This window comes from Columba livia, chromosome 2, assembly GCF_036013475.1.
Source record: "Columba livia isolate bColLiv1 breed racing homer chromosome 2, bColLiv1.pat.W.v2, whole genome shotgun sequence".
NCBI lineage: Eukaryota > Metazoa > Chordata > Aves > Columbiformes > Columbidae > Columba > Columba livia.
In genome coordinates, this window is record NC_088603.1 from 74,099,298 (window position 1) to 74,171,386 (window position 72,089).

Below are 72,089 nucleotides of genomic sequence, written 5' to 3' on the forward strand. Positions count from 1 at the left end.
ATGAGCATCCCTGTAAATCTCTTTCCAGCACCTGCTGAGTTCTTATAGCCACTAGAATTTTCTGTACTCCTGAAAACTTCTCATTTCACATGGAGAGGCAAGAAAGAAACATCTGGAAGAGGAAAGCTGGCAATAAGGAAGATCATTCTCCGGCCACTCGCACCTACCGTGAGATACTCCAGGCTCCCTTGAATCATCACAGTGTAATGGGGGAGGACTGTGGGCAGACTTTTCCCTCCATTTCTAGCGCAAACAAGCAGACACAGAGAAACACCTTGCAGGTCTAACGGAGTGCAAATAGGTTGGTAGGGGATGTGGCTGAGCCACTACAGGTTATTTTGCACAAGGTAGTCCATTATAGCACTCCGCACAGTTGCCTTTTTCTTAAGATGTGCTGCACTATCCAGAGTCTCTTTCAGATATCACCAAAGAGCCTGGTGTTTTATCATATTCAGACTTTTATCCAGAGTTTTTTTACTAACCAGAAGACCCAGTAATGAATGCAGACACCCCCACTTGAGCCCTTCCTGGGTGATTACAAAATCCTGGAGCAGGCAATGAAGCACGCTTTGCTCCAAAGGCTGAACACTAAAGGCAAAGCACAGCTGCCAGCATTTCCCTCTCCAGCCACCACCATCCACAAGCCCTGTGGCAGGAGACACTGCCAGAAGTGGCATGGCCTTCATTTGGTCTTCTGGTGTTCTTCTCATTAATTCTCCAGAATTGCCTTGGATAAGTCTCCCTTCCTCCCTTGTTATCAAAGGAGGAAGCTGGTCTGAGATCAGCTTAGTCGTGATCACCAGTGCAGTTACCCAGTTGCTTGCTGAACTGAAGAGGATCCTTCATTATCCACACCCAATCTGATACTATACTTCCCTGCTTCATAACTACACACATGTCTAGAAGTACTTGTCAAGAGTGACAATTTTGCTAACAAATGCTAGCCCAAAGGAATATTAGAAAACAAGCAAACACAAAAACCTGCAGTAAATGAAAGACTTTGGAAATGAGCAACTTTCTTTTATTTACAAGGAACAAATAACCTCATGTGTGTCAGGAATAAATGGAACTCAGCCTACAGCTTTCACAAATGAATTAACATGTGTAGAAAACAGTGGTTTTGGTAAAAATACAGACGTAATTTGCAATTAACTAAGGAAAAATAACTATTTCTTCTAGAGCCAATCTAATGATGTTTTTAGAACTGACATATTCTGATCTCATCTGTTTCCCTATGGCCAGAGAAGCCAATGTTGAGCTTTCCTGTTGCAGATCAAAGTGACAGCTACAAATGTTAGTAAAACAAAGTCTCCCCTAGGGTCAGGCAAAACAGGATAAAAAGCAAATAAGAAAGAAACTGAGCACAAAGATATAGGACAACTTGGGAAAGTATTTCTGCTATCCCAAGAAATCTGAACATCTACTAAATCCTGAATTTCAATAAATACAACAGTGTTATGATAGGAGATGGGTTACCATATATGTGTCATCTCTCTGGAGAATCCAATTTTTATTTTCCTTCTCATTCAAGGACAGTTGTTCATATATTTATTTGCATTTCGATGACATGGACAGGCAGGCTGTGATCAGAAGTCCATTGTGTAAGGTGCTGTACACACAGTTTATCAAAACAGCCTCTGCTTCAGAGAGCCTCCAGTCTAAACAGGGAAATTCTAGAAGTCCCAAGGGGAAACAAAAGCTTGTAAGGCTTCCAAGAGAAAACCAGAAAGTCTTTGGAAAAGCATCTTTGGGTGGCATTTCAGACTAAACGGAAATCTTGATGTTCTCATTTTAGTGATATATTTCCTTGGGTTTGTGTCGTTAGGAGTCTTCCCTGGATTTTCTCAGCAATTATATCAAAACAGTTTCAGATAACAAGATTTAACTGTGGCTCAAAGTTGTGACCATAACAAAACTTAACCAGAGTCCCTTTCTGTCAGAGCATTCATTGTTTAATTAATCCTCACAATTCCTCCTGAAAAATCAGGTGCTAGAAATTCCTTGGTCACTCCTCATCTGCAACCATTACAAACTCCAATTCCCACCACTAGCTGTTCCATCTGGAAGACTAACGGAACTTGGAAAAACAGAAACTTTGTCCACATGAGTGACTGTCACATGAGGGAGAGAGCAATAACACATTCTGAAGGCAAGTCCAGCAGTATTTTCAAAAATTAAGGCCTGAAATATCTTGAGGACACCTTGAATAGCCTTTTCAAAGAGAACGATTCCCAGCTGTGCTTATGCAATAAAACTGAGAAAAAGAACAAAACTAGGTGTGTTCTTATAAACATTATTTTGCATCCATTCAGAAACAAAATTATTACATATAAGGTACAATGAAATGTGACCCTCTAAACATAAACCTGCACTGGAGGGATGGAGTGTGGGTATTTTAAGCAGAAAATAAATAAATGGTGGACAGGACAAGGAGTACAAGGAAATCTGCACTGCTGGGAGTGCCGCTACTTGAGGACATATTCCTCCTTCTCTCTTCTAGAAGACATAAGAAGCAAGAGGGGAAAACAAAAATTCAACAATAATGCCAAGATGATGTTTACCTTCACATTCATACAGAATAAGCAACATCTCAAAGCCCCTTGTCTTTAAACCTCTTCTCTCTTTACTCAGCAGAGCCACAACCCCTTTGGTCTCTGCATGGACTTCAGGATTCTCCAGGAGTCTGTAAGAGAAGATAGGTTCAGAGACTGAAAATATGCATACTCTTGGACTGTGTGGTTGGTGGAGTTTCATCACTTAAACATGATTTCAGCTAAAGTTACTGTAGATGTGTATTACACTTCTGCCCTACATGTTGTCAAGAAGTGGGGGTCTTATAAGGAGTATTACTTTTGCTGGATTTGCTGGAGGAAAAGGTGGGAAAGAGAGAAAGTGCAAGAGAAGTATATTTGTCAATGGTTATTCAGACCAAGCAGCATCCCGTGAGGCTTCCAATGTGAACATAAGCAACATACTTTTACATTTCTACAGAAATACTGCTACTAGATCAATAGACAAAATTCTGACATAGAAATTCATTGAATAGCTGGAATTTAAGGGAGAGAAAATTGTTAAAGAATTCACAGGCAGTACTTAAACTGATAGAGAATGTAGAATAAATCCTATCCATTTTACCATGTATGTTGTTGTTAGGTTCTTATCTTACATTTTAACAGTTGAACATAGTAAAATCACTAATGTCAGATTGCAAGTCTAAGTGTTGTTTTTCTTTTAAATGACAAATGGCAAAAATCTACTTTTGCACTGGTAGCTCTTAATAAAGCTGCAAAGAAATTCTTTCCATATACCATCTTCTAAGTTGCAAAAAATATCAATCCCTGCGAGAGCTGCACAAGCTAATTTTGCAAAAAAAATACAGACCATGCCTGATTTAGTTGTGAAGCTGTCAGCTCTCCTGTTCACCCTCCTCTCAGTCACTGAAGTCAATCAACAACTTTGTGGAAGCAACCTCTAAGCTTGGTGAGAAAAACCCAGTATAAAAAAAGCTAGTTCAGCATTATGGTAGTACAACTGACATGCTCTTTCGCAGACAGAAGACCCTAAACTCTTTCTTTAACAAATGACCCTTAAAAATACACACAGGTAAAGACCAAGGGAAGAAGATAGCCCAAAGGTATTTGAAGGAAACTACAAGTCAGGGTCTGAATGGCAGGGAGGCTGACAATGCAACCTGTTCAACTCCATCACTGTCAGCTTCTGGAAAGCTTTTGTTTCCAAGAAAGGAGGAGACTGCAGACTTATTGGACAAAATCAGTTAAAGCATTGTCATGGAGGTTTTGTTTTAATAAATTTTGGCAACAAAAAATTCCTAGGCTGTAAGTTGCTGTGCCCTTGTGTGGCTGAAATTATTCTTAAACCAGAGGTTTGTCAGGACTTTTTCAGTTTTGTTTTTAACTTGAACTCTGCATAGCAAATTGAGTTTAAAATATTATGCTGGGTGCCTAAGCCATTTCCATTCACGTGGGACTAGATGCTTGTCTAAAGATTTGATCTGGAGCAACAAATTACTGAAATTTTAAAAATCACTGGAAAAACAGCTCACATTTTAACAGACATTTTAACAAAACACTGAAGAGATGAAAACCTGGAATTTCCTAGCTGCAGTCCCTCTTACTTCATCAACCTTCATCTGACCATGTTATTTCTCCCTGTAGTATTAACTGAATCTACTGTGAAATCTATACAGTAGACAGAGAGGTTCCTATGCTTTGAATCAGGTATTTTAATCTAAGATATTTTTTCTCTCTAGTGATGTTTAATGCTTTGAGGAACATACAGCCTTTTTTTTTTTTTTGACTAGCACAGGAATAAACTTCAACTCTAAATTCACTAAATTTAATGTGTTATTGCTGAGAGAGGTATTTATTAAATATTCTTTCCACCAGGGTCGAGGACTAAGGTCAGTAGTTTATGGTTGTTTCTTATGTAATGAACATCAAATGCAAGATGCAAAAGGATTCCATTTTAAGACAGAGTTAAAATGAGCTATTTAATATACTAAAAGCTAGTGCGTACTGTATTGAAAGTCCACAATGTTCCACAATGTCAATTGCTGCCCATGTCATTAAAGAAATTAAATGGATTGAGTTTCAAAAATAACCTGTAAGCTATTGAGAAATTATTTCTGCAGCTCCTCAAGATGAACTGCCTATTGCAACTGCATGGCAGACAAGGTTAGTGTGAAACTCTCCCTTGGTTCTATACTGGATGGAAACATGCACCACGAGCATTCCTGCCTTTCTGTGAGGTTCTCATGAGCTTGAGCCGCCAAGAGAAGCTCCGCATTCCCTTCAGCTTTGCACAAAGACCACATAATATCACAATTTTACATTCTCTGAGTACCCACAAATCAAGTTGGCTGCAAAACTTTCCTAGGTTTATGCAAAAGATGCATGAATATTGCAGACAAGTTGAGACTGCTCACAGCTTTTAGTCTGCATGGAAATAAACTATTATCTGCCCAGCTACAGATGATGACAAAAATTTCCCACCTGCACACTTTATCCTTGTTCTGGTATTTCTTAGCCTATTATGTGGTAATCCATTACCACCACTAGGGAGATAAAACAGCTCAGACAGCTCTTCTGGCAAGTACGGGAGAATTGCAGGGATAATTAATTAACGTTATAATATGCAAATAAAAGATACTACTTTACAGCTGGAATTTTTCATAGCATTGTGTAATTATATAAAGACTTCCTTCTGGTTCAGGAAGTCTCACAACCATAAATCAGAGGAGGCTTGAAGAGCATCACTGTTTCTTTGCCCTGTCCATACACTCACATTTAATCCCTTCGGAAACAGGATTCAAAGCTAGAAGAATCCTTATTCTGGCTTGGTACAGCCATTCTTTTGTGTAAGCAAGCACAACTTTAGAAGGACAACTTTCTCCAGGTGTAGGTCCTGTTAGATTGCTCTTCAATTAGGTGTACAACGTGAAAGTGGAATCTGGGCTAGAGGAGAGGTATCTGTTCTAGCACTGTCCTAGTCCCTAGTCTCGAGATTTTTTTATTTTTTTTTTTAATATTTAATTACTTTATCCACATAAAAGTTTCAGGCATTTTGGAATAACAACACACCGAGAAGTAAAGATGTTTGCTTTAAGTGTTTTCAACATGGAAGCAAACTGGTGTCTGACAGGAGTCTTTTAAGAAATATCCAGTTCCTCTAGTGGGTCACCTTTTCTTCTCCATCAGCTGCCACTGTCACTCCACCTACTAGATTGGAGCTTGTATTTTTCTGCAAGTACCTGTTCCTGCAATCTCTACCATTTCACATCAGCAAGTCTTTGCCTAACATATACTTAAAGAAGAAAAAAATAAAAGTGCTAAATAAAGACTCAAAGCTGCTAGAACAAAACTACAGACTTGTGTCTCACAGCCAGTTACCATGAGTCCTTATCCAGGCTTTGAAGCATGGTTTTCCCCTTGTCCCATCTCTCATAAAGTCTCTCTTCCGTGTTTATTACAGGTGCCTAAGAAGAGTATGAGACGCTTCCTTTCCCTGTGACAAAATTATTTTCTCCTCTGCACATTTATTTTAGAAAAGTTGTAGGAACTGATTATCTTTGAAAATTCTACTCCTCCACCAAATTTAGCTAAAACAAATCAGTGATTTTTAAAGTTCCCAGGAGGGTTGTTCAGATGGACAAGCACACACAAGTCTACAAACACACAGGCAAGATTTTTGCCTGATTTTTCTAGGAAATCCAGAAAGAGAAGAAATCTGTGCTCGAAGTTGGGCTGAGAGTTCTCTGTTAATTGACCTGAGAGCATTACACAGTCGAGTCACTAGAGAAGAGGTGGCACAGGGTTTGTGCAACCCTGTAATGGCATTTGACCTACTGCTTAGCTGAGCACCAGCTCTGCTGCCAGCAGGAGTAACAACCAGGAAACAAGCAGGCGGGAGGAGACAAGGAACAAAAGAAAAAAAGAAAAGACTCTGCTAGCTGATCTGGTTGATTGATGTGATTGCCACCCACACAGGTAGGTGTTGCTACTGTTTATTTAGCACTCTGCCAGCAACAAATGGTTGGGATTCCTTCTGGTTGCTCCATAGAGTTTGTCTACCTGGAAGTCAAAACCAGTTGTGTCTTATGCATCACCACTGACTAAACAAAACATTGGGAGTGCAAGATAAACAATTTTGAAGAGCCGAATGAATGACAGGGACATCGCATGCTCTGCCCATCTGCCAGAGAGCCATGGGTGGTGGGGTGCAGCTAGCTCTCTTTACAAAGCTCCTTCTCTTCTGCTATACCTCCTTTCTCAGAAAGATGCTAATATAGCACTAATGGACTCATAGCTATACATGGTCTTGGAATCCTGTGGGCTTGAAAATTTAAAAGCATTTGGTTTGTGTGCTGGTATGGTTGGCAAAGCGAGGTGGGGAGGAGGGCAAAACAGAAAAAAAAAATTACATATCAGGACTTCTTGACTGGGGAAGGAAACTTAAATTCAAGAACATATAGATCCTGCAAAAGATGCTTGGAGAAGGAAATGCTTCTAATTTGTTTTTTTGGTTGTGTGCATACACACATTGCTTGTACTGAGTTTAATAGGAAATGTTACATTTACAAAGAACAGTTTAAAAGGAAGACTGTAAAATATACTAACTTAGAATAAAAATATGTGTTTTAATCCAAAAAATAGAGATTTTGAAAAATCTTTTCCAACTTTAGTCATGTCTGAGACGTATATTTTGAATAAATCTGTGCGAATGTGCAAAGGTTGAGTGACTGTTCTGTTTAATCCACTGGCATATGTAAAGGTAAATTGCCACTCCTCTGTCAATTAGAACAGTTAACATCTCAAGTATGGGTAATCTTTCTAGAAACCTGATTTATTCTCACCAGTTTCCACATATTAAACGTAGCAACAGCATGCACTAAGGAAACAAGAATAACCAGAGACATGTCAAACTCTTTTCTAATGTTTCATTTTCAGTCTAGATAGCAACATTTTTTTCATGTTGGGACTTCCCAGCTTCTCACCAAGTCTGTGAACATGTGTCTCCTTCAGTAACATGCACAGCTCCATGTCTGATCTCAAGAAGCAACATGCAGATAGATACTCAGCTGGTGAAAAAGAAAAATCTAGACTACAGGAAAATGTATTTTCAGTCAATGCCTTAGAAGAGAGAATACATGGGAGAAAAAGAGGTAAGTTGACCAGCAGACCTGTTAAAAAAGAAAAACCTTGGACGGAGCTTGGAGCACTTTGTGTCATGCTGCTTTGGTGCTTTGTCTTGGCCAGGGAACGTACTGAGCATGGCTTTCCCAGCTGAAAATAGGTGTCTATTGTTTTCAGTTCTGGTAAGAAGCCAATTAGTTGTCAAACAGGGTCATCACAAAATTGTCAGTGTGCATGGCAAAGCAAAAAATACTTTACCTACATGCTCATTTTGTCAAAATAAAATAAAAATGCAAGAATTTCCAGGGAGGATGGGGTGAGGGGTATATCCCTGTTAAAAGAGCAATCAAGATGCAACCTTACTGTTAAGATGGGCTTGAGCTGGTAAGGAAAATGGGTGAGGATTTATAGAAGTCTGGTCTGTAACACCCAGAACAGGCATTTCACAGAATGCTTTAAATACTACAGGACAACTCCTTTTACATAATTACACCACCTCCTGATTAGATGCATAGCACCTGGGCTCCAACATATATAGTCAGATGCTGAGATTTTTCTTTTTGTTCTCAGTGATATTTGCATAAGACAAGTGAAGAAAACTGCCTTGTCATAGGTGTGTGAAGTCAAAGTATCCAGAAAGGATAAATCTGCACTAGTACCGACCAGCAACAACAGATTTTAGATATATCACATGCCTCTTTCTGCCTATTAGCACTGCAGCATTCTTTCAGTATGTGACTATCACCGCTTACCTGTCTTGGCCAATATCTCTCTGCCTGATATGTGGCATTAAAACTAATCACCCAGGCATTGGAAATGCCTCATTTCCAGTTCAGGGATATACAATGCTCAGACACCGCATCCTTCATATCCACCAAAATCACCATCAGCAGAACAGTTTTCAATATAGAACACTCACAGCACCTCTAAGCCTAATGAGCAACTGTTTGGGCAGGGGTTTCCAGACTGCCCTTGGAGTCCAGTTGAGCAAGCCCAGGTGTGGCTGTGTCCCGCTTGCCAAGACCTTTCATGCCTGAGGCCTCCGAGACTGGTCATCGCATGTGTGCAGTATGGTGAGGGATGATGAACAGCTGATGCATGTCTGACCTTTCTTAGTGTTGCTTAAACTCTTAATCACTTGCTTTGCTTGACCACAGCAAAGCTAACCATTAGCATCAGAGACAATGGCTACTGAAGGCACAGGATCTCTGGGCTACCTGTGTAAATAGAGCTCCAAAAGGTTAGCAAAGGCCAGTGAACATTGTGGTCTACCAGCTTGTCGTGGTTTAAGCCTGCTAGACATCTCAGCCCCACACAGCCGCAGTGGAATGAGGGAAAGAATCGGAAGAGTAAAAGGGCAAGAACTCCTGGGTTGAGATAAAGACCAGTTTAATTGGTAAAGCAAAAGCTACATGCAGAAGCAAAGCAAAATAAGGAATTAATTCACTACTTCCCATCCGCCATCTCCAGGAAACAGGGTTCCATCATGTGTAACAGTTACTTAGGAAGACAAACACCATCATTCCAAATATCTTCACCTACCTTCCTCTTTTTCTGCAGCTTTTATTGTTGGGCATGGTATCACATGGTATGGGATATCCCTGTGGTCAGTTGGGGTTAGCTGTCCCATCTGTGTCTCACCCCCAGCTTCGTGTGCACCCTGAGCCTACTTGCTGCTGAGGCAATATGCAAAGCAGAAAGTGCCTTGATGCTCTATAAGCACTGCTCAGCAATAATTAAAATATGCCTGTGTTATCAAGGCTGTTTTATTCACAAATCCAAACCGGAATATCACACAAGCTACTGTGAAAAAAGTTCACTTTATCTCAACCGAAAGCAGTACACATCTGAAGAACTGAGTTCAGGAAGACCATGTAGTTTGCCCCTGATGAGTAGATGAACTCATGGCTACATCAAACCTAGATCTGATTCTTATATATATCACACCATGGATAAACACCTCTTACATCCAGAGCATCAACTTTTGTTCATAGCCAGACTTTCATTTCCTAACACCACCATGTATGTACAGGGCTACACCTGCCATATTAAATCCTTGGTATGCCCAGACTCTTCCCCAGTTCACTGAGCTGGTGTGCCTGCCGATCAGGCAGCATGCCCTGGATGAGTCAAACCTGCTTTAGACTTTGTATTCAGCCACAACCCCTAGGCACTGCTGAACCAGTCTCTTCCACCAAGGCAACAAAAAGTCTCTGTGAATGCTGATGGAAAGAAGAACAAGAACAGTAAGGGCTTGTTTTTACTACAGGTACTGTACATGAAATTAAGATGAGGGATACTCCACCTCTCAGCCAGACTTGGCCAGAGATATCCAAACCAAATGAGCTTTTCCTCGTATACATTTCTTTTATGTTTACCACAAGCATATGTGATACGTACGTTTATATTCTCTTTACAGTGGTAGGTACCATGTCTAATGCTCTGTTCCCACCATGTGCACGTCTAAATGTGTATAATACACAAAACATGCCATCCAAGTTTATTTTCAATTACTTAAGAGGATGTTTCTCCCTGAGGCATAGTTTCTGTTTAGCTTGTTTGGATGCTGCAAATCCAAACCCTTTGGGAAAAAAAAAAAAAAAAAAAATCTCTCTCTATATATAGATATAGTTGGAAAGCATAAACAAAGTGCTGTGAAAGACTGCCCCTGGAGGGGAGCAGATGCATTGCAATTTTAAAAACTAGAACTCCTGCAACCAGTTTACCAGCTACTATGATGATGAAAGCAAATTTCTTTAAAGTCCCAGCAGTCTATTTCCTGCCACTGCACCCATGTCTTCCTGCAAAGCAATGCCAATACATAAGTATATATTTAAGGATTAACAGAATCACCACACCGATATAGCGTTAAGAAAGGCATTAGGAGCCTCTGTGTCCCTTTCCACAAACATTCTTGTGTCAAGGCTTCCTTCCTGCAGCAGGCTCACCTTCGTTAATATCCTCCTGCCTTTGCTTTTCTCCCAACAGCAGGTCAGAGAAAGGGACAGTCTCCTCTAGTGTGATGGGTTACTTGCTCTCATGTACCAAAATAGTAACTTGTTCAACTGACACAAAAGAAAGAAAACATCCTCACATCCTGTCCTGCTGCCAGCTTTCAAAAGGTAATTAAACATCCCGCCTTTTTCAAAGAGCAGAGTTCTCCAGGATCATGGTGTTTCAGCTCTGATGTTGTCAAACAACAGGGGGTTGCTTAAGCTTTGACTGACCTTTCCAAAGACCTACAAGCAATTTAATAGGAACCCTTCTTAGTGGTGAAAGAAACGTCCCATTATCTGCTCCCTATTGTCTAGATTATTTGGTGTAGTGGGGAACATTGTTGTCAGGAGAGAAAGAAAAACAACAACAACAAAAACCAAAACAAACAACAACAAAACAAAACAAAACCACCCCAGACACCACTTCAGGTAGATTAAGGTTCACATTCATCCCTATTTCCAGTGCAAAGAGAAGTTTTTCTATGTAAAACTTAGTAATATCTTGATCAGATCAATTATATTTCTCCCCATTCTGCTCTCTTTGCCTGCAGTTTCTTCCTTATACTCAACAAATTGTAATAGCTAAGTGCTATAAAGATCCAATTCCACTTCCAAACTAGGAAGTTATGTTCTCCGTGTGTTCCAAGATCATCCATTTCAGAGCTGCTGATGGGTGGGAGTGGCTCTGAAAGACCTACCTGGCAGCCAGTCTCTGTTGGTACCCACAACACCGTGTTCCAGTTGCACCTACTTCTTCCCTATCCTATACACAAGATGCTGCAGGGATGGAGGTAAAATGGGAGTTGGGTAGGCTGCTGCTATGCTGGGTGAGGACTCCATACACCTGGAAAATGTCCCTGTTCTTTTGCAATCCACTGAAAGCATTAAAAAAGCACTAGGGAGCATAATTCAGCTCAAAATTAATTCTGCAATTTGTGCTTGTTTTCCTGAAGTTTTTCCTTCAATCTCAAACAGAGAAAATAGGAGTTCAAAAACAAATGCTGGATCAAAGTCTGCAGGCTGCAAAGCAGTAAACAACCCACTCCTTCCAGGGGAGATCTGCTCAGTCAAGAACCATTAAGTCTAGCTATATTTCATTATTTTACTATTTTCTGAAAAGTCCCTGGAAGGCAGTCTCCCAAAGATTCAAAACTCTTCAGCCAATGTGAGATAAAGAAATCATACTTTTGCTGTTCCTGGACTCACTCAGGAAGGACACTTTAATCTGCAAAGTGGAAACAGGGCCCTTGCTGTGCCATCCAACCTTCAGCCACTTGCCTTGTCTCACATAAAAGGGGAAAAGGACAGAAGGCTGATTTTCAGCTGGAGAGAGCCCTGTAGCAGGCGAGCTAAGGGACTAGCTGGCTCCAAGCAAGGCTCTGGCTTCTGCATTTTGTCTTTGCCTCTGTGAGTTAATTCTCTGCACTACCTTGCCCTCCCTCAAGTTTTCCTCTGCTTAACCTATGTAAAAAAGTACTGGCAGGAAGGCAATCTCTAACTTTTCTTCCCCTCTTGTCTAGGTATATGAGGGGCAATGATGCTCTGGGGCAACCTGGGAGTTTCAGAAAAATAATAATAATCCCTGTTCTTAGCTCTTTCCACAGCATGGTCATTACACAAACCTTCTCTTGACTCCTCCTGCAAAGTGAGGGAGAAGACATGGGGATACCATATCTCCTGGGGCAGGTCATACTAAGCAACACAACTTGTCCAAACCTTTTCAAGACACCCATGGTGTGGTGAGGATTAGTGAATGTTTTGACTCAGCCCAGGTAATAAAGGGAGATGCTTAAGGCAGCGGACTCCCTGCTGCTGCCTATGCCAGAGCGTGGGAAAGCCAAGTTGCTGCTGAGTGCAGAGGGGTATGAACCACCACCACGTGGGGGCAATGAAGGAAAAGAGCAACCTTCCCAAAACAGCTGTTATTTTCCCCAAATTTCTCATCACACAAAAGAAGGAGCGGCAGCCAGCTCAGGTTTTCTTCAGGGCACTTCCCCAGCTTGGTGGCAGGAGCAGACAGGCATTAGCTCTTTTACCTTGGGCCAGCAAATTTAATTCTGCCAGACCTACCAAAACGATGCCCGAACTGGCTGTGCTCAAACACAGGTCAGGGTCATCCCTTGGGAGCTTGGAGAATATCATAGCAACCATAATGGCCACAACAAATTAAAGCAATGCGTCAAACAGTCGCCGGCTTTTCTGGAAAGTACCTTTGAATTATGCTTCTGACAAAACACATCCTCACTGAAAACACACATGTTCTGCAGTCCTATGGGGTAAAGGGCCGTTTGGTCTCTTTTTTCATTGTTTTGTTGACTTTTTTTTTTTTTTTTGTCACCAGCTTTTGTAAATTTGGAAAGGAAAACAGTGAGATAGTCTAAAAATTACTGAAGTAAATATGCAGTTTTTTATTACCAGTTTGAAGCACATGGTCAAGTAGAGGGCTGCTTCATAAGTTACCCAAATGCATCCAAACGTAGCATCAACTCTGAAAGTGATCTGTGAACACATAAATTATTTATTGATGTGGCCCCAAACTTGGCTATCATCAGTGCTCACATCACTCTGAGGTAACCCTACCAAGCACAATAGCTTTGTATCAGCCTGGGGATAAACAAAGAGCACTGGAACAATCCTATTCCCTGGAAACCGCTATTTACTTTTTTATGGCAAATTCAGGAGACGCATTTGTTTTCTACTTCTCTGGAAGAAAGAAGGATTTCTGACTATTCATTATGCCTCATGGACTCCTCCTTTTCACCCATGACTGTGGGCAAGGCTGCCCTAGCTGCCACAGAGCTCCAAAATAAGACAGCTAAAGACATCCCAAGTTATGTCACCTTCTCTGGACCAGAGTATGAACCTCTGCAGTATGCACTTATTTGCTTGGCTTCCTTCTTCCCTCTGTGCTTGCATCCTAGATCCCACTGGAGTAAAAGCACACATAAAACCACAAGGAAGAGATTTTGAGTCTACTTAAGATGACAAAAAGTTTTGTAGTATGTTTTTTCCTCTGATTAGCATAGGTGAACAACAAGATGGAAGCCTGCACAAATCTCTTCTATCACACTAAAGCAACTTCCTCTGATATGGGAAAAGAACTCAATTTCTTAAATGCTTCTGAAAAATTTGGCTTGTGCTTCCATGGAGATAGAGGCAACATAAAAACACACAGAAACTGTGAGATATAACTTCCATAGATATGAATTAAATCAACTGAGATGAATTCATCTATGTAACACAGATTTGGCACAGTGCCAAAGTACAACCCAACATTAAGAACTACCTACTTCTCCTTTGTCTGCAAGTCTCACAGAAGCCACCCATCCGTCCATCGTTTTGGTCAATCAGTATCCTTAATATCATCCAGACAGTAGCTCCAAACAGATGATTTCTCTGCCATTCAGTATTTATCGTTTTCATGCGTTGTCTTAGCTTATAACAATCCTCCTTTTTACCTCTGAAATCTTGGCTTACCTGCTCATCTTGATTTCTTGTTGTGGGGTTCCTTTTTTAGTTTATCATTGTGCAAATGAATTCATTAAACAGAGCCAGAAACTGTCAGGCAGACCATTGTGGGGTTTTTTGCTTTGTTTTCTTTTTCCTTCTTTTTTTTTTTTTTTTTGGGGGGGGCGGGAGGTGGGGTGGGGTAGGGGGTTGGGGGTGGGGGCAGAGGAGGGAGGAGGGAGAGCTAAAAAGGAAACATCATATTCTTAATCCTTCTCTCCTGGTGTATGAAACTGTATTTTGTACATCCGACTGGTTTTGACTGAGTAAAATTTTTAATGTTCATGAGACAGGCTCTAGCACAATTGTCTTGTATCAGTCCACAATGCAAGATAAATTAGTGTAATATACTTTTGAAAACCAGACCTATTTTTCTCTACCCTGACCTGTTTTTAATAGCTGTAGCAGGAGGAGTTCAAAGAAAAGTTTCTCTGCCTGGAGCTGCACTTTCCCAACATGATTGCATCACCAACAGCCACAAGAACTCAACAGTCAAAGTAGCGAACTCTCATATGAGCTGTGAAATATATTCTCACACTCAGATTCATAAGCAACAACGTTAGCAGGCCAGAATCCGTAGGTGAGGTGAAGTGATAAACAATCCATTTCTTTCCCAGCTGAGAACACGAGACTCAGATTCTTCACCACAGCTACTGAAGGCAAAACCCCCTCTTGCTTACAGATGTGAAAATAGTAGGACAAGAGGAGGAAGTGAGTGAATGCACCTCCGCTTAAGTGAATCTGAACACTAAGCTGAGTTGCTCACCCAAACATGTTTCACCTTTACAGCCAAAAACTCTCTCTCATCTTTAATTTGCCAGTGTGGATGCCCTGCTGTTGGAAGTCAAAATCTAAAGCTGGTAAGGTACACAAATGTGGCATTATTCTACAATGACAGCACTCTGCCTTGTTCAAACAGGAGAGACTGTGGCAAGCAAATGAGAGGAAAAGGCAAGTACAATCAGTATAGCTGAGAAAGGTAGGACTGAAGTTTCAAAGGAGAAGTCACAGCAGATGCCACACACCAACTCTTCAGTCCATCTAAGTCAACCAAATTCCAGAAAAAAAATGAGTCAAGTGTCTGCATTAGATCACACCTGATGAAGAACAGCTGCGCAATCTGACATGCACACTGCCACCTGACTTGCCTCTGAAATAACTATTATTGAAATTAATTGCTCTTGAGTTGCAACATCTCATGTATTTTAATGTAAGTGGGTGGAGGATGCCTTTACTTTTAAAACTCTGAGTTTTCTCCCCTCCAGTAAATCCACTCAAAGCACAGCAATTAAAACTCCAAGATCCAGAAAGACAGATTCAAAGCAACTTTCAAGTGCTTTGAGTAAAACCCACAGGCAAAATCCTCTACAGGGACAAACAGGTGAGATCCCATTAAAGTCCACACCACAAGTCAATTGAAGCAGAAGTATGGTGATGAGCATCCAGACAGCAACTAGGACACTTCTAAATGTAAAGTATGTTGCTAATGTTGCTGGTTATGAAAACCACACTGCTGTAACAAGATTCCAGATAGTGATATCCTGTTTGGGTCAAGTAGGAGAGTCAATTTTGTCTTGTCAAGTGAGCTCCATTTGTAAAATTTCTCCTGAGGCACTTGTTTCATTCCAAAGGCGCAGCGATTTTTAATATATTCTCTTCCTTGAAGATGTATTTTTGTGAAAGTGATGAGAGTGTGCAGCACCACTCCCACCTTTTCCAAGATTGCTTTTGGTGTTATTTTGATGCCTCAGGAATCTCATTTCAGCCTTATAATAACCCACTTACATATGAACAACTCGTACTTGTCACTGAGTGATGTTTCCTATCTCCAGGCTCTCCATAGCAAAAAAAGCTTGAGGCTTATTCTCTGTTTATGTTTCTCTGATGTGGGGTAGTGGTGCTTTCCTGTGCACTGCTTAAAATTTTCCTACCTAATAAATTGAATTTGGCAGGTCCTTACAATTGTCTACATGTTGTATGCTGGGAAAGGTAAAGGCTTATGGGTTTGTGACTCAGTGATTTGAGAGGAGTGCTGGCTATATCAAAGCCTACTGTGCATACAAGTCCTGTCACCCCGGCAGCCCCCTTGTGCAACAGATACCACAGTGATGCTGCACTAAGAAGCACAACTTGCAAACACAACCATGCTTGCGGTTCTCCTTGACACAAGGGGAGGAAAGGAGCTCTCAGTAGTGATGGAGAGTCTCCAGGGCCTCTCACATGGTCCCCATCCATGCTCTGGAGGGAGGAAGTCATCACCTGTATAATCAGAATGAGCTTAAGAACCCTGGGTGGGGCTCTGTTACCAGCACTGGTGTTTGTAAGGGGCTGGGAGAGTTGGTCTTGCTACTAACCATTATTTGGACTGATATTAAACTAGAATATGTCTGTCATTGCATAGAACTCACCTTGATAGATGTTATTTATATAATGCTAGACATTTGGTTTCAAATTGCCTGAATAATAACTGTGAGTTTACTGAATGGTACAAGACACTACAAGGATTTTCACTCATATAGCCTTGGGTCCAGCCAAGCAACAAAGAAACTTCACAAACTTCAAGCAGGAATGTGGATTCATTTTTTTTACTTCTGAACCTGAATTGGATTTTTTGTCTTGTTCTGTTCAGCTTTGATCTGCCCAGAACCCAAGAGTTTTCATTCACAGATGCACAGCTTTTATGTCTAAAAAAAATTTCAGATTACTACTTTTGACCTCCAGTATCTCATAAGTCATTATATTTCACACTTTTATTAAATCAAAGGTTCACATTTAACTAACTGATATCTTCTAGAAGTGCATCTGATCTAGATTTGAAGGAATCAAGTGTATCTCTGCTTTGTTCCAGGGTTCAGTCCACGACTTCAAACTGAAATGTTCTCAACTTTGTATCATACAAGTTCCAGGATATAACTTTCAGACACTGATGCTGCTGGCTGTTGATTCTTCCAGAGAAAAACAAAACAAAACTAATAATCAATTCTTGTTCTTTTGAAGGCATTTATCCACTGTATTTTATTACCTCTTATTCAGTATGATATTACTAGATGTTCTTACAGTTATTCTGTTATTTACAGAAGAAAAATGACGAATAAGTTGAAATCAGTGGCATTAAATTTGGCATGAAAACAAGCATAACTGAGTTCCAGAGTTTTTGACACTTTGAAGTTTGGAAAGGATGCTGTGTGCTACGCAGACTAATTTATTCAGGTTATTCTTCCTTTTCACTACCACAGGTGCTTTGTCAACAGAAAAGCATTCAGGTTTTGAACTAAACTGCTGTGGGGAATTCTCACATACCAGCTGTTGCTTAACAAGCAACACTCACAAATAACCTGAAAAATCAGCGAGGTTTTGGCATACTCTTGCACAACTGATGTCAAAGAGATGCTCTCCTGCCTTCTCACCAGAGGCAGGACATGGCTATCACAGGACCCATTCTGCAGTGATAACAGGCAGGGGGAAGGCATCTCTTCTGGCTGTCAGTAGCACCCGCTGCAAGAAGGATTTTAGATCAAACTGGAGGACTGAGAAACATTGACTAAAGGATTTAAAGTTGATGGGACATTTTTCCCTTCTCTCCTTGGAGCCACAGGAGACCACACTGGGCCCAAACACAGAGAAGTGCTCTTGTGCACAGGTGCCCTGGGTGCAGAGTATGCTGATTTTTAGAGGGGCAGAAAGAGGTTTCCCCGTTTCCCCCAAACACATCAGGGGTGATGGAGTAGGGGGGACAAAATCAACCTTCACAGTTTTAATTTTCTTTTGGATTTTTGTTTTCTAGTTTTTTCTTGGTCCCTGGCTTATAAGAACTGGGGCTTAAATTGCCAAGACAAATATCCTAGCTCCAGCAGTTCCAAATCCCTCTGGCACTAAGGAAAACAAGAACCATCCCTTTACCCCTTCCTAAGAGGAAAGGGGACACATTCACAAGCACAAGAATGAAAATCTCTTGGCTTTTTATCCTCAGCTGTTGAATTGGAAAACATAATTACTACAAATATGTAAAGTGTGGGTGTCACAAGGATGGAGCCAGGCTCTTCTCTGTGACAACCAATGATAGGACAAGGGGCAATGGGTACAAACTGGAACACAGGAGGCTCCACTTAAATATGAGAAGAAACTTCTTCTCAGTGAGAGTGACAGAACACTAGAACAGGCTGCCCAGGGAGGTTGTGGAGTCTCCTTCTCTGGAGACATTCAAAACCCGCTTGGACACATTCCTGTGTGTCCCCCCGGCAGGGGGACTGGACTAGATGATCTTTCAAGGTCCCTTCCAATTCCCAACATTCTGTGAATCTGTGAGTTCCCTGGACACAGCACAGATTCTAGCACTGCTTCCCTGCTCATTCCCATCCCCTTAGTTCTTGTTTTGGATTTGCAGCAATCAAATAAGATACATTTGCAAAGGAGTCCTGTGCTGATGGGAAACAGGCTCACCTGATCACCTCCCTCATACTCCTCTGATAACTCCTAATCAGCTGATATACCTCATTGACAGCAAGTGACCTATACTCTGCTCTCAGCTAGAGCAGTCCAGCTTTACTAGGTTTGATTAAATTCTGCAGGTGTAACTGCTCATTGTAGCCCATCCCATTAAGAAAAAACACACAAATGTTTACAAATTCATTTCATGTTCCTCTCAGAATAGCAAAGATTTTGGTGATTTACCACTCCTGCTTTCCTATCTTTCTGTCTGACCCTGCTGTCCCAGTAACATCATATAAACTACAGATGTTATACAGACTTCAGCAATCCACTCTCCCTTCAAAATTTCTAAACAACTTTGTGATGCACTGAGTGGATGGAGCACACATACCACAGTGGGGTTTGGTCACATGCCCACCTTCCCAGAAAAATGCTTTGGCTCTCTCAGGCAACTAGTATAGTAATAAATACTCCCTTATGTTTGTCATGGCACTCACAGATGAACGCCTGGGTCTCTCTGCTTGGACAGAGAGAAAAGCAGCAGCTCTCACTGTAATCATGAGAGCCTGATGTGCTCATGGTCCAAGTGCCAACATGCTCTCGCAGGTGCACTCATGTGTGCTGCCAGTGACACTGGGGAAACAAAAATGTAGCCCAGTGTATACAGATGTAAGATTCTGAACAGGTATGAAGAGCATATTCCAGAAGCCAACACTCCTTTGCTAAAAAAAGCAAGCCCCTGCCCATAGGCAGATCCCAAGGCACTCACCCCTAGTTCATGTGCTTTCAGAAACCTTTTCTGCCAGTTACTTCACCTTCCAAATCTGCCTCACAGCTCTCCACCCTGGCAAATCTGAGCAAGCAACCCAAGAGAAAACAATAAACTGTGACCTCTTTTACTCCATCCACCTAATATGTAACAGACTTTGTGTTGTTGTAAGGCTGTCTGGGGAGTTATTTGGTTTGGGTCTACCAGGGGTTGCCAACAGTTTAGCTCAAAAAGCCATATCTATGTGCACACATATATACATATGTATGTTTGCATGCACAGATTTTTAACTCTCTACATGTATACGAAATAAGCTAGGCTATGTATACATATGCAAATATGACACAGGAAATTTCCAGCTACAAGGTGGGGAGAACAGAATCTGACAAAGTGCTGACCCTTTTGGCCCCTGGCATACCTGCCTTTTGTAGGAGGGTACTGTTTATTTAAGATGTTTTGCTGATGATTGTATCTTTGGGAGACACAACTACACACAGATACACACATGCTGCTGGCTTTGAGTAGGCTAAACTGCAAAACTGAAGAAGATAATTTTTTGAAAAAAAGAAAAAAAAAATATTTGTTAGAACAGAAAGTAAATGTGTTTTGTTAAACTTTACCACTTTCACAGGTATATTTTCAAAGCACAGCTTCTCAAAGGAGATGGTGGGGGGAAAATAAAATAATCTGTACATGCAACTTTTGTGTAGAGCCCTGATGGTGGGGGGAAAATAAAATAATCTGTACATGCAACTTTTGTGTAGAGCCCTGGAGCATACAGATGTTGGAGGACACAGGAAAGCACCTGTCCACCAGCACTATCTCAACTGATTAGAGGCTTTGTTACTACTTGGTCACCGCAGAGCAGATGCTTTTTCACTGCCAGAGATCAGATACACCCATTTGACCCAACCTGATGAACTACACAACCATCCAAATGCTAACAAAAGGAGACTTCATTGCTGCAAGGAAAAGCTGCCATGTGACTTCAGATTGCTATCTGATTTGTCCCTCAGTAGATCATCTATCACCTTTCAAAGAACCATTTGTAAAAGAAAGATCACCATCCTCCCTACCTGCCCCAGTTAGACAAACGTATCGGAAGACTTTTCATACAAGAGCAGCAATTAAGGAAAAAAATTCCCAGGCAATCCCTCAGAAAATAGAAACAAGCCATTTTCTGGAGTCTTTTGGTTTCACTAAGTCTTCATATATGGTCTTAAAAATCTCACTGAGTTTAGGTTTTGGATTTGTAACTTTATTAACATCAGTGTTATGTTGTGTTTAGTGTGCTCATAGCAAACTCAAATCCCATTGTAGAAGCTAGCAAATAACATTATTCCCTTCAGCAGATGAGAAAAACAAGGCACACAAAACCTACCTAGAGGTGCACTGAGAAAGCAAGGTGGTTCAGCACCCTGTAGTGTAAATGTTCAATGTATTCAATATATTCTATGTATTTTATATATATATAATCTATATTGAATACAAAATTTATATATCAATAAGTATTCTATATATTGTATTCAATGTATTAGTATATTCTGTTGTATTCCACATTTGGGGAAATTATAAACATCATGAAGAGCCTTTGCATGAAAATCTACAAAGCCACTGCTACCCTTTTGAAGAGCTGTTATTTGAATGGTGCTTCTTTTCTCAGTAGTTTCATTCAGAGGTCAGGCATTTATTCATGATGGGAACATTCAGCATGCTAAAAAGTGCTTTAACATTTTATGGAAAACATAAAAACAAGAAAAAGGAAGAAAAAGAACACAAGCACTCTTGTCTTGCCTTAGGGATCATTGTTTATCCAACCTGAATTTAACCATCCTATGTAACAATCAGCCCAGCCCAGCCTATCTCTCTAAAGATAATACTCATCAGCATTAATGCCAGCCAATCTGATTGCAATCACTCACCTGGATTCAGACCCAGTTTATGGAAGTGGCAAACCAAATTTTACCAGGAGCAGAATGAGCTAACACAAACACTATCATGAAGCCCTGCCCTTTGTCAACACTTCACTCCTGTCTCAAGTCCTGTGTAATGGATTTGTTATACATGTTCCCACATAATTTCTAACTGTGCTAAAGAAATTATCACTTTGTTGCATCATACTGGCACTAAAATACCAGAAAAAGAATGGCAGCTTGACTGTTAGAATGGAAAATGGAAACATTAGATTCCAGGTACTATACAGGATTTGTACAGAAACCAAAACCGGAAGATTTTGGACAGGAGTGGAAGTTACAGGTGATTGCAGCCACCTCACAGAAGGGGTTTGAATGAAAACAGGCAGCCTTGAAGGTAGTGATTGCAGTAAATAATAAAGAATGCACTCTCTGTGTAACTAACACTGTAGCTTTTAAAATTATTGATAGAGTTGTTCATGTGAAACATTTATGAACACTTTTCGTTTACATATTTGTACTAGCCCATTGTCTCAGGAAAATTACATTAAAAGAGCAGTTCTGCCATGAATGCAAAAAAGCTGGCGACTTTTACTAATTCAATGCTGCTGAAAGACTAAGCTGACTCACAGATAGAATTGCAATGAATAAAGCAAAAGGAAACATTGGTTATATGGCAATATTTGTTATTCCAGCTGAAGATCATTGAAGTTTTCTGCCAACCCTTGACAGAAAAGTGGAATATTCCCCCCTTAGAAGCTATTCTGTATTTAAAAAGCTAAAGAAACTGTAGTTAAAAGAGAAAACTTGAGAAAAAGGATTTATAACATAAAGTCCTTTTTTTCTCCCTTGCTGGAAAATGGTGTTAGAAAACTTTAGAAAAATGTTGGAAATTTGAAATATTGTCTTCTTCTCCCCACAAATTCTTTTGCCATGTTTAAAAAAAAAAAAAAAAAAAAAAGCAAAATATTTTTAAATAAACATGTCTCAGATAGGAGGAAAGAAAAGGCATTGAATTCCCAAATCCTTCTTTCAACACACAAAAAAGCACCTTTCATTCATATTGATTTTTTCCTCATCAAAAATAAAATTTTACACTTTTGCTTAGAGTCGTATTTTTTCCTTCTTTAAAAAAAAAAAAAATAAAAATGTTCCCTAACCATGCTTCCAACAATTTGTTTTGGTGGCTTCGGCTTGCACATGCCAGTTCCCTCCTCCTGACCCTGGGGAGACCAGAGAGATCATTGCATCCTTGACACCTTGCGGTGCTGTGCATGAGGAGGAGGAAAGAAGACAGGGCCACTCACAGTAGCAGCTTGGAAATCCTGCCTAAATCTCTCTTCCAATCGACTCTTGCCTGTTGAGTTCCTATCTGCACAGTTAATGTCCCAACTTCTCAGATGGAGCAAACACTGGCCTGATTCTGCAACTGGATCTCCATCAGACTGCAAGCTTACCTGCATAGACAAGATATGTTGTGTGATTTAGGACCACTAGTGCTGATTTTCCCAGCTTTTGTTGGGCTACATGTTAGTACCATCTTTCTTTGAAAGCAGTAGCTACTCACCAGGAGGAAGAGAGCTGGAAACCAGCCTGGAGTAATATGATAATTGGTGCATCTGCGGAAGAACAGAGCTCCCAGTTTACACACAGAGCACTGCTACATACTTCCCCCTTCCTTTTCTTTTCCCTAATTTGACTAGAGTCTTGGCTGAAAGGCACTAGAAGTCTGATTTAATCCTGCCCACATCAACCCAGATTCACAGTAACACATGTTTGCTAAGCCTGAATAGCCCGACTAAGAAGCACAGAAAGAAAGGGCTCTGTGTCAGCTAGGAATGGCTGTAAGATTTCACAAAGGGGGAAAAAATTCAACCTGCATCCTGCTGGAGAACTGGAAGGAAATAAGGTGGCGCCTTTTAGACTGGCATGCTTTCAAAGGGCAGTAACTGAGCTTTACTCTTTCAGTTATTCCCATTAAAAAAATAAAATTATCAGAAATGTTTATTCAACAGTGAATAAAATGCTCGAATCAGATAGGCTTTATCTGATAGTAAGGTAATGACTGACTACCAAATCACATGTCAGCAAAACATTTTTCATGGATGCGGTAACGTGCCCTTACCTGAAAACCTCTGATTAAACAACACGGGGTAGGGGGGGGAACCCCAGATAAGAACAGAGAAGTCACGTAACATAGCAATAATAGCAACACAGAACAAGTGCCTTGGGGGTGTGGGGAAGGGGTGAGGTGGGGGGGTTAAGACTTCGGGCATTCACCTACAAACAGAATTCCATCTCTGCACTGCACTGTGGTCCTATTGCCTTTCAATTACCTGATTAATTGCCCCCGACTCCATTCACCTGGACAGCTGAGGATGATCAGGCATTTCTGTGTTTTATTTCTGTGGCTTCTATTACAGGCAATGAGAGCTTCCATGAGACTTCTACTATGTACATAAAATTCATAAACAACAAATCTATTGGTTGCCTTATATAACTAGCATTTTGTAATTTAGCTAGACATTTCAGTCTAGCTCCCAGAGAAAAGGAAAAAGAAAACCCTCTCTGTTCTCAGGTGACATTCTTAAAAAAATTGTTAGACAGTTACACAGCAGTAAAGTTTACAAGAAGCAATTTACTTTCTCTAAATTCAATGTACACTAAGTTGCTGACAGTTTTCAATCCTATTGTATTGCAGCTGCTTTAATGCTCTGTGGAAGTAGCAATTTCATTGCTAACCATTAATCTTCAAACATTTTTAGAAGCTCATAAGAGTAAGCTTGGAAAGCCACAGTATCAGAGACCACAAGGTTGAAATAGACTCCAAAAGGTCATCTAAGCAGGATCAGCAATACCTAAAACACTTCTGGCAGGTGTTTGTCTAACTTGTTCATTAGAAGCTGTGGTGATGAAGGGGCAGACACACAGCAAGTTACTAACAGAGACCAAAGATTTCAAGCTGAGAAATATTCAAAAACATACTTTCTTCACATGGATAAATTTCCCTATTAACCTCAGTATTAATGTGTTTACAGAGTGGAAGATATTTGAGCTATTGGCCACCAAACACTATGAATCCCAAGAGATGAGTAAATTGTGCCTTATTTTGGACAATGTGTAGCTCTTTCCAATTCAGCTGCTTCTTTCCTAGATATTGCCAGTCATGGCAATTGAATCAGATATCACACAAGTGCCAGAGGAAAGCCTGACAGCCTGAGGTGCAGGCTGTTGGCAGAAGAGGATGCCTGCAAAAGCTGAAGATGTTTCCAGGAGAAATGAAGTCTTGATGAGAGCCCCAGACACTGGAGACCTTCTTGGCACTCCACAGCAAAAATTTTACCATACTCCTTTCAGATGTTGGTTCTTTTTACAAGGTTTGCCTTTGCCCCCAACCTATGTCCTACGCAGTCAACAGAGGTGAGAAGGATCGGTCACAGAAGAGAACTAAAATGACAATTCAATAATCCAAGAGTGAATTTAGAGAAATAAGAAAGCAACTGCTCCTGTGGGTCTGCAGCCCTTTCTTCACTGTAACCAGCTTCCTCTCATCCTAAAGTGCCAATAAGTCCCACACAGATTACTTTGACATTATCACTCTCTACAACTATGTGAAGGGAGGTGGTAGCGAGGTGGGTGTTGGTCTCTTCTCCCAAGTAACAAATGATAGGACAAGAGGAAATGGCCTCAAGTTGCACCAGGGAGGTTTAGATTGGATATTGGGAAAAAATTATTCACTGAAAGGGTTATCAAGCACTGGAACAGGCTGCCCAGGGAAGTGGTTGAGTCACCGTCCCTGGAGATGTTGAAAAGATGTAGATGTGAGCTTAGCGGTATAGTTTAGTGGTGGACGTGGCAGTGTTAGATTAATGGTTGGACTTAAAGATCTTAAGGGTCTTTTCCAACCTAAATGATTCTATGATTAGGTAAATCCCTAATACTACTTTTGAAGATAACACAAATACATCTGTTGATGTCACTCACTTAAAGGCAATAGCTGTATCGAGTTAAAGCATTTGTATTCAGTGCCACGTGCTGGTGACATCTGAATCACCTTTGTCATACATCACTTCTCTTAATACTTGGTCATATGGTATCTACATGTAGGAGGCTGCTCTTTAACAGTGGTTTCACATTAAATACACTACTACTGGATGAAGAAAGCCAGCTCAACAACCAACTAAATGTTACCTTGTCTAGTGCACCTACACCCTTGCTTTAGCCCCACCATATCTGTGCCCAGCTGTTGCCACATCCACAAGACATATCAAGGCGCTTGTCAGGAAGCCCACTCTGCCCTAACTGCTGAGCACTTTGCATGCCAGCTGAGCCTATGTCCCTGAGGAAGCACAGAGAAGGGCTGGGGTCATATTTCCCACTGCGTTGGGGCAAAGAGCCAACAACAGCCTTACAACCTGCAAAGCAGGTCCCCAAAATGGTGCTACAGCCTGTGTAGCTTCCCTGAGATCTTCTGCTTCAGGGCATCTCTTGAGAAGGCCATCATAATGATCCAGAGTCCTGTCAGGTGAATCCAGTTTTCCAATTCAGATTATTTCCACACAATTAATAATAAACCTGAATGCTGTTGTCATCGTCTTCCACATCGGCCTCATAATCCACCTCAGGTTCACCAAGGTGAAGCTATGAAGAGGGATTCTGTTTTACTGTTCAAATAACCAATCTACAGAGAAGCTGAGTATTATTATGCTTACACATTGCACGAATATCTGTTTCACTGCAAAATTCAATTCATGTTACATAAATGCATTAGCAGTATTGCAGTTATATAAGAGCAAAGAAAATTCAGAATGACCTGAGCAAGGAAAATATGAATCAGCTGGCCCTATCAAGCAAGTATCTTTAAAACAAATCATAGAAGCCTACAGATGCCTTTTAGTCAACCAAGAATTGCTCATCAGAACACAAACAACTGACATTTGAGTAAGAAATTTCACTGATATTAACATTTTAATGAAGGTTTTGATACTGAGATTTAAAGAGACTGAAGACATTTCTGTAATTTTAATAAGAAAAAGAGAACACTTGAGATTTGAGAAAGAAATTCCCAGCAATTAACATATCCTCTGATTAAGAGAAATTTCTTGTTTTGGAAGTACATTGTGTTCTCGTCCCCAGCTGGTTCCACATGCTGCTCCAAATGCTAAATATCTATAGAACAGCTCCAGCTTTGAACTATGCTAATGACCAGATATCATGCAATTTTCTCTGGGTATGAAAACAATTTTACTCTTGGACTGTGTTATCCAAAAGAGACATTTTGTATGGGAAAAAACAAACAAACAAACAAACCAAACCAAACAAAAAAAACCCAAACCAAACCAAACCAAACAAACAAACAAAAAAAAAAAACCAACAACAAAAAAACCCAAAACAAAACAAAACGAAAACCAGACAAACCAAAAAAACCCATACAAAAAACCCCACAACTGCTGTATTTGCTATCTGGAACAGTTCACTGCAGAGCTAGAGGACTTAAATGAAAATTGTTTTGGCAAAACCTACATGGCTTGTGGAATACTTTGCTTTTTCTTCAAGCTGGCCTTAGATCCCAAACATTTGCAGTAGACTGAAGCATGCGTGTTCTTTGATGCAGTGAGGATTAACCTCCTGCTTTGTATGCTCATCTGATGAAGTACACAATAAAAAGAAAACACTCTTACAAGTGACCCAGAAAAATCTGAGTACAATTTGGATAAGTCAGGGATTACAACACACAAGGCTCACTTGCCTGTTACGCTTAGTAACGCTAACACAGACAGCATGATGTCTGTTAAAGATATGCTAAACATACCTCATAAGCACAGAAGAAAAAGTAATGCCCTTGATGGTTAGATTTCTTATTGGCTTGTAGTGGACTTCAAATGCCTAAGGAAAAGAAGTCCAGTGATGTTTTCTGGATTCTCCGTGCTAATACCATCAGGTTTCAATACCACAAAGATCCTGTTTCATGGATTGTTTCTCAGGCAATAGTGTTTCCTTATTGCATGTGGATTATTGTAACACTTCTAGCATAAACTCTGAGGGGGGAAAAATGCTTTCCACAAGGCTTGGTTCTATTCCAAAGTAGAGAGAAAGAAAAACAGCCACTGGCCTACTTGAGTATTGAAATAGGTACTTAGTAACTGAAGCCAACGTCACCTGGAATTTGTCAGTGCTGAACGCAAGCATATAAGTTCCAGTGGGCTTACACACTTGTAGTTTCTCTTAAATCTAGGAACAGTTTTTGGCCTGCTCACTTAAACCCCTGCCACATGGCTTGGCAATGGACTCCAGGCACCAAAACTTCAACGGCATTTTAGAAACAGAGGTTTAATTTGGTTTGGCTTAGCCTGAGTTTTAGACACTTTCCTGCCACGCAGTTTGACAACAGATCTCTGCTCCACAATCAGGCGTACCTCCTAGCCCCTAATGCTCCTGGTACTGAGGATTCAGCTGAGCATCAAGACCAATGATTATTGCGTCTCTGAATTTTTTTTTAATGTAACAGATAAACAGAATATTCAGATGGCTGATTTGCAAGGAAATGAAATGCAATTTATCCAAATCAAATTATTAGTGCAAACTGCTTACACACAACGTTAAACATGCTGAGAAGGTATGGGCTGAAGTTAGCATCATTTACTTATATTTTTGCACAGCCAGAATGCAGGAGTGACCTGCCAAACCAGAGGATGGAATTAGCAATTACAGTGTCACTTGGCTTCACTGTTCAATATGCATGCATGAAGAGGCATGACAGCAGATCCAGACGGATAACATGAGGAAATAGTCAGTACATGGTGGGATCAGTACGTTGTGCAATTTAAACAGACACAGTGTCTAATATCAAGCAGGATGAGTCACGAGCATGCTCAAAATCTCCATGTTTTTTCAGCAAGCAGATGCAGATCCCTGTACTTGTTTCACACGTGTACAAATATTATCTTTAATGCAAAACTCAACTTTTTGTGCCATGTTGAACACATCCAATGGTGGCATAGCCCATCATGGATGTGGTATTGGGCACTCTACAATGACATTTGACTTTCTGCTGTATTGTCAGAAACCAAGTAGATATTGCGACAGCAATGCCTCCAATTTCACAGTTTGATTAGAGAGTATCTGACTTTGCTAACGTGTCCAATAATTATTTCAAGGTATGCTTATGAAAGTTTCCAGAGAAGCTGGCCCATCGTTACTTGAATAAACTCCTTGTGTTCTAGTTTGGCATTCTGCAAAATACAAAGGATAATACACGCATTTATAGAATGTGCACCTGGATTTATTCCTCAGTGTACAGAGATCCTGTGTTTGTACCCAACTACCATGCAAGAGATTATGAAGAGAAAAATCACATAATTGAGAATGAGGAATAGACAGCTAAACCCCCAAATTCACTGCCTGAAAAGTCCTTAGTTAACTATCTGTCATGTGCTCCAGAGGAATGTTGATGTGGAGTTTCAAACACTAACGCAAAAGTCCATCTGGAGGAACTATTATCCTTCAGCTTAAGAACATGAACTGTGTCCATGTACAACACATCACCATTCAGAGAAAGACAGATATCATTGGCTGCCCTAGTAGAAAAGCCATCTTCTGATTTTCTGCAGCAGAGATTTTAAAGACACTGTAAAATCTTTCAATCTTTATGCCAATGGATAGATTATTTCTGGATTAATATAGGAGAGAAGTGTTTGTAACCTACCTGAAAGAGCTGAAGAAATACAGTGGATTTCTGTATGGCATGAATTCTTCCATGTGTTTCATAGCTTTCCAAGCTCTATCACACAAGCTCCTGGGCTTGCACAGTCTGACACTGTTTTATTTGGTCAGCTATGACATATGCAAAAGGGTTAACTTCGGTCTGTGGTGCATGGATACCTAATCATCCATAGGCTACTTCAGAGATGCACTCCACCAAACACAACTCATACAAATGACTGTTGTAGCTATGGTACAACACAATTCTTTCTGGAAAAAAAATACTGCTGGAAAACTGGAGTAAAGGCATTAAGCATGGCAGGTTAGGAGTCCAAAATTCTGGTCAAGACTCCATCCAAAGACTGGATCTGCAATCTAGACACTGTAGAGAAGGAATAGCAAGATTGGGAGGGAGAGAAGAAATAAAAAAAACAAGCATATATTAATAAATTATATACATAGGTGCACCTAATCTAGAATAACTGCCTAGAAGACCATGCTCTCCTAGAAGCTACATCTGATGCTGGCTTCATTCTAAGAGTAGAAATTCCCAAGTAAGTGGGTGGAAGCTCAGGGACTGGGCTCTGCAGAGCAGTATCTATGTCACCAGTAGGAAGCCCACTCTCCTAGGCAGGACATCAAACACAGCATGTTCTGCAAACCTGAAATTTCACCATAACCTTTATATTCTTAACTCTGGACTTCAGAAAACACAAAGACTTCCTCAGGGGATGCTCTGCTACAATTACTGGAATCCTTGGGTTAAGTTCTTCCCAATGACCCAAAAAAATCCCACTATCTTCCTCACACAGGGAAACAGAAGGCAAGTTGTGGTCTTGAAGGGTTTTCACATCTACTGTGCAGTTTCTTTGTCTCTTTTAACATTACGATGACAGTAACAAGTGCCCACAGGCATCTGAAGCTTGGCCATTCTCACTTTTTGATCTGTAATGAATGAATAATCACATTATAAAAGAAGGAGAAATTTAGATTAGGTTTTACCTTTTATACTGGTCTGCCCACAAGCAGGCTGTGGCTTACTCACAGGTATTCCCTGCCCTGTTCAGACAGAGCATGTGAACAATTTGCTGTGACTAGCTGGTATTTGCAATTCAAGCTACGTATGCAGGTCATCTGGAATATTATGCTTCTCTTCCCTGATGAATTAACTTCTAAAAACTGTCTTCTGGTGGGAAAGTCACAGTTCTGCATTCGTCATCTGAGCTGAGCACTCACAGTTTTCTTAAACATTCTTGCCAGTAAACACTCACTGGAGAACTGGAACACAAAGAAAGAATTTGTTGAAAATTTCTAATGAGTCTTTGAAACAGGAAAAGTCATTTGCTTCATGTTTATGATTAGCACAGTGAGTTCCTGACCTGGTCAGACCTTAAGGTGGTACCACAGAGAAGATGTTAATTTACAACAAATAATACATTAGAAAACTGGACTAGTTTGACTCACCCAAATGCCTCAAGAAAGGGCTGGTACTGAGACTTTTCCTGAGGGTAGTAAACCAAGAAATACAGAGCTGTGTCACTTTTATTCACATTTCCCTCTGCATCTTCAATCCAGCTACAATCTTACTGAAGTCCCTTCCCCACAAATCTAGATAAAACCTTAGTAAAAAACACTTGCTGATCAGAAGATCCTCCATCCCTCAAGTCACTTCATTCCTCACTCTCTGTGAGTGAGCTGGCTGCTTTTCAACTAAATGCATTCCCCTCAGGAACACAGGGAGAAACCCCAAAGAGGCTAATACTGGGACTCATCTTACCTAAGTTTAGCCATATAAAAGATGTCTGTTTTAAACTAGCTGTCCAGCCCCCCTCTCAGTGCAAAGAGCTATCCCTAGGACCAGATTCAATCCTTGTGTTCTAGAAAGTCTGTAGTCCTGATCAAGCTTCGCAGTCAGACTAGGTCTTGGATGTGGAGGTAGCACTCTGTGTAACACCAAAGGTGGCCTAAAAATGTGCCTGATTCATCCAAGAGAACAAGAACGTTAATCTCCCAAGCTACAAATGCCCAATGGCAACCATCTTCTCCATAAGTACAACAGTTTAAAAAAAAACGAATTAAATACAGAACATCTTTCACAGAGGAGAGAGAAAAAAAAAAGTAGTGTATTTAGTGGGGGTGGGAAAAAAAAGCAATAATTTTCTGTAAGACAACACTTTCCACAGAAAATCAGTCATCATATTATTGTAGGTGTGCCTTTTATCCAACACTGCTACAGAGTGATAGTACTTTCAGCCTGCTGCTTCTTAGTCCCAGGAGGAAAACAGAGATTTTTGCCAAATCGCCTGTTACTATTTTTTATCCTGTGTGTTGGCTTTCATCATTACAGAATGGGAATTTTGCCACTGATTTCAAAGACTCCATGATCATAATTTTATATTAATGTACATGTGTTTAATTTATTTGCTTTGTTTAAAGATAAAAGGATAAATGGATTTCAAATCTCTCAACTGATATTTCACTGCACATGTTCATAGTTCTGCAGTTTAAAAACTTATGCAACTTTTTCCTTCCCCCACGGGGAAACAGCACTGTAAGAACCACACATATCTGTGTAATGAAAGTAGCTATTAAATATTTACATTTTCTCCATTGTAATGGAAATTTCACACTGTTCTAGTGTAAAACTGATTTCCCAAGTCCTTATAATCTAATGTTTTAAGGGTAATTTCATGCAAATATCTCTGGAGAGTAGGCTACAGGCTTAAACACCTAAGGGGGGGGAAAAAAAAAAAAAAGAAAGGAAAAGAAAAAGAATGCTTTAAGGCCATAGTACTGCAGGTATAAATCAGTGCAGCTGTTACTGGAGTTGCATTAATTTACACTTGCGTAATTTGTTTCAGAGACTTAGTCATTTTTAGGCAATATGTGAAAATCTAATCAATTTTATAGAAGAAAGTAATATGTCCATCTTCATGTTTGCACAGATTGAAAATAGGTGAGGATATCATGCTCAAGTGTGCAAAGGAGCATTTACCTCTGAACTCAGGTCATGTAGGGAAGCTTTCTCTCAACAGTAGCCTTCTTCAGATTGGAGGACTTTCCACATAAACATTTAGCATAACTTCTTAAAGCAGCTATAAGCTTGGGGTGTTGTGCAGCAGTAAGCATGCTCCCCACCCTGGCTTTTGTCCAGGAGATCAAGAATCGATCTTGAAAAATCCACACCCACCTTTCCCTACAAGAAAATAAAGGGTGGTTTTATTTCCTGCAGTTAGTAGATATTTGTAGTAGGGGCAGAGAAAAAGATAGTCTTTTAGTGGTGGTGGGGGTTTGTGCTGGTTTTTCGTTTTGTTTTTTTAGTCCTAATTCAGCGTTAAAGATTTGAGAACTTTGTCTAAAGAGCTGTGGTGATCTCCATGAGTTCACGCAGTCTAATGCTTTCTTTCTAAATCCCAAGACATCAAGGATGTTTAATAAATGTTCTTCTTTTAATCACAACAACACATCCATGGGAGTTTTTTGTTGAGGTTTGAGGCATAAGGTGGGTCGTCATTTGTAAAATGACATTTTTAGCTAACTTTTGTTTTACTTTTTTTTTTTTCCCTAAGCCAGGCTTTCACTTTTATATTCAACAGAAATCAGAGACAAATTCATGGTTTATTGATTACTCTTATCTTGAAGAATTCTCTTTAACTCACATTTAACAGACTGATCTGCTGGAAAGATATGTACATGAGAAGAACAGCTTTGTACTTTAATGGCAGCAGCCATAAATGTTAACCAGAACCCAGGCAGAACACGTGAAGGAAGTTTGACAAAGTTCACAACATTTGTCTAACTGTAAAAGGGCTTCTGCACACATGCTCCTGCATAATTAAAAAAAAAAAAAAAAAGAAAACCCAAACAACACCAAACACAGATCTTCTGACTTTTTTGTTTCTTTCCACTCATATAGGGTATTAAATGGAGAAAACATTCTTCAGTATATGCTAAACTACACTGCTACTGAAAAAAATTGGGCTGAACGATCAGGAGAATCTAATTATTCTAGTCACGTAATTAACTGTGTATTAAAATAATTGTTGGTATTTCTTTTACTATGCATTTATTATTTTTAAAATGTTTCTTATTGCCAGAGTGAGTCAGAATACAAACAGGACCTAATACAGTTACACCAGAAAAAAGATGAGGTATTTCCAAGAACAAAACTGCCAATGTACTTTGTTCTCAACAATTAAAGGGTTATTGCAAATCATGATAATGGCCATCAAACCTACATTTTCACATTGTTTAAAACAAGTGCCAAGGCAGACCAGGTTTAAGCAGTAAGAAGCCAAATGGCATGTTGCAAGCTCACATCAAAACAATCTTAACACTCCTCTATATGTTTACCCCAATGATCAAGAATCAAAGGTAGCCTGAGCTGATCCTGGCCACATCACTTCATTTGGCTCCTTCGTCTACTGAAAATTGTACATCTTATTTACCTGTGGACTGGCTAGGTTCACATGAAGCTATGATTCTTTTCTCTCCGCTTCTGGTGATCTTCTAAGAAAACTATGCCATCTGCAAGTAACAGAAATAAGAGTCCAATGTCTGAATCTGTGATTATTCAAAAATTGTTTTAAAAGCTAAAGGTTCAGAATATTTCTGACCACAACTGTTCTTGTGCTAGCACACAGCTGGACAGCCTGTCATTACCTGATGCATCACAAGACCTTAGTTGTATGGATGTAAAGTGTTTCAGAGTGACAGAAGTGTCCTCACTGGCACTCACCTAGCTGTAACAACCATCAACTGACAAATTAAACTACCTTTGAAATATGCTATCTTTTGTGTCATCTCTGTCCTAAGTCATACTTATTCACCTGTTCTTCTCTTGTATTTAAAGAAAGGCTTACAGACTCCTTTCTTTTTAATTCAGAGGAAATCTTGGAGCAAATCACTGTTCTGTAGGACAGGCACTTTCTTTGAAAAAGGGCGATATTACCATAATTTCCCAGCCACTCCACCACTCTATATACACCCTGCATTTAAAAATCACAAAGCCACAAGTAATGCTAGTTGCATCCAAGTTTCCACAGCTAACTTCATTCAGACCTCTCATCCTTTTTGGACAACCAGTGTGAGTCTGGGTCAGCTGAGGGGAATCCTGTGCTGAGAGTCATATGCAGGGGTCCCTCCTGGATCAGTGTGTCCTGTGCAGGAGACCACCATTCAGGGCCATGTTACTGCCTGGGCAGAGGACCCCTCTCCCAGGGTCATTCCTCCTGTTTTCTGACCTCATGCCAGCCACAATCTAAACGCAAAGGGAATGCAGGGCATTGGGCTGTTAATACGTGCTCTGGGGGTGCTCTGGAGGGGCTGCAGGAGGTGGAGACAAACTGAGTGCACCTCATGATTAAGGCTGAGAGTTGGCAACTGTGTTTACAGGGAAAATGATGGAAGGAAGTTGTTAATACACTATAACTTGAAGTCAGTACAGCCTTTTGCACTGCAGAATCCTTTTTCTGTAAAATGGGGAATGATTTTGTGCCCACTGTAATCAGAGCCAACAAGAACAGAAACAGCTGGGAGGTTATTCTCACTTCAGAGAAGGTGCAGCAGTGCTTTTATGTTGTGGCGACTCTAAGTGACATCTGTGGTACTGATCACAGCACCCTCCCCTAAACCTGCTCGGACTCAAAGCAAAAAGGGAGTTAACATAGTGCGACTGACAAACAAAGAAGTCAGATGACATTAGTCTATCACCTTCATTTATACATCTTCTTCCTGGTTCTTCAGCAGGAGAATTTTGTTGGAAGAGTTAGTTCCTGTATCCAAATTCATAACACCTACCTACATGCAAAGAGATCTTACTGTAATTACAGAGCCTGACTCACCCATCTCTTGAAAGTATGCTCATAATTTTTCTTAATGTTTATTTCTTGAGGGCCATAAACCTCATTGCTTGAGTAGTCATCATTGTTTAGCTAACAAAATTACTACAAGAGTTAAAATCACCAGTGTGAGGAAGAGTCTAAAAATGATGGACCCTGATAGACAGGCTGATTCTTTGACCCAGCCCTCTTATCAGAACTTTATTTAATTTCATGGTAATCCCTTTCAGTGCAGCCACACAACATGTAATACCTACAGATGTAAAGTCATATGCTACTCATTGTTCGAATTCTTTTTGCTCATCAGGCCACGAGTGAGATTTAAGCTCAGTGACGCAGCTCACTTTTCAGTACTTCTCCTCAGGTAGCTGGGCATTCTATAAGACAACCCTCCATTCCTGTTAAATGCCAGCACATTCTTAGACAACTCGTCATCCTGAAAAGCAGCTGAAACAAATAAACAGTCTGACCAAGTAGCAGAAAATAGTAAACTGACTATGGGTCAAACAGCAATAGGTGTTTCCGTCTCTCTGCCTGCTGAAGGTTGTGGAGTTTTCTGCTTACTTGGGTTTTGCCAACAGCTCTGGAGGAGAAAATGAGTTCTAGCGTTCATATGTCTTGAGCTCTCATGTTCACCATTTCAGTTCCATGTACCTACATTTCCACAGCTGTAGGATGTGGTGGAAAATCCTTACCATTTTTCCTCATTAACTGTTAATGCATGTAACATTGAGCTATTACCAGTAATTAACCTGCATCCACTTATCTGTCCCAGGGACAGCTTTAGCCTAAATGGTTTATCCATGATGAACTAGAAAGGAGACCTAAGACACCCTCAAAGACATGACACGGCAAGAACCTGTCATAATGTGGGACTGGATCGGGCACTGCACTGTACCTTCATAGCCACTCAGTTCCTTGTGGATTGCAGAGGGGAAAGTCAAAGGCTTCTCCAGTCTGTCCATGCCACCTCTTCACATGCTGACAGTCCACATAGAAAAGGTAACCCCATCTTTAGTCAAATTCAACTTAAGACATAGGCAATGGAAAAGCAATTCTTCCCTCTAAATAATCCTTCTGTATCTGTCTTGTCTTGGCAGAATATATACCTATATATCTCTTGTAGTCTTGTAGTTGTTTCATATACATGGGCCATGGCTAAAGTTTCTTGTTCAGCCTGAATCTGTTGATGGTTTGACAGCATCTATGAATTACAGGCCAGGTTTTGAACAGAATATTTTGGGAGGCTGCACCAACTCAGTGTGCCTGTCTCATAGCTTCTCATGTTAAGTCTTGTTTAACTCTTTCAGTATGTGTCCATGTCCTACAATCATTGATTCTAGTTTTAGTTTTCCAAAAGATCTCAAAGTCACATCCTGCCTCTCCTATAGGGGCTCATTGTGTGGTGGTGCTTGCAGGGTGCAGGACCAGTGTGCTATATTTCCTCACATGGATCCCTCCTCCAGGGAACACTGGCTTCCCTCCCTCATCTGCTTGGGCAGCTACATGGCACTCAAAAGCCTTGCTGAATGAGCTTGCCTTAGAGAGAAGCATTTTGTTGCACAGACTACATATTTAGGAGGAGAAGCAGTCTGACTGCTAAGACTGAAATTACCCATATCTGCTACCATTCCTCTAATCTTTTTCTCCATGATACTTAGGAGTTGGGAAGAATGTGATGATTTCCTCAGTGCACTGACAGCTCTGCAAAAACTTGTGGTGCTTCCTTGGTCAGATGTGTTTGGATTAGTTGTACACAGATGAAACAAAAGCTGTATGACACTCAGCTGCTATCTTCTATCTTCTAGCACAGGATATCAGAGCACCGCATCTCATAGCCAGTGGCAGTTATTTGTGAAAGAATGTAAGAACAAGGAAAACAAACAGCAACATGTACCCCACCATTTATCCTTCTGGATTTTGGAAATCTGAAACTTAGAGACTTTGCAAACCCAGGGGCTGCATGGAGTCCTTTGGGTTAAGTATTCCCTGATTTGGTCCTCATGATCCGAAACATCTCAGTCTTTTTAAATTGTATTACAGAAATACATAAGTACTAAAATGCTACTTACCCTTTTCACACTAGCACCACTTTGGTATAATGGTTGTTTGATGTGGAAGATAGTGTGAAATAATGCCTATCTGCTCTGTGTCTTAATTAAGATGAAAGCGGGGGGGTGTGAAGAAGAGGAAGGGATGAATGATGTGTCTGTTTGCAGATGAGTTAATCTAAGACAAGCCAAGCATCTTCAGATTTCCATGGTTAAGAAACACAAAAAGGTAAACAAAGTAAAGTCTTTCCAAATTGCATTAAAGTTCATCAGTGAAGCTAATTAAACATCAGACTCATGTCAGGAATTCAGAAAAGTGGTACTATGTACACTGTTTCTGGTTTCAGTTTTCTAAGACTAAATCGACTTTTCTTGCTTCTCCATATCAAACTCGTATTACCTTCTGTGATGTGCTGAAGTCAAGAATTCACAAAGAGAGGCCATGAATTTAACATTACAAAGTTTTAGCTTTGCTGTCTCCCCCAGCATGACTCCAAAAGCAGAATTTTCACTCACTCCCGCAGGATCAGAGCAGGTCACTAGTAATACAGAAACCATCTTCGACTTCTGTCCCATAGAGTTTTTGGGCTAAGGTGGTTTGGCTGCTGTAAATGCTCCTATAAGCAAATAAAGAGCAAACACAAGAATTTTCACAGCAAAAAACAAAATTCTGACTGTAATTTGCAGGTTATGCAAGATTTCCCCAAGCTGTGTGTAATGAGGAATTCCTGCTAAGTGCTTTTGAAGAAACACACCATTTTAGAGAATCTCAGATCTAAACATCCCCCAGGCTTTGAAGCAAATCCAAATATGTGTGATCCAGAAATGAATGAGATCACTGGAATCTGTCACTGGAAACCATCACTGTGCTACCTTTAAAATTACTTGAAAAGACCAAATGTTATTCGATAGGCAAGTGTGATAATAAGTTAGCATAGGAGAAGAAATGTAAGGCTACTCTGGAAGAGGGGACAAAGTTTGCATTAACATTACCTTCCAATCATACATCTTGGCCTGTATACGATAAAACCGGGGCAGAGGGAATGACATATCAGAACAGGAGCTAGGCAGAGAGATCTAAGAGCAGCTGAAAGTAGAAGTCTTGATGTAGAGTTTGGTATTTCTAATTTTGTCAACAAAAATCCTGCCTCAGGAATCAGGCAAGTTTAATCTTGCTAGGGATATGGGCAACATCTTTGTGCCTATAAAAAAGGTCAGCCGCGCACAGTCAAAATGGACTTGTTTGGCAAACACAAACACTGCCCACATCTTCACATGTAATTTCATCTGAATTACCTTAGCAGTAAAGGAGCAGACTTGCATTTTTCCACTTTTCTACACACTGTAAATACCTGCCTCCTGCTTTTGGATAAGATGAAATGCAAAGGCACTAAAAATAAATAAATAACTAAAACAAGCTGTCCTCATTTCCCACCACCCACTCATTCCTGAGGTATGACTGGCCATTTCATAATCAGGAAACGTGTGAACACTTAGCAGGGGAACAAACAAGATCTCATGAGACTGTAAGCCTTTTCCAAAGGCTTAAATACACTTCAGATAAGAATCTAAAGAGACAGTAGAGCTCCAGACATCTTGAGCTTTACCCTTCACTAAACTGGTTCAGGTGCTCTCTTCAAAAAGAGGAAGAGAATGCACCCATGTGGACAACTCAATTCCAGTATGTGCCATGTTTCAGCTTGAAAATTATTTTATTTTTCTTGCTGCAAAACCTCTCAGTTGACATTTCCCTGCTTCACAAGTCTAATTAAAACAACCCTATAGCAAACTACATCTAAGCCAACTCAACTGTGTTGGTTTAGGGTTTTTTTAGTATCATTGTTTTTCCTCTGAACTGACATTTACTTCTTTCATTATCCCATAGTCACAAAACATTCTTTTACTTCTTTTTAATGAGTCAGACCCTTCTGCTCTTACTCCAGCAAAACTTTTCTCAATTCCACAGAGCCCTGGAAGGACATCGCTAAAACCTTTAAGAGGCCATTCACTAATATCTGTATTCAAACTAGCCTGAGCTACACTTTTTTGCTCACATCCCTTGAGTGTTTGTGTACCCAGGAGTTATTAGCACAATCTTCATGCTGAAGGTACTAACATATGTGAATGCTCAGTTGTCCTGTTTGCCCCTCACCTTGCAATCCAAGCAACTCAATAATTAGTATGTTGCTTGCAGCATCAAGGAGCAGAAATACTTATGGACTACAACAGCTGAGCAAAACAGAGCAGATGCAAGGACACAGAGCGAGAGGGATTTTTCACACAAGATCTTGCCTGGTAACAAATCAGCTTAAAAGGGAGCGAACCATTTAGAGGCCACGTGAGATGCATTATCCACCCTTTCTGCCTCACTTTTCATGCTTGTACTACCTGAGTAAGATGTTCATTAATCCCAGGATCCCAAGTTTGGCAATTTTAGCTGATGGGTGAATTGTCATGAAGTCTCCTGTCAGCTGCTATCTGTAGTGATTGCACTATGAGCTCAACATGCGTTGCATTGTTCTGGCTGGTTTTGTTCTTTTATTTTGCTTGGGCTGGCTGCCTCCTGGAACCTCTACTCTGCCTACTTCCTGAGGATTAAAGCATGTCTTCTGGGCAAGAAGATGTAGGGACCACCTGCAGATTCTGTTTATATATCCAGCCTTGTAGCCTGATTGATCTCACAATAGAACCGCATAATGTAAACACTTCATTATTCCACTAAGGATATGTGCTGCACCACCTAAGGTCCTCCCAACCAAGAGTCAGTTTTAGATGGTTAAAATCTGCTAAGCCACACCAAAAGAAGCTAAACAAAGGAAAATCCATCCTAACGACATTTTAAAGTCTCTAAGTTAAGCTAATTAAATGCTATTAAGTTGGAAACTTTACCCTGCCCTTTTATTCCAGGGTTGTGTAATCAGGCCTCAGCGGTGTTCAGGCCCATTGCTTCTGATGCACTGTTTCAGTGTGCCTAATAACAACCAAAACCCAGATTATCACTGGGATTTATTCCCACTCTGGGACTAAGACACCACATATTCAGCCTTGGGAACTACTTTCTTGACCTAAGGGCCTGGCAGGAGATGGAGGCCCAGTTTTGGCTTTGCCTGGGATCCACCTAGGCAGAAATGGGAGCCAGAGGAGACACATCTCCTTGGCTGTTTTCAACATGGCACCTACTAACTGCACCACCTCTCAACCTTGCACAGCAGAGGGGCAAGAAGGTACCTTTCTGTTCCTCCCAAACCACAGAAGTGAAGAATACTTCTAAGTATTTCCTACAGGAATTTTGTATTGGCATTTCCTTTTGCCAGACAAGAAACTGGAAAAAAGAGGACAATGCTCAGCCCCAGATTTTGCGAGTCACGGTCTTGTACCTGGACCAGCTCTGGGCAGCTCTCACTGCTTCCTGCATAAAGCCTTATATCACCTTTCCCCCTCCACTCGGGGACAAACGCCTCCTCTTAAAGCAAAAGGACAAGTCAAGGGCAGAGTCATGGCCATGACATTGCATCTCCTGGGACTTGGGGTTTAGCTTTTATGAGTATTTCAACATCATTCTTGTGGTTTATTTCCCTTTGGGATTTGTTTGTTGGTTGTTTTGTTTATTTAACAGCGTTAATTAAAAACTGAAGGCACACCCAGCTAAAGTGAGGAGCTGTAATCTGAGGAACTCCCCAGGTTCCTCAAGAGGGAGGAGAAGTTTACCCTGAATTTATCTAGGCAGCTACAAATAATTAAAAAACAGAAAAATATGGAGTATGTCCATGTCTGTAATCCACTCTACAGACATCTCAGGCTGCTTCTGAAAGCATAAATAAAAATAAAAGAATTTAATTCAGCTTTAAACAAAACAACCCATTTTGATTAGCAAACAAAGCATGAACATACAGATTGTCAGTGTATCTGTTGAACTGAGCATTCGCAGCTTCAGTACAAAACACAACCATAAGGTCTTGATTGAATAAAAGACATAAGCAAGGCGTGTAAGGTCAAAGACACTTAAAACACACACATACTTACATGTTATACAGAATCAGAGCTTAATTGTTCAGCAAATTTCAATAGTTTGATGTTTACACCAAGCAGATTATCAGCTGGAATACATCATAAACAAAACAAAAAAAATCAACAACAAAAAACCCCTTTTCTGCTTTGGATCACACTGTAGGCCCTCAACAAGATGATCTGTGAATCTTCAGAGTGCTTGAGTCTGTTTGAAAACTGGATGTCATTACCCTGCTAGCTAGTGCTGACGTGTGTTTTATTTCCTAAATTCATATATATATTAACAAATAGGAATAGTTTGAACTCTGAGAATTCTCTGAATCTCTGAAATCATACTAAAATCATGCCAATCCTAAAAGAAGGTTCCAGTCTTTCCAATCTAGGCTCCCAAGATGAAAAAAAACAAAAGTACATTTCTGAATTGGAGGGGAGGTTGGGGGGGAAAGACAAGCTTAGAATCTATGTAGAAGAACCTATGTATTAGAAGAAAAAAATATATTTATATCTGGCAGAGAGAAAATAGAACCAATAGAGCCACCAGCATTCGTCCAGGAAGGATTTCTGTCTACATGCTTTGATAGATAAGCAGCTTTAAAAAATGTTCTGGGGCAAAATTTTTCTAAATCTATCTTAGTCTAAATCTATCTTAGTAAACTTCATCCTTGGAGGTTTCTTTTTATTTACAAAACTATAAAGTTTATCCTATCTTTACCATCAACTTATCGGAGGAACATCTTCTTACTGTGTGAATTGTTCAACAATTTTATTTGAAAGAAAGGAAATCGAAGCTGAGTCTAAATTCCTATACACATTGTGCTGCCTCTCCCTCCTTTTTAAATCAATGGAAGTTAAAAACCAAGAGCAGGATCAATCCCCTATTTTTAACAAAACTCACCAAAATGTGAAATCCCAACTTCTTCACAGCTGAATTCCTCACTGGATCAGGCCTGCTCCTCTGATCACATGCAACTACTAATGCACCCAGCTGATACTTACCTTGGTTGGTGCAGAAGCAAGACCTGGGTCCTCCTGAACCCTGCTAGCACTGTTCAAACATAGAGCCAAGACAGTAGCTTTCCTTGAAAACTTTGCTAGCACCATCCTTACCCAAAAGAACACACTTTATATTTTAAAAGGCACATGTGTTGCCTTCAAAGAAGGTCACTTGTCGTGCAGAGACATAAAAGCAGTCTGTAGGAGGAGTAGGCTCTTTCCCCTGCCCCCACCCCAGCAGGGCTCAGCAAGTGAATCTCATCAAGTCATCGGAATTCTCCAGGCCTTGGCTTCTTCCTCTGAGAGCTGATGGGTAAATACCTCAGCACCGCAGAGAAGACTGATGAAACTATGTGTTATAGTGCTCCTAACACAACCTGAAAGCTCCTGCACAATAGAAATTCCTCTTACAGAATAGTTCTGTAGAGATTACCACAGATTGATATATTTTTAAGAGTTGCATAACTATAATTCAATTCATTCTGACTAATGTGTCCAGACTTGTTCTTCATGGTCTATTCTTATGCTCAATAGCTTTTTTTTTAGCCTGCTTTCTCTTTAAGAACTTTCCCACCTTTTTAGGGCCTGTCTCACAATCCCAAAACAGATAAATTTTGATTTATGGTCCCTACTAAGTTTGCAGCAGCAGAGAGTTAAAAAATAATATATTTTTTTTTTTTTTTTTTTTTTCCTCTATCAGGCAAAGAAATCTTTGCTTATCACTTTCCTCTCTTTCTCCCAACATGGAGTGCTGGCAGAGCTGATCAGCAGAGCTGCTGTTGTCAGCAACACACAAGGCAGAAGGAGCTGCCCTCCAGGTGACCAGCCCCCTCTGGAACAGTACCCCACTCAAAACACACATCTGGAGAAATGGCTGGAAATCCGAATCTGTGGAACATCAGTGTTATTAGAGATAAAGCTAAGCTACACCTTTGGAATTCAAATCTGAATCCATTTCCAAATTGAAGAACTGAGGAATTGTTTCAACGCTTGGTAGAAACAAAGAGCCATGAGGTTTTGATCTGAATCGGAAAATCCAGGCCTGTTCAGAGCCTGGCTTTTGGTTTGGGCCCTCTGCCTAATCACAGCTAGTTCTAAAGTGATTACTCAGCAAGGCTTGTCCAGTTCATTCATCTTGCAGCCTCTGTATTACTTCTGTGCTGTTATGTATACATGGCATCCTTTACCTGTTTGGGTCTGCGATCAAGTAAAGCTAAATGTATTTTTGCTTTCACGGAAAGGCTCTGATATGTTGGATGGATGACTGGGGAGGTCACCTCAAACATTTCAGTTTCTCATTTCTGACATCCACAGAGAACCACAAAATGTAGTTGTTTTGTGCAAAAGCAGAGTTCATAAGTTACTTGAAGTGAACTGCTACTGGTATGCACCATGCCGTTTTTCTTTGTTGGTGCTACCGCTTTATAGTGTACAAAAATAACCCAAACAGGTTAGGTAGTAACTGAGATATTATCTGAGTAAATTTTACCTCAGGGGATTCCTTCAGAGTCAAAAACGTTTTAGTCTGTCTGCACAACTGTGGCCCCAAGGAAGATTTTACAAGCAAACAAGTTGAATGGCACAGAAAAGCCGGCAAACATAGAAAGGGGGAGAAGGAACAGAAAAAAATTGACACATTTTAGTACCTATGTTTTTTAATACTTTAGTATTGCTATTTGTCTGGCTTTGCAAAAAATGAAAATACATCTGGGCTTTTGTAAAAATGACAGCTTGCTTGTTTTGGTTTTGTAAGAGGCATAGGCAGGTCCAAACAAAAGTCCCAGAACCAAACACCATTTGTGGCAGGAAGAATCAAACTCCCAGAACACAAGCACTCCTTTAATTTGAGTACTTTACAATCCAAGTTCTCTTGTGTCTCTGGATTACACTGCTGGGCATTGTCTGACCATAAAGCCAATTTAATTTTCCAGGGCACACATGATCTTTCAGTGCTTTTGAGTTGATCTAGTGAATTTCACACCACTTACTTCTTCCATTGCCAATTTAATAAGGAAAATAGCTTAAGCCAGAGGTGTCTATGTCCCTTGGTAACCTCGATCTGCATATATAGCCTCTTGTGTTCACAGGAGCCTGGTTTAAGTTAAAAGAGAGACAGCCAACTTTCTGTCTTCCTGTCTTCTGACCTGCACTCTTTTCTCATTTGCAGATCCCACCCTCTTCCCCTGTAAAAAAAAAGATAAAAACTTTAGGTTACTTGTATACACACAAACTGTATAAGCACTCATATGTTTTGGTACTTGAAATCCAGATAGGAATTATGCTGAATTACCCAGCCATGTCTCTTTATAGTAGTAAAACTGAGCAAGAAACCTACCTATGAACCGAGATCCAATATTGCACCAGCAGATTTGGATCATATTTTATGCAGGCTAATATGTGCGTTGTAGCTACTACTTTCCCAGCAGCACAAAATACAAATGAATAAATATGGAACACATTTTCACATGACTCCATATCTTCTCTTCAAATACATGCTGATATTAATAATTATTTCTTTCTTCACCTGTATTTTTTCATAGATACTCATATGCAGACAGATAGACAAGTGTGTCTCTCTGTTTATATACTATTTATTATTACTATGTTATGTTGCATATATATTTTAAATACCTTCAATATGTACTACATGTATAACATATTTTCCTATATTTGTCCACCTAAGAATACATGTCGTACTATGTTTAAACATGTCTAAATGTGTCATGCTAAAAATATTTTGCCTACTGTCCTATTGTCTATTGTAGGTTTCAGAATGCAACAAATCAAAGGGGAAACAGGAGAAAAACAGTGTTTTAACGTAAATCCTCCAACACTTTATTAGCCAGCTAGGGCAGATTAACGAATCTACAGGATTTAGATGGCCAGCTGTGCAGCTCTGGCTGCACTAATTTCACTGCAAGCTGATGTTATGCACAGTTCCATAGCCAATTCATTTCCACTCTTTCCATTTAGTTTAGTATTGTGCATAGAGTACACCAGCTCTTGCAAGGAACTTCTGGACTAAATATGTCACTGACATTAGATAGGCAGCAAGAGAAATTGAGCATATAGTACTATCAGAATTATTTGTCACTAACCATATACAGATAAAAAATGCCGAAAAATGTTCCTGATAAGCACTGACCAATATAATAAGCAAACCTGTTAAAAATCTTGTTCTTTACTGCATTTTCCCAAATCAGTGATTTCAGCATGCCTACACCAAAGCTGAACCGTATTAACATAATTGTGAATCAAGCCCAAGATGAGTTCAGAGAGAGGGAGAGAGATAAGCAGAGGCAATGAAGTTAGGACTCTAGCCAGGGACTTGTCCTGGAGGGTCCCAGGTGGCTGGTCCCAAAAGAAGCCCAGGAAGAGGTAAAGAAGGGTGATCAGTGGCCCAGAGCTCCCCCCCTGTCCCTCTTTTTGTTGGCAGCAGTCACAGCCTGTAAGCAGGACTTTAACCCCCACACAACTAGGATATTGACACTATTCTAGGACATTAGTCCAAGCTGTTTGGGGAAGTGCTGCAAATATCCCCATGGTATAGACAAGGAAATAAATTATGCAAGGACAAAATGTCTTACCATGAAGTCAGGAAACATAAAGATCAAAAGAAAAAGGGTCATGTCACTACCTCAGGTTGAGATTTTCCAGTACTAAAAAGATCAGTGGACTACTCTGCTATTAGTTACAAATAAACCTCCAAGAGACACCCAGAAATCATATGGCCCATCTTGGTATCCCAAGGTGGGGTAATTTCCTCAATGTATTTCTCTATATCTACTCCTGAAGGCTTCTAAATATCCCTCATAGCCAAACCTGTTCCAGTGCATCAATATCATTTATTCTTTATGGTAGACACATTTTCAAATTCTGCATTTGTTTCAATTTCTATCTCCTCCCAGGGACTGGTTTTGTGTCCCTTCAGAACACAATAAATAATAAACTGATGAGCAGAGGTGAGCAAGACCAAATAGAGGAAAACCACTCAGCTCTCCATGAAATACACAAATGAATTTCTTCATTGTCTAAAAATGTTCTTGCCCTTTTACTCTTAAACTTCACCCATCAGCCATTCTTGTCCCTGGGAAATAATTAATCTGAGAATTTCTCTATATCAAGGAGAACATGCTTTTGTTATTTTTAATTTTTCACTGTACCTAAAGGGATAGTGAATTCTTGGTGGTTTTATCTGCATTTCATAATAGTAACATCAGAGCAATGGGTGCAGAGAGCAATGACTATGGGCTACTGTTTATGTATGCATCATTCCATCCTTTCAGTACAAACATATTTTTCAGAGGAAAGCATCCTGAGACAAATCCATTACTTGGACATGAAATATAGACAGATTCCCCTACAGAATTGAAGCTGCTTTAGATTTTCATCCAGGAAAACAACAGAAACTAGGCTTTCATTTCGAGCTAGCATCCACACCCATCCGTGAAGCTAACTGCAAGAGAAACAGTGCTAAAATACCTTGATGTTTCCCAGTGTGTAGGGTGTTCTTCAGTACACATTAAAGCTCTGCACTCACCACAGAAGCAGCCTCACTTGAAGATTAGAGCAATGCATTGAAAACTGTTGTGAAGCAAAGTACCGTTTTTTCTTCAGAGTAGGAAACTACAATGGCAGCTCTACTCTATTAAGAGAGAAAGCTTACAGATGTTGGCACCTTGAGGGGACTTCTGCTTACAGCTGAAGAGCCCAGAAAGGTCATCTACATCCCTGCTTCATTCCTCTGTACTTCTTCTGTAACAATGAAGCAATACTTTAAAGCGATACTAAACCTGGAAAGGCTTTGGGTTCCCCAAGCAGCCCTTGAAGACCCTCAGAGGTATTGGCTCCTTTCTTCTCACATAGACTATTTGCTTGGTAAAAACCTCTTCCTTCTGCCTCTCAGTCCAATTACAGCTTCCAGGGACAGTGATGAGAGCAAGTCCAGCAGTAGAGCTCCCTCGAGCACATAACTTGTACTGACTCTAGGCAACAGGATGCAGATGAAGTGATGCTCTCAAAAGCTCATGACTGAGGCTCAACAACCACTGCTGTGGAGGCAAAGCTTCCTGAACTGGTTTGAAAAAGTGTAGGGTTGTTGTCAAGGACAGCTGTCAGACAGCAGAGTCTGCAGGCAAATTAGACCTGTGTTTGCAAAGCCTTACATGTGAATTGTTTCATTCATCTGGGATAAAGTTAAATTAAATAGGTGTCGGCTTATGTTTGAAATATGTCCAAGGTGGTTTACCTGAGTGGTATTCATGTCAACAGAGTTTTATCACCTTTAAATTGTTTTGGTTTTTTTTTTTTTTTTTTGCATACTCATAAACCATTCCAGGGAGTGTTTATCATTTACTTAAAGCCTGGTGGTATTGAGACAAGTTGTACAGCATTAGTATTCTTTGCGTTTCCTTGATCAGCTTTACCTACTGCACAGAATCTGGAAGGTTTGCCTAGCTTTGACCAATGGTAACAGAAAAACCTTTTCTCCAGTGTCTAACAGGAACAGCTACAAGGCTGTTCAGTAAATGCCTTATCATGCAGTTATTTGAAAGTGCTTCCAGGCTGCTTTTGCAAAAGATGCAGCCTGATATAGCTGATGTTTTTCTCATTCGAAGGCTGCATTCATCCTTCTAGCCATGTTAACAGCCTGGAAAGCTGTCTGAAGTTACTTGCCCCCTGATCTGAAATCCTTTGCATGTATCCTCCAGGAAATATGTCACCCCTGTTCATGTCACCAGAGTCCTTCTGTAGGCATGGCCTAGCTATTTTTGTTCCCAGGTGCAACTATTTGCTTGCATTCAGGTGCATGCTATTTGCAAGGCTGTTTCCCCAAGAGATCTTTATAATTCTACACACCTTGTCCATAAAACAAAGCCACATGTTACACTCACAGACTGCACAACAGCTGCCTCATCTTTTTGGAAATGGTTGTTTTATTTCACATTTAGATTAAATATCTAAGTCAGCACAGGCTTCCACTATGTTGGAGCAACAGCTCTGATAACCCTATGAAATTAAGCTATAGCCTGCTATCAATTCTGACTCAGTGAGCAGTACACATCAGAGCTAATGCGTGTGTCCAGGGGAATGTGTTTGCTAGAAATGGAACTTCTTGCATATGCCATACATATTTTAGTAACACATCACCACGGAACTTAATAGTCTCATGCAATCGTGTCCAACAAACTCTTCTCTCACTGTCCTGTTTGCATGGGCATCTTTTTGTTTTCAAAGATGTATTAGAAACACAGTAGGAAGTTTTGAAACACTTTATGTCACTATGAATGTCTGTGCTAAGTAGCAGCTACTCTTAATGCCTTCAAAGTGGAAAAGCTGCCAGCTGCTAACCACTGGATTACCCCTGACAGCAGCAGCATGTCCAGCACAGGTGTGACAGTGAGGCTGTGGCTGCTATCTCACCTGTTGCTCCTCCGCTCTGCTGCCAGGTCCTGGTACATCAGGAAAATTCCTTCCAAGTTATGCAGTTTTTCAGGTTACCAGAAGTAATCAATTTTGAAGGGATTAGAAAATGGTTACATGAACATGACTTTCTGGGATCTTATAAGATTTTTTCTGAATAATACTTTAACTCCATCAAGAAAAAAAAATCCAGTTTTAAATTGTGTTGTCAATGGTGGGAGTTAGCAAGGAAGAGAAGGAGCTCAGCTTTAGCCAGGTTAAACAATAACTTGCTACTATTCGTGGCTGGCTCCCAGAAGGCTAAAGAAATTAACTCGTGGTTAGTTAAATAATAGTTTTATTAAAACCATGATCAGATCAAATAACTGGCACATATGTGCAGGAAGTCTTTCAAAATACTCAGGACCTGCAAAAAAGTTAGATCAAGAAAATGTCTTTTAAATGCCTAATCCCTGAAGTAACTGGAACCCCTAGAAACTGTATGCCTTAAAAAGTAAAAGATTTTTTTAAACCTTAATCCCAACATTCTCTCACAAGAATAACACAGTTCTCTACTTTCAGTGTTTTCTCTTTGTGTAGATGTTTTAATTCCCTTGTTACAGTAGAAAATATTTTTATTTCTATGACCACGGCTCTGTTCTAGCCTTTTATTTTATTTGTAAAAAGAGAAATAAATGAAAGACATCTAAAGCTGTGTGGTTTCACATCCCACATTTGAGCTGTCCAGTAAAGGAGCAAGTAACTACAGAAGAGGAATGCTGACTGAAGGACGAGCCTCCAGATAACCCACAAGTTGTGGAAAACCACAGCTGCAGAAGTGCAGGTGAGAGCCACCACAGGTACAGCTCCTGAGTGTACCTGGTCTCTTTTTTATGCCACCATGGGTTCATAGAATCACAAAATGTTTGGGTTGGAAGGGACCTCTGGAGATAATCTAGTCCAACCCACCTGCTAAAGCAGGTTCAACCTAGAGCAGATCACACAGGAGTGCTTCGAGGTGGGTTTTGAATATCTCCAGAGAAGGAGACTCCACAACCTCTCTGGGCAGCTTGTTCCAGTGCTCTGGCACCCTCCAAGTGAGGAATTTTCTTCTCACATTCAGATGGAACCTCCTGTGTTTCAGCCTGTGCCCGTTGCCCCTCATCCTACCATTGCACACCACTGAAAATAGTCTGGTCCTCTTGACACCCATCCTTGAAATATTTATAAGTATAAATAAGATCCCCTCTCAGCCTTCTCCAGGCTGAACAGACCCAGCTTTCTCAGTCTTTCCTCATAAGAAAGATGCCACAGAGCCCTCATCATCTTTGTAGCTCTCCACTGGACTCCCTTCAGTAATTCCTCGTCCTCCTTAAACTGGGGAGCCCAGAACTGGACACAGTACTCCAGATGTGGCCTCACCAGGGCAGAGTAGAGGGGGAGGAGAACCTCCCTCAACTTGCTGATCACACTCTTCCTAATGCACCGCAGGATACCATTGGCCTTCTTGGCCACAAGGGCACATTGCTGACTCATGTCCACCACAAGCCACCTTTACACACACGTATTTGCAGGTGAGAAGAGCAAATTCAGTTATTGTACTGCATCTAGATAATGACACTGGATTGAGAGCACCATGACTCTCTCAGTGCCCCACCTGTCGCAAGAGCATTGCCATGGGCTTTCTGACTGCGGAGTCAAGTCTACAGTGAAATTGCTCTGAGCAGAATTACCAGCTTCAGTATGGGAGGATCAGGGTGTACAGAGCAGATTGCACCTGAAAAGGGCCAAATTACCTCACAGGGTTCAACGAGAGTGCACAAAGGCAGGGTGCCTGCAGGCAGTCTTTGGCCCCTGTTCTCTGCCCTTCTAGTCCATGAGACTAATTGCCTGGTGGATGCTTTGTGACTTTTGGAGTTTAGGAAGGTTGCTGGAGGTACTGAGAGTTTTTTATACAATCCACAGCACAAATGGACGCTGTCAGCAAAGCAATGTGTATTCAAAGAGAACAGCAACGTGAAGAGTGTCCGATTTCTTCAAAACGGAGAATAAGTTTTCTGAAGTGTAAACACGTGCACACGCTTGTGGCAGATATCCATTTAAAGGTGAACTACTACCACTAACCTATGCTTGCATCTATCAGTTTGCATTACATTCAGGTAGTGGTGAACACTGCCTTTTGGGTGGGTGTAGAGTACTTGGTGAGCTTTTAGGATGAAGGGCAGGTAAAAACTTGCTATGTCTTGTATCCAAGATTCGAGTATTTACCTGTTTGAGCCCTGCATATTAAGGCCCACGCATTTACCCTGCAACACAACATGGAATTTTAATGAATTCACGGACTCTGAAGGCCCCCACCCACCTCTTCTCAAACAACTGAAATCCTTTGCATTCCTCTCAGCTATACCTATTCTGCATGCAACAGCAGCGGATCAGACTGGGAACTGGTCCTGAACATAGAGAAAGTGACAGACACTTTCAGGTGCCATTTCAGCCAAAGCAGAAGATATCCTTCCTCTCTCAAAGCACAAAAGGATCAAAAAATATTTCTCAGTTCTCCCCACCCATAACAAGCCTACATGACATACAGCAGCACAAGCCAGGCTTGATCACTTTAATCTTCCTATTGAAGAAACCACTCTCACTCAAACACAAAATATTTGTGGTGGACATAATCAACTGTTTATCTAAAGGAAAAGCCAAAACCAGCAGTGAGGTAGCTCTTTGAAGAGCCTTGAGCAGATTTACTATATTGCAAATCATCCCTATCCAAGAGGACAAAGGGCGCAAATAGAAGTTAACTCCCAGTACATTGAAGAATCTGGTGTTGTAAACCTCCAGGTATAAAGTTTGTCTTAGCCCAAGGGGAGGGGTTATGCTGCCCATCAGAGAGAGAGACAGAGGCAGATACAGTTTCTATTTCAGCATCTCAAAATGTAATGAAACACTGAAAAGATAAACTCCAGATATCGTTAATTTCACATATTATCTTGACAGCTACTACTGGAAAGGAAAACAAAACGTGTTCTATGAAGAAGAGAGGACAGCGGAGGAATGGGTAGCTGGTAGCTGCGATGGAGAAAAAAGGTAGAGGATACAACATTAAAGCTAAACAATTCTTATCTGCCTCTAGCTGAAGCCCCAAGGATTCTTCTCCATAGATAACAGTGGTGTGTCTTCTCATGCCAAGACACCCTGAGTGAACTGGCTTCACAAACCCTGTTGCAGGTAAGAGCGTTTCAATTGGGATGAGATTTGACATTTTGATGTAGGCTTCTTAAAAATACAACCTGCCAATGACAGTCAAACCCAAATTTTGGATTAAGAAACATTGAACAGCTGTGTTCTTCTAAATCCCAGGCTCAGCATCAAAGGAGGAAGAACAGGGTGAGTAATGCATGCAAATGGCTGTATTAATATTTGACGACAAATCAAAAATGCCTGTCGTTAAAGAAATGCCTTCAGCTGGTATCCCACCCGAGGAGTCAGACTACACAACTGAGCACAATAGCATTTATACATGTACATACTGAAAACAGCCTGCTTGCTATGCTCTACGACCTGGATGGCTGTTTCACTGACATACATACAGTGCTGGTGACATCCAGTTATCACATATCTATCACATCTCATTCCTCCTTTTCAGCTACTCCTGACTGGTGAACTTATAGCAGGAATTCTTTTCACATTTATTTTTACCGTGACTAATTTCACATCTATTTCTCTCAGTTTCTCTCATTTTATGCCCTGATCTGCTTGATCTCCAGGTATTCAGTCTGTCTGACATCAACTCCTAACTCTGTTGCAGCCAGTTTCATTAACACATTTCCACTTTCTGGGTGATAGTCTCTGGTAAAATTAGTACAGAAGAGTGGTTCCAAGATCAATCATTAAGAGCTTTCAATAACAACTTCCCTTCAGTCTGAAAAGTCTCTTTTCACTTAAATCTACCCTTTAGCTTATCTATTAGTTACAGTTTGTCTGCCACAACCCAGCTTCTCAGTTTCACATGCTACACCATACTAGAACCTAAGCAAGAATGAGTAGGAATACCAGTGCTTTTGTCAGTGGTAGTGATTTGGTTTACCTAAAACATGCTAGACTTAACCTCTTGCATTTTCTTTCCTTCTTCTGTTACGGTATGCCCTATTCTTTCTTTTAGAATAGTTGCTATCAGTAGCATGCACTCCAACAGGGCTGTCCTTGCCCCTTCATCAAAGACAGACCTACATTCTCCAGTTGAACGGCATCTTCCTTCCTGTGTTAAGTCTTATCAAAATCATTGTGCTTGAGCCTGCAATTATGTCTAGCAATTTCTTCCAGATGGCGGGATGACAATGATCCAGCCTTCCTCCAATATTGAACTCCTTGAGTTTGTCCTCCCACTTTGGCTGAAGCCATCTTGATTTCCAGGCCTTCATTGCCACTAAAAACCTGCTATGTCTGCATATTCAGAATCGGCATCCTAATTGAAACAGAAGCAAAGTATCTGATGAAGTACTGGACCATGCCCAACTACTTTCTTTTTTCCCTTTTATTTATGTGGCTGAAGGACCTTTTGCTATTTTTTTTAATTTCCTTTGCAGAGTCAAACACAGCTTGACTCCTGCCAATTCTCATTTTACCTATACACTTCCTGAACTCTCACATACAGCTTTCTTTGTTGACTTGGGTTTTTTATACTCCTCATTGAATCATATATAATAACTTTTCTTCCACGTTTTTCACTTTGCAAGATATGCCTGTTCCAGACATTTTTTGCACCTTTTACTCAGAGCCAGCCTCATTTTACAATCCAGTCCTCTTGAGTTCTTCAGGCTTTAGCTAGTTCCTAAATGTATCAAATGCAATCTATCTGGAACTGAGAAATTTAGCTATAGAACTGTACTTGTTTATCCTTCATTTTAATTGAAACTGAAATCACTCAAACCAAGGTTATTTTCTACTTCATTCTACAACTTAACACTGTCAGATCTAAAAAAGTATTGGTATTGCTGTTTCAGTGACTGATGAAAAATTCTGTTGGTTATTGCATTTGGAAATCACTGAATTTAGATTTGTTCCCTTTTATCTTCCAGGAAGTCAAAGCCTCCCGTAATGACCTCTAACAAGCAAGATTGGTATCTACAAAATGCAGTTCTTGAGGTCATTGGCAGATATAACACACTGCCTCAGCAATCACACTTCCTGAGAATGTCTTTGGCTCTATTATGTTGGTTATTTAACTCATATTATCTCTCCTTATTTATCTTATTAAAGGCTTGCAGTAACATCACACTGTTTACCTTTACTTCTGTCTTTCACAAATTAGGTGTGCTCCAGTACCTGCACTCCTGACATCCCTTTCCATACCACCCTCTCCCCTTCAGCAACTGTTTCCAGATCTACAAATAACATATGTAGTCCCCTGCCCCACCTCCTTTGACATATCCATACACTAAAATTCCTCCCACTATTTCCAGGTGAAACGGAAATTTTGCGATTTACTCTTCTGGGACCTCCACTCAAGTAATATGTCATATCTGAGTAGTTTCTGTGAAGTACCTGCTCAGGAATAATGTGCAATCAGCAAACTTCTTAGTTATCCCCACATTATTGTTTTGTCATCTCTGGTGTACCTTTGTAGCCATCCTTATCTATTGTTCCCTGTCAGAGTTTTTAACTACAAAAAAAAAAAAAGTATCCTTCTCTCCCCCAGGTATCCAACCTTTAATTCCATATCTGTGGAATCTCTTTCTACCTCTGGCTCTTGGTTATTCAACTCATTTCTTGCCTAATACAACCTTAGCACCTCATTTAAGCATGATGTCCATAAATTGATTCTGCCAATACAAACTGTATTTTGGCCAGATTTTATTTCTATTTCATATATTTTTTTAAAATATGGCTAATTAATTACTCATATTTTGATCTCTGCCTCATGCTTTATTCTCTTCCTCAGTATCCACAGGTATTAGCATAATGAAATATAAACTGCCCAGAAAGAGCAGTCTTTTGTGATATGACCTAATAGATACAGCCCAGGTTGCTCAGGATATCTTCACAGAGGCATAATATTTCTTACATAATATCCTTAAGCTATAATCTTCCTTATTTCTACCTTAAATCAAACATAAAAGTACTCGGACTCTATCAACTTGGTCGCTTTAACACAAATGAAAATAACTTTCTTTGGCAAACAGGTTGTCTATTCTCATTCTCTCCCGCTTGCTGGAATTTCACCTTGCGAGAGCTCATGCAAGCCATTTTTTATTTGCTTTGGTTAACATAAGTTCAAATAAACTCAACACTCAAAGCCAACTTTCAAAAGGTGTCATATATTTTGCCTGCTTTGAACTCAAAGATTTTGCAGGCTTTCCCTGTAGATCTGCCAAGGTTAGCAAAGTTCAGAGAACCTAGCCCAAATTACAAGGCTGCAATAAAACCTGAAATGGAGATTCATCTAGTTTGAACCTTTATGACAATTGCTTTACCTAGCTACCTGCTTGGTCTTTCTGACACCCCGAAGAAAAGCAACAGGAGTGGGTTTTCCAGTATTGTCACCTGGAAAAAAATGCATTGGGACTTTTAAAGAGCAGGATGTTATACTACTGTTATTGTAGCCATCCCTGTTTCTGTTTTACAAGGAACTGGTGCTGGTTTGAAATAAGCCACAAGTCAGATACTGAATTCCAGTTCTCTGAATTCCGTTTGTGACTCAGTTTCATACCTGCTCTAATGACATTGTTTCCAATATGTGTTCAACTTCTCCCTCTATTTTCCCATTTCCAAAGCCATATTAAAACATGATATCCTGCTCATGTGGCTGGCTTCATGGCATACTGACATCATTCAAGAGATCCGTCACCCCATAAAAATCACATAGTGATCAAATATTTTCCCCACAACAATTCTCAATAATTACAATATTCCTGGACTGCCTGCATATTGGAGGTCAAGAAGCAATACAAACGTACATATATATATATTTATATACATACACACACAAATAGTGGTTCCCTCAAATCTCTAAATTGAAAAAAAACTGAAAGCTGGAGTTCACGTATAGGTTGCGTTCCACCTTTGACTCTGAAAACAAAGACGATTACAAACCATAGCCAGAAGCATTGCTAAGGATGTGTATATATTATATGCATACCTGCCTCGTTCTCTCCTTCCTGCATTCTATACTGGCCATCTTTGCCTGCAGTGGACATACAATACTACATAGTAACCCAGTCAATGGGTACATCTAGACTTGCTGTATCAGGTACTGCCATTAATGACATATTACCAAAGGGCTCACTAAAGAGTAAAATTAATCAGTTACTACAAGAATATTACTCCAGTAAATATTAGAAAATGTAAGGTGCAAGGGCCATAATAGGAAAATGCCTAGATGCTCTTACAAATTGTGCCTAAGTATTTCAGTCACGTTTTGTTACTGGCACTCAGAACTACACCGGATCACGTCTTTACCCTTTGTCTTTTTCCACCAAGGACAGACACTACAGGTTAATTCTATAAAGTAACACTCCAGCCCTCCAACCTGTCCATCATTTCCTCAGTAAACCTAAGACTAGACAGCCTCAAAAATCCCCATGCTACTGGTGGGATCTCTGCTTCCTCATGGCATTTCTGCCACACAGCAGGCTCACTTTGCCCCATTTAACAAGAACAAAGCAATTTAAAGAGGACAGAAAATCACCAAGATACTGGTTAATCAAATCTCAGGCAGCTGCCACCAATACATTTGCTAATCTCTTAAAAACTGAGGTAGGTGAGGAACAAAAACAAACAAGGAACAAATTCTCTTGTTGGAACATAGTTCCAGATCATAAGCTGCTAGCTGTTGTGTGTTTACAGAATATGAGAACCTTAGTTAGGTTCTTAAATATGGACAAACTTGAATGAAGAAAGTATGCAAAAATCCTCTGTCAAAGATGCACTGTCTCTGCCAATCCATTGACCTCCAAATCCTTTTTGTAAGACATACTTGCTCACTCTCGCTCTCCCCACAGATTAATTCTTTCTGCTCCTGGGCACCTACTCTCTCTAATGTGATTAAATAAGCTCCCCGTCTCTCCAGGCTTGTGCAATTGCTTCTCACTTAGCCACCTAAGCGCTCTACACCACCCAAAAGGAGTGGAGTCAGCTGAAACAGGAGCTTTCCCAGCTCTGACATGTAAAGTACTTGCACTCGGTGCTAAATAAACTTGGAAAAATGTTCACAATGCAGCTGTGTGCATAAGATGCTGCAACCTCAGGGCAAGAATAATTATACACAAACAAGATACTTAGGATTTATGTTCCACTCAAATAAAAATGTGTGCTGCTCATGCCAATCTCATGGTATGCTTGCAGTCTTAGGCAGAGGAACAGATTCTCTGCTAGGGTTAACAGATTACATACCATTACTGCTTTATTTTCCAATAAACTTTACAGGTGTTCTAAGCATTGTGGGTACACATTGATGTGCTTTTCACCATAGGAGGTTGAGGATTCATGGGAGGTCTTTTAAATACCCTGTTGTGCTAATGGTATTTATTCAGGTAATTTTCTACTGGCATTTGTTGGGGAAAGTTTTAGGAAACAAGTATCACTAGACCATTTCAAGCAAAGGTTTATCTAACTTTCTCCTCAAATTCTCTCATGAAGGAGAGCGCCAACAGCTTGTGCAAGTAGCCTGTTGCAACACTTAAGCATCTTTCAGAGGACAACTATTTCTCCTAACAGCCGACATCAATTAACTTTGTTGCTAACAAAATCAACCTGTTTTCTCAGGGCACACAGCTAAAGACTGACCACTGCCCTCCTCAAAATGACTTTTTAATTGTAGTCATATTTATCTTCTCTTCCTGAGAAAAATAGTAAAGCAAATTCTCTCATCTTTTGTGTTTTCAAAATTTCTCAATATTCTTCTTATGCTTTGGATCTCTAAGTGTTTGAATGTACCGCATCAACAGATAATTCAAACAAACAACAACAACAACAAAAAAAAAAGTCAAAGAAACGTGTGGAAAGAAGTTTTGACTGCAAAGGGCCTGAGATTTCTCAGCAGCCATTCTTACTGACCAGACTCAGCAGCATATATATACACTAGTACTTAATCATACTCTCATGCTCTAAATAATCTCACTCTAAAAATCAAGGGAGACTGTCTTAAAGTTGCTTTTATACCTACTTAGCTCTGTGCAGTGGAACCTGAAATGGTATTACTTAAAGAGTTGAATGGAGGCTTTATAAGCTTTGTTAAAGTTGCTGCAAACAAGTGAAACTCAACAAACAACTTTAGGAATCCTTTAGTAAGCAATTGCTTGCTGGCTGGAATGCAAGTTACACCACGTTAGTCCCACTTCATATTTTGCCCCAAGGAGCCAGCAAGCTGTGTGGGAGGCCAATGGGCATTCCCACCAGCCTGTCAGGCTGGACAAAGCTGCAAGAACAGGCAGTCAGTCTGATATTTCTGCCTTCCCTTTCTCCACCACAACAGCGAGGAGAAAGAAATTACTTCAGCTTTCAACCTTTATATTTAGGTCAAATTCAGTTAAAATTGTAAGAGCAAAAGGTTCAAGAGTTCACCATTTTCTTAGCCAAATAACAATGAAAATGGAATTTGCATTCCTCAGCTTTGAGGACTTGCACAGAGTGAAGAGCCAGGCTACGCAAGTGATCCATGAACAGTAGCTGACTCTTACAGGGGTCTTCTGGAACCAAAGGAGGGAGGACAAGAAGTTCCTGCCACATTACCAACTTCAGACACGAGATAGCTCTCACTATCCCTTTTCAATGTTCTGTCTGTAGGTGGCCACTATTTCCATAGTCCAGTACTGGTTCTTGTCATAACCTTTACTACATGAAGAAAAAAAAAAGTACTAACCAGACATGGGAAAAAGATGCTAGTCCCAAAACCCATGGCATGGAGGAAAATGTTATTTTTTCTGATGGCAATTTTGTTTGAACTGCCAGAACATGTCATTTCAACTGCAAAAAGGAGCACGTGTACTGAGCTCTGTGAGATCATCCGGGCATCCCTGCCAGTGCCAACTAATAGCAATTCAGAGCTCAGCTTGTTATTGAAGATTAATCCATTACAGCTGTCAGCTACCTGCCAATTTAAACATTAGTGAAAACTGATCAGAAATTGAGTGACTATAGAGATGAAACATTTTTCTTTCTTTCAGAGGCTTAAATGGGCACATGAAAAAGATTCTATTTTCCAGTAGCCCATTTTGCAATTGATTAGAAATTAAATCCTTTGTGCTTGAATTGGGGTAAGGAAAATATTTTGAGACTGCAGTTTGATTTAAATGTTGCTCTTGCTTGTGGTTTGGCAAAAGTCTCTGAAATGCTGTTAAATCAAAAAGGTAAAGAAAACCTGCAATTGCCAAGTCTCTGCTTACATAAAAAAAAAAATAACCACATGCATCATTCAGCACACAGATTCCACATTCTTCCCTACCCTTATTTAATAGCTAGCTGTCAATCTATGTTGAAGAGCAGTTACCTGACATTACCATAATAATGCTTCAAAGCTTCGTATTAAAGATGGGTATCTTCCTAGTCAAGCCCATAGGGGAAAAAAAAAAAATAAAAAGTCTTTTCAGTCTAGAGTTGCAAAAAAGCAGTTCTCTAAGAGATGATAGAGTGTAACCAGGCAGCAATGATGATCACAGATACTTCTGACTTCTCTTTACTGTAATTAAGCAGAGAGAGATCAAAAAATCTGGATCGGCATGAGAAAAGTGTCTCATCTCTATTTCTTTTAACTGTGGTAGAGAGGAACCTACATGTGAACTGAGACTTCTAGCCATTAACATAAAATAAACACTTCTGCCATCTTTCCAAGATAAGCATTACACTTCTCAGGACAGCTCACCTACAACCACTTTGATGTTTAGTCATTCTTGAAATGCACTCTTTTCATGTGCTCCTGCTGTGTGCAAACACTGCAAATGGAAACTTACCTGTATCACAGGTTTGGGAGATGGTGTTATGTGTACAAACCAAAAAAGCTCATCAAAATCTTTCATGTGGAGTTAATTTGATATCGAGTATGAGGAACTGGAGCTGACATTAAAAGCACAATTTTGTGAGCAGGATTAGGAGATGGTGGAGCAAAAGACCTGCTGAACCTCTGGTACACACAATTTCCTCCTATAAATGTGAGGAATGGTGAGAAATCAAAGCATGGAAATCCTGTGAAAGAGGGATGAGGTGCTTAGGTGAAAAGGAAATGCAACTAAGCCATAGCTTACAAATATATATCCAGAGAGTAGAGAAGCCCAGGGCTCAAAAGCAGTTAAAAAGCAGGTGACAGGTGCTTCACAGGAGAATGCCCAACACCAAACACACATAAAGCACCAAGTATATCCTCTCTGCTCCTAGCATGAAATGAAACCCCATCAGATGAGTCCCAGAGCAGAGACTTTTCTTAGGTGCTGCTGTTAATATCAGGAAAACCATTGACACCTGCCTTCAAGATCTACAAACCCCTCATGCAATCTTTCTTTGACTAAGCCTTCCACATCTCAGCTTTTCACTGACCAGAAACTAAATGTTGCAGGAATGTAGCTGTGCCAGTCTTCAGTATTATGAAACAAGATTACACAGACCGCTGACATGAGACTACACAAAGGGAAGTCATTAGGAAATGGGACAAAAAACTCAAATGTCTATTGGAGAAAAAGGAAGGGCAAAGATAAATTTCCTTCCCAAACTCCCTCTCTCCTGAGAGAGAGAGAAACCCTGACACTTGCACTATTTAGCATATGAAGAATATGCCCCTGGGAACCATCTTCCTGTAGCCCACCATGAAAGGATTTGTCATCCCAGTGACAGCTTTTATTTCTCTGAACACAGACATAGTATCAACCAAGGATGGACAGGAGTGACATCCCTCAGCATCCTTCCCCCATATTCCACAGCTGATAAAACTATCTACATCAGAGCAATGGCACTTAAATTGGTACTCCAGGACACAGCATCCATCCAAAGCAAGGAAACTCCTTACTCAAGCATAGAACTGTTGTGGGCAAAGCAAAGCATTTATAAATTTGTACACAATGTTGTTTACTCTGATACAATTAGATTGCTTCATACAAGTGTTTTGACTGAAACAAGATGAGATAATGGGAACCCTGACTGCTGGAAGCCAGGTCGGTTTCAATTTGAATGTATCTATTTATTTAAGCCTTCATGAGGTTTCCCATTTACTCTGCATGTAAGAGGAGCTAAGCCAACAAAGAAAGAGTGCCTCAAGATCTCAGAATAGTATTTATGAACTTGCACCATGGCAGGAAAAAAAGCAAAGACAACAACAATTTTGGACGTCATGAGCTTCTTTTGTAGCAGTTCACTTTACATCTGTCTTTTTGGCTTCTGAAAGAGGGTTTTTCTGAGACAGAAGAATGGGGAAAAGTAGAAAAAACAGTTTAAGAATGAAAAGAATATCTCTTTTACTTCTTCACATTGAGTTTTGTACTAGCATATAGAAAAGTTTCTACATCGGAAAAAATTGAAAATGTAAAGTAAACAGCCTTTGAGGGAATCAATGTAAGACCCATCATACACAAGCAATGTGGGTTCACATACAGGCATGAACATGTACACTAACATACATACCTGTTCACGTATGCACACACCCAGAGGCAGTGACTATGACTAGGGGAGTTTCATCTTTACTTTGAGAGCAGCAGTTTTCAGTAAGAATATCCACTTTTGAATCAGCTTTTGAGTACTGGATGTAAATTAATTATGTGCTTAAGCAGCCAGTCTGAATTCAGCTTCAATCCTCTCTCAGGTTTGACCACAAAAGATACTATGTCTGGGCTTTCTATGGATCTGTCATAGATTAAAACGTGCCAATATGAACTCAAACTTGTGGATCAAAACAGTGTTAACACAGTGTCCTGGTTTTGGCTGGGACAGAATTAATTTTCTTCCTAGTAGCTGGTATAGTGCTGTGATTTGGATTTAGGATTAGAAGAACGTTGATAATACATTGATGGCTTGGTTGTTTCCAAGCAATGTTTATACCAAGTCAAGGACTTTTCAGGGAGGATGTTCTAATATTGTATATTCTAATAATAAAAGAGTTTAATAGGACAGCAAAGGAAGAGAGAATAATAATAAAAGCATATACAAAACAAGTGATGCACAATACAATTGCTTACCACAGGCTGACCAATGCCCAACCCATCACCAAGCAGTGATCACTGCCCAAGTCAGCTTCCCCAAGTTTATATACTGAGCATGATGTCACATGGTATAGAATATCCCTTTGGCCAGTCTTGGGCTGCTTTCCCCTTTCCAGCTTCTTGTGCACTGCCAGTCTCCTCACTGAAAAGTCCTTGACTTGATGTAAGCATTACATAGCCACAACCAAACCATCAGTGTATTATCAACATTCTTCTCATACTAAATCCAAAACACAGCCTGATACCAGCTACTAGGAAGAAAATTAAGTCTATCCCGGCTGAAACCAGGACACACGGCTATAAAGAATTAAGCTCTCAATATTCTATGTAGTGCAACAGTGTTTTTCCTTAAATGTTTGCACAAAGTATAGCAACCATGACAAAATAATTTGTGGTTTATGCATATATATAGCTGCATTAGACTGTACAGGCCATTTAAATAGTACATTATGTTAGCAATCATCGTTAGTAACCCTATGTTAAGAAGTGTGGGCAGACATTTCGTTAATGCATACACAGATTGCCAGGATATTGTGCTGTCTCCTTGCTGCAAAAATACAAAATACAGTAGCAAGATTGGGTGGGATGATGAAGTCATCTGGCAAATCTCCACTGGATGATGCACCTAGGAGCAAATGACAAAGCATATTCACACCACCCACTGGATACACCACTGGACTGGAATTCAGGTGCAGACAGATATTTCAGTGATCCCCATTGCCAAAGCACGGACAAGCCACAAATCAAAACTAACTCCTCGTATCTTTGGAGGAGGGAACACTACTGTTATCGTTCTTAACTTTAAATTCTAGCAGAAAAAAAGTACTGGCAGAGCTACCAAAAATAGGGTTGCCCAACATTTCTGATTTAAAGTTATTAATTTTTGGTCGGTTACACATTGGCTAAACTTTAGCAAACAGGGGTGAAATTTCCATGGAAGGATCTGCTTCCAACTATGTTTTTCTTTTTGAATTAAAATGGTATAAATAGATACGCTCCTAATCTTGGGAAATGGAGATTTCCACTTTATGAAAGAGTCCTCCGTAAACTAGTGAAGCACAGGCTACTTTGGTTCTTTGCTCCCAATCTAGAGATATGAAAATTATAAACTCAGTACAATTGAAGAACTCACATCATACCATGAAATAAGACGGCAGATACAAGAGGTCTTGCATTTAGGGTCATGTAATCTAAACATTGTTCAATGACTGTCACAGGTAACAACAAAACACAGGTGTCACAGAAAAAATCCTAAAAATCATTTAAGGACACAGACCTGAGGATTCAAGCATCAACAAAAGGAACTAGTCTCAAGTGAGAAGGAAGAAAAGGTTAATAAGACTGTAACTTGCAATGCACACTCAGAAACCTATCGATATAATATCAATTGTCAACAAAAGTAAGCATAATTTTTTCAGAGGGACGTATTTTCTAGACCTTTTCTAATGTATTTATCAGATAGTGGAGAACATAATAGCATTCCACATCTCTTTAGCAAGAAGGTTAATTTAAATGGCTATATTTTGTGAGCAAAAATAAAACATTATGAAACATTGTGGACAAAGGAAGATATTCACTAACAAGTCAGAATAGAAAATGAATGAGCAAGTCATGTCTTTATTTTACCATCTACTTTATTTCCATCAAAATTTTTCTTTTCTAAGAGTGTACTGGCTTTATGTCTTTTTTGCAACTATTTTTCAGATCAATTCTTCCTCATCCCCCAAATCCACCCTCCCTGCACCCCCCAGCCACAAGGAGAAGCCAAGTGCTGCCACGTTTGAGTGCAATGTTGACATCCATGTGGGTGAGTGCAGAATTAGCCAAAACAAGTCCCTGCATTCCTTAGGTTGTCAGTCCCCTTCTGCTGGCTCTTCCCTAATATCTTACTAATAGGTAAAATCTCTTTCCCAGATCAGCCTTCCCCATTTTTTCACAGTGGAAAAAATAGAAACAAAAAAACTTCCTTAAACAGGTGGCCAGGCATATTTATAGCAAAGTGTTATGTTAGTTAGACAATTACAGTTTTTCAGTTGCCCAATTTAAATTCCTATAGGTACCTAATAAACCACCAAATGAAGAAGAATTACCAGTAAATAACAATTACCTTGAAAGAACAGTACTTTAAAGTGACACTTCATTAGTTATGCTGGCAAACAGGTCAGTTTGAATCAAATGGCTATTTTAAATTAGTGGCCCTATTGCAGACGTGGGGTGTAATTTTTATTACCAAATACCCAGCCACGCTAGTGACCTTAAAAACATTACTCAAGAAATGGTTGAAAGTTAATTAGAATACTGTGCCAGGGGAAAAAAAAAGAATAGTCTTGAACATCTTTGAGTTCTTTCCAGGAAGGTGGTTTTAATAATGACAGTAGTTTACTTCATTTAGAGGTCCATATCCTCAAGTCAAAATGCAGGCTTTTATGAAACCAGCAAAAAGAAGACTAGAAAAACATTTTCATCCCTTTTCTCCAACTGCAGTGGAATATTTTCTTAAGAAACAAAATTAAGAGCCTCTCAAGCATCTATTACTTCAGACCTGTATCTCTACTACAGGACATTGACCAGAAACTGACTCCCGGTAGAAGCTTATACGGATATTTCCTTTTTCTGTGCAAGCTGAAATAAGGGCAGGAGGGAAACATACAGATACATGTAATTTGACATCTATTGATTTTGACTTTTAGCAATCTATGGTATTAGAACTCATCACAAAATCAGTTGGCTAATGTACATTTTCTTAGTTGCAACCTCTATTTTCTGTAGCATACAACAGTGCAAAGGGTTTTCAGACTGGTAATTCAAGCAACTGCTACCTGTAAAGCCACTGTACAACTTTTGCTACACAGAGAAGTGCCTGTATTTTCATTGCTCCTGAAAATTGTGTGTATAACTTTTCCCAGCAGAAATAACAAATAAGTTGGCAAAATGCAAAAGGAAGAAAAGTCCCAGAATGGATTGTTTCTTTCATGCTCCTGTACAAATGTGTTCATTCCACATTCTCTTTTTCATTCCATCTATTCATCTACATTCATCCCAATTTCTATCCAATATTTTCATCATGTATTCTTCTTTACACAGTCCCATCCAGTGTATTCTGTGATGACAGTAATCTCAGTCATAAGTAGCTGTGGTTTTTAAATTCTGCCCAGCTTAAGTACAGCATTGAAGTTTTGTTTGGTTTGTTTTTTTTGGTTTTGTTTGTTTGTTTGTTTTTTGTTTTGTTTGTTTGTTTGTTTGTTTTCTTTGGGTGGGAGGTGTTGTCTTTGGTGTTGGGTTTTGGTTTTTTTTTTGGAGGGGGGGGTTATTTGTTTTGGTTTGATTTTTTTTTTTTTTTTTTTAGCTGGGGAGAATTTGCCAATTACTTACTAGACACAAAAGAAAGAACACGTTACTATAAGTCATTACAGTGGACCCATGAGAACTGCCATAACTACACTAAAATTCAACGTAACAGTTCATTCCCTCTGAGGTAGAATGACTCACACAGGACTCAAAGGAAGATTCAAAATAAAGGTTGAATTTGGTTATAAAAATGTAGGTAATCTCTCCGTTCAAAGATAGAATCTAGTCAGTTCCAGGAGGTACACCTGGCAGCGGTATAGGGAAGATCCTTGAGAAAAATCTTGGAATTCCAAAATCATTAGAGATCTGATAAAGGATTGTGCTATCAAATGTGGAACTTGTAAGGAATTTACTTAGCTGAGAAGGGGACCCCTGAGTTCTAGCCCTTGCTCCCCTGAGTTTTACATCAAGAAACAAAACACGTGAAAAGTCCTACAAATAGGGATCAAAATCCTGGATTCCTCCTCCTTGGTTGAGTTTCTACAAAGACAAACTTCACTACATGTCCTCAGTGGCTCCCTTGAATTATTGCCTGGCTAGTGGAATATTTTTTGCAGGAGCAATGAAGAACATTCCCTCACTTCCCTTGGAGATGGGAGGCGGTGGTAAGAACACTTCAAGCAAAGTGTGGAACTGGACTTGGATCTGCCAGATCCTGGATGAGCTCCAGCAACTAAGACACTGTATAAAAAGTGAGAATACAGTTCTTTCAGTCAAAATTTAAGAGAGGAATGAGCCACCTTCAGCATTTTGGGACCAAATCTGTGGAAACCTATCAACGGTAGGGACTTCAGGTCTCTGGGCCTACCTCTCCAAAGTATCAGTCATGTTTGATGTGCCTGGCACCCTAGCCCAAGAAAGAGGTAGGATTTCAGACATATTCTTGCTTTCAATATTTCTTTTAGCTGATACCTGGCACTACTTGAGCCTGCTGGCTGGTTTTGATCCCATTCTGAAGTATCTAACTGTCCTTAGTTACTACATAGGGCTTTAAGGCACCAAACACCAAAGGTCTGGATTGCACTCAAGCTGGTTCAAGGCAGACAGTTGCAGAACATAGATCCTCCCTTGAATCCAGACCTATGCACCTGATCTGCACTCCATTGAGACCTTTGCCACATTTTTGAATGTTTATAGAACTAAACTCATTACAGCCTCAATGGAGCTTTGAGTATCACAGTATCACAGTATGTTTGGGATTGGAAGGGACCTCAAAAGATCATCTAGTCCAATCCCCCTGCTGGAGCAGGAATGCCTAGGTGAGGTCACACAGGAACATGTCCAGGCGGGTTTTGAATGCCTCCAGAGAAGGAGACTCCACAACCTCCCTGGGCAGCCTGTTCCAGTGCTCTGTTACCCTTACTGAGAAGAAGTTTTTTCTCAAATTTAAGTGGAACCTCTTGTGTTCCAGCTTGATCCCATTACCCCTTGTCCTATCATTTTTTGCCACCGAGAAGAGCCTGCACAGAAGAGTATGCACAGAGGTTGACACAAGAGCCAAGTGAGAACCTACAATTGACTGTGCATGACTATTTTTCTTTGTATTCATGTCCACTGAAAGCTGTTCAATGGCACTTGAGACCTGTGAAAACAGACACTGTAGCCAAACCAGCAAACTCTGGAATGCTTCTGAGCAGCCAGGTCTTGGCCTCAGCCTTGACCTGGCCCCATCCAGGAATGGTACCCACCCAACACCATCTTGGTTGTTTCATAGAAAAGAAATTTGGTTCACACACTGGACAGTCAGAAGAACAAGGTACCAGAACGTGTTGTGCTATGTCCTCATCACTCAGTTTTGTGTTGCCCAAAAAGGATAATAGTACAAAGCCAGAAAACACCCCATTCCAAAAGGTTCTTACTACACTCTTGCATGGACACAGTGACTTAGATGCGTTAGCATGGTCCTCATGAAAACCAGACTGCAAAGTCAACAAGCAGTATTTCTCAGTTGTCCTACACACTGCCCAGATCACTTAGAGGAAAAGAAAAAAAAAAAAAAAAAAGGGCCAATTATTTAGGATTAGCTGTGGATTTAGCAGTCTAACTAAAGTGTTCACACTGGAAAATGAACTGCAACGTACAGCTCTAGGACATAAGGCTTTTATAATCAAGGAAGTTAATTTGTTCATTTCAGCTGAGTAGTCATTGAAATGCCTATCTTGTACAAATATTTGTCTGATATATTGATATACAAATATAATTTCAGTATATTAGCTTAAGCAGTAATGAGATTAATAGCTATATTTGCTTTGAAAAGGTCTCCCTTGCTGAAATCAATTAAAAGTGCATGACGAAATTTCATTAAGCTCTACAATATGTTTTTCCATCAAGCACAAAGTTACTATCTTCCAGCTCTCTTATCATAGCAGTGCATGACAGGACTCCCAATAGATTCAGAAATCATTGTACCAACACTGTTTTGTACTTTTTTATCAGTAAGCATGGATTTTTTTTCCCCCTTCTCCTGAGGGAACATATTTGACTCACACTTAAACAGTGCTGAACTCATGAATGCAGGATTAAATTTACTGAGGGATATACCTGTGGTAATCTCAACCTCGCACTGCCGAGGAGGATTCCCTCGTACAAAGCAGCAAACATTCCTTTCTGCATGACCTAGGTCACAGGCCCTCTCTCCAGCAACCCACACTGTGATGGATGAAAACCATCATCCCCTTTGCATCTGGCAAAAACTATGCTATAAGCTGTGAAACAGAGAAATAGGACCTTTTCAAACGTATAGGTATTCACACATTACTCAAGAAGTTTTACCACAGGGCAAAGGAGCACCAGAAGCAATGGACAGAGACACAAGCTCACCAAAGGGGCTCAGAAGCCAAAAAATATGTGTTTTCATCCCCAGAACAATCATTAAACATATGGCTCGGCAGGAGAGGGCTGTTAAAGATGACAAATGTGCACACAAAGAGAGAAGAGATGGAAATGACATTCCTAGAGCCAAGGATGGTGCCAACAACTGCACGTAGAGAGACAATGATCTGTGACTGTTCCTTTTCCCAGTGTCCGGTCTGTTCTTACATCCTCAAGCCCCAGCCTAAACAACCAAACTGGTTTGTCACAGCCACGCGATTTGGTAAACTACGTCAGTTCTTTGCTTCCAAGCTTCCTCTGTGTCTTGTGTCTCTGTTTCTCCAGGTTGCCAACACACAGATACTGTTGTGGTGAGCACAAAAGAAAACCTTTCTTAAGCTAGACCTGTGCCACTGAAAAGCAACAGGCTTTATTCTAGGCTTATACACCTCTGGCAATAAGGTCCAAATCCCAGGTATTCTGTGCTTCTGTAATAGTTTTCCTCCGATTTGTCTGGCTGTCTCCAATGCCTGAGACTCAGAAGGAAAACAATAGGGTAGGAAAAGAAAGGCAAAAGAAGTGCCAGCAGAGATGAAGCTCAGAGATACCAAAATAAGGTAGATCTCTGTATTACAGATTTGTGCTCTTTCTGAGAGAGGAAAATTAGAACGCACTTGGTAAAAGTAGGATCCTTAAAAATGTAAAGGGGCCAAAATGATGTAAGACAGCTGAATGGTTCTGGAGTCAAGAGTCTGAACTCAAAGCACTGAAATCTGAGGAGCTGGTCTACATGGCAAAAATTAAGCAGGTGCGTAAGTACTTATATGAAGAATTGACTTAGGCTGTAATCTTGTAGGTTTTGGCCTGTAAGGAGAACAAAGCCACTTTCTTCACTGAGACACCCTAAAAAGAAGTACAGAATAACATGTTTTATTAAGGACACAATCATGTATTTAACATATTTTCTAATGTAAACATGAACTGGCACTTCTGTAAAGCCAGCCAAAGAGGAGTTAGGTTTTTCAGATATTATACTTAGGAGCTAGTGAGAAATATGTCACCACTTGTGAGGAGTTTTATTCCATCAACGGCACTACCACCCACCTAAGTCTGTCTATGTGTTGAAGTGGAAAAGTGCCATGTCTTCTTGCAACAGTCATGTCAGAATTAAAATGCCTTGCATTGTAGACACATTAGGAGTGCTTTATCATGCTCAGCTGATGCACACAGTAGCTCATTATGATTGGGTAACTCAGCCATTAAGCTCCACAATGAACCCACGCTGAATCCTAAAAAGGGAGCCATATATAGGCTATAGAGGCATTGAGTAAGAGAAGATTTACTGTGCTCTACATAACTAATTTTGCCTTCAATCTTTCTGGCATTTTTAGCAAAGCTGCTAGCTGAACACACTGAATAATTACATCCCTAGCGTAATTTTATCAAACACTTTCCAACTCAATAGAGCCCTGTTGTGTTCAGACTGTTCATGCCCCTTCCCCGAAGAACAACTGAAAATCCTTCAGCCTAGGTACAGAGGAAAAATGCAGCTGAGGTTTATGGTTACTCTGGACCAGGGTTAGGCATTGCAACAAGTGCTGCCTCCTCCACCACCTACGTTAGCAGTTGCCTACTTTCTTACTCCCAGACAGTATGGAAAAAGCAGCTTTTGGAAGAGAATGGAGAAAAAGAGAGGGGGGGAAAAAGCGCCCCTCCTCCCCCCCCAAAAAAGAAACAAATTAGAGGGTAGGCAAAGAACTAGCAAATAAGTGAAAGAAAAGGAAACTGGTACCATTTGGGCAGAGAGAATGGAGTTCGAAGCCAGCAAAGAAAAAGGCCTGACCAGAATCAGGTTAGCTGCTAGAAGGAATAGAAGGGGCCAGCACTGTGCCCTTGTGGCCAGGAAGGCCAATGGCATCCTGGGGTGTATTAGAAGGGGGGTGGTTAGTAGGTCGAGAGAGGTCCTCCTTCCCCTCTACTCCGCCCTGGTGAGACCACATCTGGAATATTGTGTCCAGTTCTGGGCCCCTCAGTTCCAGAAGGACAGGGAACTGCTGGAGAGGGTCCAGTATAGGGCAACGAAGATGATTAAGGGAGTGGAGCACCTCCCTTATGAAGAAAGGCTGAGGGAGCTGGGGCTCTTTAGTTTGGAGAAGAGGAGACTAAGGGGGGACCTTATTAATGTTTATAAATATATAAAGGGTGAGTGCCATGAGGATGGAGCCAGGCTCTTCTTGGTGGCGAACAATGATAGGACAAGGGGCAATGGGATCAAGCTGGAACACAAGAGGTTCCACTTAAATTTGAGAAAAAAATTCTTCTCAGTGAGGGTGACAGAGCACCGGAACAGGCTGCCCAGGAAGGTTGTGGAGTCTCCTTCTCTGGAGACATTCAAAACCCGCCTGGACATGTTCCTGTGCGACCTCACCTAGGCGTTCCTGCTCCAGCAGGGGGATTGGACTAGATGATCTTTTGAGGTCCCTTCCAATCCCAACCATACTGTGATACTGTGATACTGTGATGAGGAGAACTCACGGACAGCTAGCCAAAGACCCGAATGAGGAGCTAGGTAGTGGTGAAGAAAGAAAGGAGACATGGGACACCTGTCTAGCACTCCTGGGAAACAAGAATGAATGCAGGCCCTAGCAATGAAGGCCAGGATATGGGTTTACCTGGTTTAGCCACATGGACATATCAATCTAATGTCCCATGATAGCATTTTTATTTCTCTATTCTAAGTCAAAATACAAACCAATATCTTGCTGCAATTTTTAATGCTTAAAAAAAAAAATAATCTGTATTTTCAGCTGGAAAAGTCAAGGTTTAAGACCTTAAAAATAGTAGTGCAATGTTAATGTGTCTCTCTTGTACACTAGACATCCTAATACAGCCTGTGTTAAGATGACTACTTGCTATTCTTCTCCCGTAATTATTCTTGCATGTGTGAGTTCTTTCATGGTTGTGGTATGAATCTTTCCAGCACGTGTCTTTAATTCATAAATATTAGGTAGAGCTGCTTCTTCTCCCACTGATTATGAGTGCAATTAAATGCATTTTTTCAAACGAAGTTCTTAATATCCCTTACCAATGTCATTCAGAGCTCTAGATTGTGGCTCAGACTCATACATACACTTGCTACAACAGAGAATTTTTTTTAACGGTAACCCCCTCTGTTTAAAGATGATTGGCCAAATATCATAATGAGCAGATCCATTTAAATCTCATCATATTGAATGATAAATTAAACGACTCACTGACAACCTTGGAACACTTCAAAGAAGTAGAGGACTGAAGAGCAGGTGCTCATCTCAGGATAGCAGGGTGATTCTTATTATTTTTGCAGTTTGTGATTGGTACTTACAGCTGTGTTTTTTTCTGAAACTGAAAGAAAACAACAACAAAAGAAAACAAAGGTAGGCCTGTTTAAACAGAGAATCTTATGAGTTTCACAGTTTTAAGCCTAACTAACCAAAAATCAGACAAAATCATATCCTTCTCTTGGCAAGAAAAGAGATGAAGATGCTAGGAAATGAAACATAAACCCCAGTATAAATTGTGTGACTGCATGCATTATATAAGCAAAAATGATACTCTATTAGAGAGAAGGCACAGTTTGCATAAGGGATATGACAAAAACAGCTACACACGTTAACAAGAGGGTTATGGAGACAAATAGGGACCCGTGGACCTGATCAACTGAAAACACTGAAATGCAGTAACCTATACTATTTTCACTACACACAACCTAGCCAGGGTGGGACAGGGGGACAAGAGAAAACAAACCAAAAAAAGCCACAACCCAACCCATCAGGACTCTGACATTCCACTGACTTTATCCACCGGTGAAGGGAAATTTTGTCGCCACCAGCAATCCACTGGATACTGAGTAATGGAGACAGCTTGGGAAGTACTGGCTGAATTTATCACGAAAATACGTCTTCAACAGGGATTAAGCAAGTAAATAAATAGAACAGGCCTTGGATAAATAAACACCTCATCATTTGTCATGTCCATTTGTCAGCAGTTTGCATTGTTTCTCTTACACACTTTTGACACAACTCAAATAACTGAAGCATATTAAGAGGGTTGTATCTGTTCCAGGTTCATGACCCATTAATTTCTTTTCTGGCCACTAATTTCCCTAACTATGCCTCAATCTGAACAACTAGTCAGCAGCCTCTGCATAGATTTTGTTTCAGCATTAGATTACAAAAGGACAAAGGTGGAATTTGACTTGAGGAAGAACCAGGAAGATGAAATTCCCTTTACAAGATTATTTGGAATAGAGAAATATATTTAAAATAGTCAGGAAGATAACAGAGTGGAAAATAAACAACCTAAGGTACAATCCCAGAGCTTGAGATAGATGCAACGAAAAAAAAAAGTTATAAATTAGTGACAGCTTTCAAACTACGGATCAGTAGTCTCTTATAAAATAGTAGTCCTCCATTTCTTGGGAGGTTGAAGAGCCTTTGACCTTGTTTATGTTAGG

General features: G+C 40.2%; 1 long non-coding RNA gene across 2 annotated transcripts; it reads right to left on the reverse strand.

The window, feature by feature from the left end:
* Positions 1-23,406: 23,406 nt before the first annotated feature.
* LOC110361881 (uncharacterized) lies at positions 23,407-51,454 on the reverse strand. 2 transcript variants are annotated; one of them, XR_010470308.1, is made up of 5 exons: positions 37,258-51,454; positions 33,320-33,493; positions 31,962-32,162; positions 28,971-30,244; positions 23,407-28,497 (listed from the first exon to the last, which is right to left on the reverse strand). It is a non-coding gene; the product is annotated as an uncharacterized LOC110361881 (long non-coding RNA). The 2 variants fall into 2 exon arrangements; XR_010470309.1 differs by lacking the exon at positions 37,258-51,454 and having other exon boundaries at positions 33,415-37,251.
* Between the last annotated feature and the right edge of the window lie 20,635 nt (positions 51,455-72,089).